Genomic DNA, 72,089 nt, shown 5'->3' with positions numbered 1-72,089 from the left:
ATTATTGAAATTAAATTGAATAAATACTGAAAACTTAAAACATTGCAATAGAAAGATATTAAGCTACATCAATGAGACTTTGCAAGACCATAAGACATTGATCGAACAGTGTTCTGAAGGTAGCTCAGTAGTAAACGCAACGACATGAACCTCTCGGGAGCGTACATGCTGTTAACCGATGTTGGCCGACAGCGTTAATGTTTTACCGTTCTTGATGCTTAACTGTTTATTAGCGAGTTTATTGACTGTTTATTTATTTAAAGTCAAACATTTTTTTTAATTAACAATGGCAAATTACAACCTAAATTTGCTACATTTCTGTAGAGCCGTTGCACAGACAACAAAACTGATAAAGGAAGATTGTCAGCCGATCGCGTCAGAAAATGAAAATGAAATTATTGTGTAAAAAAACACTAAAATTACTTAAGTTTGAAACCCCATCGTACATTTCAAGGTGTAAATAAAGTGTCGGGACAGTTTTTTTTTTTTTTTAAACAGCTGCATCCAGTTTAGAGTTTCCTTTGCGAGGCAAAATAAGAACCACAGAATCTTATTCTTGCGACATTTTAAATTTGTATTGCCAAAGAAATTGCAGATAAATTAAACAATTAAAACAGTACAAAAAGAAAATAGTCCAAAGCAACATAAATTTAAAAAATGCGTTTTTCTTTGCCTCTCTCTCGCGCTGCATCTCTTTTTAGCAAGTTTATTCAGTATCCCTTGCTGCGCACGCCGGGTCTCCCGGGTGAATTGAAAAAATAGAATAAAATTTGTTTAGTTCTAATATTTGTATAATTTTATATAAAAATAAATGGTGTATAATTACATTTTTAGAAGATATGAGACGTTTCCTGATTCTTTTTTTGACATAATCCCTCGCCATAGCAAAACCGTTTGAGATATTCAATATCCGTTACCAATTTAGTATCTTGAATGTATTTTCATCATGTTGAAAAAGTTTGGTAGGAATAAAATAAACCACTTAAGAGGAGTGAGTAAAAATGTAGAGGCTGGTTTTGCAAAACATCCACATTCAGACCAAAATAGCCGACTTCCTGTTGGGCTGGCTTAAAGTAGTTTGGCCCGATAAGATCTATATGTGTACCGAGTTTCATATTATTACATGCAAGTGTGTTTGATTTATGGACCAAATTTTCAGACCAAGTTTATGGACCAAGTTAATTTAATTAATAAACTAATTATATAAAACTATTGTCAATGCACTACAATTAAACTGGTTATATGCCTTTACTTTATAAAAAAAAAAAAAAGGCTTAAGACATTTATGTTCTTTTTTAATGCAGGCCAAACCACACAGCAGTGAAATGGTTAATCTAGGCCCCCTCCCCCTCCCCCTACACACACACACACAGGCACAGACACAGAGACGTAGGCTCAGAGAGAAATGACCACATTCAAACCAAAATATCGGACTTTCTGTTGGTCCGAGTTAATGACTGTAAATTAGAAAGTTATCCGGCTTGATGAGTACAATATACGTACTGAGTTTTGTTTCTGTAGATAAAACTACCCCCCCCCCCCCCATTTTTGACTGAAGGTGGCTCTACTGAGCCCTCACCACGCCCGTTTCTGAAACTTTGCACATGTCTACTGGCTAATAAATGTGATGTGTCTGTCGAGTTTCATGCAATTTCAAGCATGCTAAGAGTCTCAACAGCATCAAACAAGAATATTAAAGTTTGATTTGTTGCCACAGCGACAGTATCTAAGATATCAATAATCCTTTCACAGGCCTACATCTGGCGTGTGTTTATATTATACACATAAATTTTGAAGCAAATCGGGTAAAAATTAGAGGGTGATTTCAAAGTATTTTGAAAGTAACACACTTCCTGCTGCCAGTTGGTGGCGCTATAACTTTGACTCACAATAGTCACATCCATGTGATCGGCCTCTTACAACGAACACACTGCTGAAGTTTCATCAAGATCATTTAATGTATGCTGAAGTTATAACACACTTTCTGTTTCACGTTTCTCGCCATAATTTCGTTTCCTCGCCACGCCCAAACCGTTCGAGATATCAAAAACCTGGCAATTTTTCATCCTCAATGTCTTGACTTCACGCTGATCGAGTTTCGTGGCATCTCGATCAATTTTCTAGGAGGAGTACTTAAATTCCATTGCATGCGTTTTCCAAACAACCCTAAATAGCCGACTTCCTGTTGGGCTGGCGTAAAACTTAAAGCACGAAGGTTATTCGCCCCGATGAGATCTATATGTGTACCGAGTTTCATATTAAAGGTATTGTAGGTAGAAATCCACAAAAATAAATTTTGTCCAAATTTGTTTAAACTGTCTTTATATATCAATGCATAATTAAAATGTAAGTACTTTGGAAAAGAAATTATAAAAATCGAGTGTCTGTAGTCCTCTCAGGACTGCAATAAACACAGCTCATTATTCCATTAACTCCTACCCCCTCCCTTCTCGGCTCCTTCCAAAGCCACGCCCCCAAAACAAATGAACGCTCCTGGCCGTTCGCTCAGCTGGAAGAGTCGGACGCGTTTACCAGCTTTACCAGATTTAGTGACATCATGTCAGAATCACAAGTAATAAAATAACTAACTTTATCAGTATGAATATAAACAATTAACATGGCTGTTAGTACTCACTACCAAGCTCGCAAATCGATACTGGTAAATTTTAAAATATTTTACTAGCTCGTAACGGAATCAAACTCAATATAAGGCAAAGCTATAAATAGCTTCATTGATACACATTTGCCGTTTCTATCAGTTACACTGTGATGAAGGTGAATTTGTAAGATTCATAACATAAGATTGTTTACAGATAAACTGAGTAACATACACTCAAACACCTTCTCACAGCTGCATTGCAGACCCAAGATAATATAACACACACACACACACCATATATTGTATAGCACATACTGATACAACATAAAGACATAGGTAAACATATGTAGAGCATATAACAACAAACCAAACGTGAAAAAACGGAGCAGGTAGAGTTCACGTTGAAAATAGGAACAAAGTTTAGGCAGAGGGTAAAGCTAGGTATAAAATAGATCCCCTAAACTTTTTAACCTAAAGTTAGATTTGGCGAAATTAAACAAAACAGCTTTCAACTGCAGATAGGCCTATTGCTTATTTATCGTCTCAACCCTGGCTCACTAACAGTAACGTTATACCAGTCGACACCAAAGTTACACTGTCATAGCTAAGCCAGTACCGTTTGTTATGCTACGTAACGTTAGGTAGCTATAATAGGTAGCTACGTGTGCTAGTGATACATGCTTCATGAAAAAATAAATGCAATCAAAATGAAATCAGCAAGATTACCTGTCCAGCAGAAATAAAGCCATCATGGAGTCACTTTTCAGCCCCTTGAGATCACTCAGTTGTCGCCACCACTGGAAAGTCACGCCGATATTGACTCTCGTATGATGTCTTTATCCAAAGACTTTTTGTTCATAGCCTTTTCAAATACGGTCTTCCTTTTTTTAACTTGTTTGACTTCGCTGCCTCTATATGCAGGTAACGTTACTGAGAATTTTGACTGTTCTTTCTCTGCCATAATTGTTATTACTAGCTTCCGTGCCTCTTCAAACGGGTGCGCGCCTTTGGACTGCTCCTGTATCAGCAGAGGTGGTATCCATGGTAGCGAGGGAGAGTGACAGTCGCCCCAGCCAATTATTTCTTTTGTCCCGAATGGAATAATGAGCTGTGTTTATTACAGTCCTGAGAGGACTACAGAAACTCGATTTTTATAATTTCTTTTCCAGAGTACTTACATTTCAATTATGCATTGATATATAAAGACAGTTTAAACAAATTTGGAAAAAAGTATTTTTGGGGACTTCTACCTACATTACCTTAAATACATGCAAGCGTGTTTGATTTATGGACCAAATTTTCAGACCCCGTTCCAGGGGGTGTTGTCGAGCCCCCCTGCCATGCCCGGGTACTAGCTTCAGCCCGGCTCTGATGGCCGCGGGTTCTGACCCGTGTGCAATGTTTCAAGAGTTTTCGAGCATGTTAAGGGCCCCAAAAGTGCCAAAAAGGTAGTAAAATAATAATTTTCCTAAGGAAATCAATAGGGCCTCGCCTTTTCAAGGCTTGGGTCCTAATAATCCTTAGGAAAACAATAGGGCCTTCGCCTTTTCAAGGCTTGGGCCCTAATATATATATATATATATATATATATATATATATATATATATATATATATATATATATATATATATACATACATACACATACACACATATATATATATATATATATGTTTATATTAGTGGTGGGCATAGATTAATTTTTTTAATCTTGATTAATCTCACTGTAATTTTGGAATTAATCTAGATTAATCTAAATTAAAATAAAGCAGTTCTACTATGATAATTGGTGATGAAAATAAATCATGTTCAATCAGATGTACTTGTGTTTACTAACTGATGGAGCTGTGCTGACGGGCTTGCCTCGGTTCCACTCAAACATAGTAGTTTGAGTTATATGTGGTCGCACTTGTGGACCATGTTCAACCTTTAAATAAATAAATAATCATAAAAAAAACATAGTAGTTTGACGACGACTTTTCCCCTGCGCTACATCAGTGCATCGCCCCGCATCTACCGCTTTAGTTAAGGGATGTTTTGTGTTTAGGTGGTACTTGAGACTGTCAGCTGAATGTGTGGAACGCTTTTCAGAGAATATAAAGTAACTTATTTTAGCACAATTCAGACCTAGCGGTAATTCAGGAAAACAAAATCTCTGAATGCTCCACATGAAACTTTGGTCTTCCGACCTTTTAACATCGTGTCGATTTATTTTGGTTAATGTGTGTGAGGGAGAGAGAGCAAGACAGTGCTTAGTGTGGAGATGGTGAGGTCGCCTGGCTCCGAAGTGAGAGAGTGCATGCGCGCGACCGGGTCTCTCTCTGCTCTTTCTTTCAGTTAAACATGTGCCCTGTCACAAGTGCAGCAATTCATCTACATTACCCACCGATCAAATAAGACTTTAGCGGGACAAAAATTCGCTTTGGCGGGCGCTAAAAAAAATCAATGCAGGAAAAGCCCTGTTATTGCAAACAGCGTAATTTGTCTCGTTTAGTAAAATAAAGCCAAGCTTTAGATCGTCTTTTCCACTCCATGTTTACCTCCTCTGCTCAAATCGCTTTGACATCATGAATGATGCACAGATGCGTATAGGACGTCGCGCTATGGCGCCCGATAAAGGACAAAAGGGAAAGTTGTGAGTTCACAGTCTGTATATCAAGGCTGGGACTCGGAGCAGGAGCATCGATAAGAGGCTTGCGTGGTATAGACCCAGCTCCCAACCCAACTTTGAGAATAGATTAACGGCGATATTTGTTTTATCGCCCGATGAGAGTCTCACGTTAACGCAGCACGTTAACGCCGATAACGGCTCACCACTAATATGTATATATATACAAATGTTTTATCTAGCCCCCCTCCCCCTCACAAACACACACACACATACACACACACACAGAGAGAGAGAGAGCGAGAGAGAGAGAGAGAGACACAGACACTCTCTCATAGACACAAAGAGAGAGAGAAAATGACCACATTCAAGTGAAAAAATCTGACTTCCTGTTAGTCGGAGCTAATGACTGTAAATTAGAAAGTTGTCCAGCTTGATGATAACAATATACCTGCGGAGTTTTGTTACTGTGGGTAAAACTAACCCCCCCACTTCTGTCAAAAGAATTTGGAAAGTGACAGAATTCCTGCTGCCAGTTGGTGGCGCTATAACTTTGACTCAGAATAGTTACATCCATCTGATCGGCCTCTTACCACGAACACACTGCTGAAGTTTCATCAAGATCAGTTAATGTATGCAGAAGTTATAACACTTCGTGTTTCTCTTTTCTCGCCATAAATTCGTTTCCTTTCCACGACCAAACCGTTCGAGATATCAAAAATCCGTCTGCAATTTAGCATCCTCAATGTATTGACTTCATGCACACTGAGTTTCCTGACGATCGGATGCAATCTCTAGGAGAAGTGTTTCAAATTCCAAAACATGCGTTTTCCAAACAACCCATAATAGCCGACTTTCTGTTGGGCTGGCGTAAAACCTAGAGCACGAAAGTTGTTTGGCTCGATGAGATCTATATGTGTACCGAGGTTCATATTAATTCATGCAAGCGTGGTTTGATGTATGGACCAAGTTTTCAGTCCCCGTTCCAGGGAGCGCTGTTGAGCCCCCCTGCCACGCCCGGGTACCAGCTTCAGACCGTCCCTGATGGCCGTGGGTTCTGACCTGTGTGCAAAGTTTCAAGAGTTTTCGTGCATGTTAAGGCCCCCAAAAATACCAGAGAAGTCGCCCACAGCAAAGAAAGGGTTAAAATAAACCTGACAAGCCCCTGTCCTCTCACACACACACACACAGACACTGAGAGACTAGCAAAATTCTGAGATTTTCTCCACATTCAAACCAAAATATCTGACTTCCTGTTGGTCGGAGCTATTGACTGCAAAATAGAAAGTTGTCCGGATCGAGGAGAACTATATAAATACCGCTTTTTGTAACTGTAGATGAAACTAACCCCCCACTTTTGTCAAAAGGTGGCACTACTGAGCCCCTGTACCACGCCCGTTGCTGAAACTTTGCACATGTCTACTAGGTAATAAATTAGATGTGTCTGTCAAGTTTCATGCAATTTCAAGTATGTTAAGAGTCTCAAAAGCATCAAAAAACAATACTAAAGTTTAATGCGTTGCCACGGCAACAGTATCTAAGATATCAATAATCCTTTCACAGGTCTACATCTGCCATGTGTTTACATTATACACATAAAGTTTGAAGCAAATCGGGTAAAAATAAGAGGGTGATTTCAAAGTATTTTGAAAGTGACACACTTCCTGCTGCCAGTTGGTGGCGCTACAACTTTGACTCACAATAGTCACATCCATGTGAGTGGCCTCTTACAACGAACACACTGCTGAAGTTTCATCAAGATTAATTAATGTATGCTGAAGTTATAGCACACTTCCTGTTTCCATTATTCGCCATAAATTCGTTTCCTCGCCACGGCCAAACCGTTCGAGATATCAAAATTCCCCTGCCAATTTTTCATCCTCTGTGTCTTGACTTCATGCACACCGGGTTTGGTGATGATTGGGTGAATTCCCTAGGAGAAGTGTTTCAAATTCCTGAGCATGCGTTTCCAAACAACCCTAAATAGCCGACTTCCTGTTGGGCTGCCGTAAAACTTAGAGTACGAATGTTGTTTAACCCGATGAACCCCCTGCCACGCCCGGGTACCAGCTTCAGCCCGTCCCCCATGGCCACAGGTTCTGACCCGTGTGCAAAGTTTCAAGAGTTTTCGAGCATGTTAAGGGCCCCAAAAGTGCTCGTAAGTTTGATAAAAAAATTATAATAAATATAGCTGGGAGCAGCGATGACGGGCCCAAGCCGGTGCCGCCGGCTTGGGCCCTTTCATCGCTGCTCGCAGCTATATATATATAAAGTATATATATATATATATCATCATAGACTTTAATTTTAATATCAACGGAAAAAATCATCCTATTCACATGCTCAAAAATTAGCTTGGAAACATCACAGTGGAGCAGTGCTTACGCTGAATGGTACAAATTGTACAAATTAATATTTAAACAGACCAGTGTAATTATATGTTAGGTTGACTATAATGAACAGGCTGAGATGTCAAGATTGCAATGCTGGAATGCACAGTGTGTGTGTGTGTGTGTGTGTGTGTGTGTGTGTGTGTGTGTGTGTGTGTGTGTGTGTGTGTGTGTGTGTGTGTGTGTGTGTGTGTGTGTGTGTGTGTGTGTGTGTGTGTGTGTGTGTGTGTGTGTGGCGCGATCAAACAATGGAGACATAAGAACATACTCTGTCATTTTGTTCATACAGGACATCATTCAAACTGTAAAGTGTTTACTTATATTTGTGTACACTCGCAATAAAACACAATATTGTGCTTTTGTGAAACTATAAACTCTTGTCAAACTTTAACCTACAGCTGTCACCCAACCAAAATCACACACACACATACACACACACACACACACACACACACACACACACACACACACACACACACACACTGTTTAAAAGCAAAAAATATTTATCCAGCCACATTTAAAACAGTCTGTGGGTGCCATCTTTTGGACATTCACCATATTGCATTGGTTTTTTGTTTCTTGTCCTCAAACAGAGCACTAATCTGTTTATTTTGATGTTACACATGCTACATTGATTAAAAAAGTAAAATCAAATGTGTTTTTAGTAAGGGTGCTCCGATCAGGATGTTTGGGGCCAATCCCCGATTACTGGAAGCTGTATCACCCGATACCGATACCGATCACCGATTACAGGGTCTATTTGAAGCCTTCTATTTATCATGTAGCATTATTTATCAAACTATTTTTAACATCAATGTACATTAAGTATTAAAATTAAGAGAAGACAACGTATCATGAATTGACACCTGTGTATTTATTTGCAAGCAACCAGCATATTAACTTAGCAGCCTGTGCTTGGTTATTGGGAACAGCTTAGGGCTTGACAAATACAAGCCCTAAAAACTTTTGTTGCACTAAAAACTGCAACAAAAAAAAGGCTATAGCCAAAATAATGTTTTGAGGCAGTCAGCCATCAGTTTTTCTAATACACTTAAAGGACCACAGGTAGTAAAGTGCACAGCAACAACAACAAACAAACAAACAAATAACTAATAACTTCTATATCTGTATCTATCTTTAATTTTGCTTTTTTCTGGGATGCTCATTCAGATTTTGTGGGCATTTAGAGAGTGTGGATAGAGATTATTAGATTAATTTCTCTCCCAAAGCTTACTTCTTACTTTTTGTTTGACATGTTTATTCAGTGTTAGCATGTACAATATACAATGTGACTTCCTGAAGGAAATACCTTAACAGAAAATCTTCAAAGTATTGTGACACAGGTTTTGTTTCAAATTAAATACACAAACACCTCCAAAGCAAACCAAAAATAGCACATAAATGATAAAAGATACATGTATAAACATATTCGAAAAAAATAAATATATAAATATATAAACAGGACTACAGTAGCAATAATAACGATAAAAATAATACCAATTATAAATGATAATGTTGGTGACTAGGTTAGTCACAAAGTTTAACAATCAAAACCTACAGAAAGGCACATTAAAATATTTCCCATACATAATCTATCATCAAAAGATTCCAGCCAAAAGAAGAGACTGAAACATGTCAATTGGAACCGAAAAGAACATCAGAACACAAAAGAACCTAGACCATTCTTTGTAAGTTGCAAAGTTGCAATGCCCACCTCCAGAAGGAGGGACGTCACACCCCAGAAAGCCCTAATTGGCACACATGACTATTTTTCTCACATCCAAAGGCAGGTGATCTATAAACGGAGACCATAGGTTATGAAAGTTCTGTGCATTACCCCTAAGCACCGCAGCCAGTCTCTCATGGGGCAAAACTGCAAAGATCTCTCTATACCACTGAGTCACAGAGGGGGAGTATCATTGATCCATCTAATAAGGATGCATTTCCTTGCCACAAGTAGTAGTTTATCTAACAGTTTGTATCCTGTTGCATCCAGTGTAAGTGTCATTGCCTGCCTATTGGATGGAAACCCCAGGAGAAAAAGACCAGGATCTTTTTTCAATTTTATCTGAAGAATGGTGTTAATTTCACAATCAATAAAGCTCCAAAATCTAGAGATATACTCGCACAAAGCTAACTTCTTAAGCTTCAATATTTATTTTTGTATTTTTTTATTTTTTTGCAAGAACCCTTGCAAAATTATTTTAAACAGATTAAGAAAACCACCACTACTGGTTCAGATCTATCGTTAGATTAATTTGTTTAGATCCAGTGAAGTCGTGTCCCACCACTTTTTCTAAGGATCAATATTGTCCCCCACCAATTTTTGTAACATTGAGGCATGGATGTACCTAATACAAATAAATAAAACATCTCCAGTTAACTAGAAGAGCATTCATTTAGTTCGCTTTTAAATAATAAATCTAGCACTAAAATGTGTTGTTGTTTTTTACTCAAGCTGAGCACTCGTTGCCGCGGCGATCAGTATCATGGATACAGTGTTCTCTAGCTCGCGCAGTCTTCACTCGGACGCGCGCTTCAATCTATCGCCTTTGCGTTGCGGACTCTATTCATTCCGGTGAAATCACAGAATAAAATGCACACAAAAGTGTCCCTGCTTGATATACTGTAACCACTGATGAACATATTCAGTTTTGATGAGAGAGAGAAAAAAAAACTATACGAGTGCGGATTAGAACCCATAACCTCTGAAACGCTTGGCAAAAGACCTACCTCTAGACCATTTAAGAACTTAAGCATAATTTGCGGATCGATGGATTTATTTACGGGTTGAGCAGAGAAACTGCAACGTTTGACAAGCGGGCAGCGGCATGGTACACACATTGCAGATTGATTGCCAATGAATTGTCTTTTTCATACACCTTGTAGAATTGCCAGACCGGTGAAGCCATTTTTACCAGGGCATAAAAAACTGTCTCGCGAGTTTTGCATCATCTGATCGGCTTTTCTTGATCGGCCTTTATAGAGGCCTTCATTCAATCAATGAATCGGAGCACCCTTAGTTTTTAGTGGTAGTATTATTTTATAGAGAAATGAATTATTTATAATTCAGATGAGAGTAAAGTGTGTAAGTTAAAAATTTATGGAAAACACATATTGATATTTGTGCAACACACAAAAAAGAAACTCAGTTAACAATTTACTGCCTATAAAAATTAAAAATATGGAGTTTTATATTTTTAACATATGATACAGTTAAAGGGTACCTAAACACTAAAACTACTTTTTTTAGTAAATGATCTGTAAGAATGGAGCTTCATAAATGCTGTTTATTGATTCCAGTAAAATTTTTGACATTTGGGTTTAAAGTGTTTTAATTCTACAATATATGGTTAAAAAACGTCTGAGTGCTGCCCTCTTCAGGTTGAACGGTGACTAATGCAGTTGAATTTTCCTATTGGTGGTTGTGGTGGTTCGTGACGCAGCGGTTGTTGACATAGGCAGGTTCCATACAAAGAGATGCGTCTCAGGTACACGCCCCCTCCGCTCCACTTTTCCAGCATTTTTCAAATATTGCCAGTGGGTGGAGTCAGGCTCTGACCAGGGGTTTAGTTACCCTTTAAAGCTCCAGTAGGTCACTTTTGTAAACAAATATTTGTTAAAAGTGTCATTATGTCCTGACAGTAGAATATGAGACAGATAATCTGTGGAAAAAATCAAGCTCCTCTGGCTCCTCCCTGTGATCCTATTGCCATTTGCAAAAATACACCGCTCCTGGTCAGAAACAACCAATCAGAGCCAGGAGGAATTTCTTAGCAGTGTCAATCACGCTCGTGTACGCGCTGATCACCCCTCTCTTGCACAGCACGAGCGCGTAACCGTGTTCTTGACTCTCCTGTTCGAACTCGTTCATCCAAATGAACGAATTTTTTTCCGAGTCATTTCGTTCATTCAACGAACGAAATGACTCGAAAAAAGATTTTTTCATTTTGAATGAGTCTTTTTCTGAGTCATTTCGTTCATTCAACGAACGAAATGACTCGAAAAAAGATGTGTTCCTTTTGATGAACGAGTTCGAACAGGATTACGAACGTGCATCACAGAACAGAGCAAGGCGAGCATTTGTGCTTATAAAACTTAAAGTTTTGTATTTATTCTTGAAATGACCGATCGTTTCGCTAGATAAGACCCTTATTCATCGTCTGGTATCGTTTAAAGCCCTTTGAAGCTGCACTGAAACTGTCATTTGGTCCTTGAAACGTTTGTGTCCTATTGAAGTCCATTATATGGATAAAAAGCCTGGAATGTTTTCATCAAAAACCTTCATTTCTTTTCGACTGAAGAAAGAAAGACATGGACATCTTGGATGACATGGGGGTGAGTAAATTATCAGCAAAAGTTTTTTTAAAAGTGAACTAATCCTTTAACGTTATCTTACTAGCTACCCAGATAGCAATGAGTCGGCGGACCACCGTCGGTCCTCTGGCGCCAGTAGAAGCGTCAGAATGGCGACATCGCAAACACGTTGGACGGCGCACCGCCGGCGGCAGCCGCTTTTTAAAAGCGGCGGCCGCCTTCATACCGCCTTCGTTAAGCGGCCGGCCCGCGGGCCAACCGCCGTTCCGCCGCCTTTATATTGAAGGCCGTCCTTCCGCGGCCCGCCGGAGGCAAACGCTATTTTCGAGCGCTCTGCCGCCGCTTATTCTGGCTATATATATATTTTTTTATTTATAGCATGCAGTTTAGCAAGAATAATGATTGCTCAAACCAGACAAATTTACAATTGGCATTTTTATTCCACATTTCAAAGTACAGTAACTGTCATTTAAACAAGATATTTCAGATCACTGAAACATAACAGAAAAATAAATAAATCAATATACTAACATGCAGGTTTCCAATTCAATTTTGGTTAAACAGCCTTACAAGCAAATTACAACACTTACAATAAGTGTTCATATAAAAAGGACAGCTCTAGGGTAAAAAATTACCAGTAAACATTATGACAAGTAAAGAGGATATTTGATACCAAATAATGTGCAAGATACCAAATAAATAAAAGTATAACTACATTTACAAGCCATTTCTAACAATATGATAAGTGGTAGTAATTTATAGTAAAGCTCTGGAGTAGAATAGGTCATTATAACGGCAATGCTGACCTGTGGCACAAGGATTTACAAGCTTTATTTGAAAAAGAAAAAAAGAAAGTAATTTCCACAGTGAGTGAGTGTAGTCTGACACTTCTGACTTCTTTAGGGGTCTTGATTCTACTGACAGCAAGATAAAGAAAGGATTCCAGTTGTCAGTGATTCTGGGGTGTCAGTAGTCAGTCTAGTTTTAAGTGGTCGGCTGTGGGTCCCTCTAAGCTGTGCGGCGCCTTTTTCTGCCTTCACGGTCAGATGCTCCTTTCAGGTAACGCGTAACGTTAACCTGGACCGCCTCATCAGTGCATCCTGGGTTGCCGGGTCCTTCCGGATGGCTAATATAGAAAATACAGATCTGTCATTTAATTTGAATTGCATGAGGACAATAGGACATACACATCTACTTAAATCTAAAAAAAAATATCCAACTTACTTTGAACAATGGTCTTCAGGAACATGTCTCTAAAACATGCTTTATCCCCTACACCAAGCTGAAAATCCAAAAAAGTGTTACAAATTACATTTCTCTGAAGCTTCTCATAAATAAATAAAAAATGTGAAAGGCTAAGGATTCAGACTGTAATATATGCAGTATACAATCTTAAATTTTACTTTATATCTAGGTCTACTACATGTACAGGTAGCCCCAGTGGGAATTAAACCGACAACCACAGGTGCTGTTTGCAAGTTGTGCCTAATTGCTCAGTGCAAGCAAACGTCTTCAACATTGTTTGTTGAACTTGTTTCACCTGCTCTTGAAGTAAGATTTTACAATTCGTATTTTTATATGTAATATTGTAGTGTTTATTATAAATGATTTATCTGTGCACTTCATTATTCTTTTAAAATTCATGTAGCCTTATAATCTTTAATCAAATACGTTACCCTTCCCTCCCCCCTCGAAACGACTTCTCTTCTCTTCCGGTCATGTGCTATGGTGCGAGGGCGTGGCAACTCCCCTCAAACCGTGCTATGAGCAGAGATGGAGAAGAGGAGCGCTAGAGTAAAACCCTGCCCTCCGTTCAATATACCGTTTCACTTTTAAATACCTCACAACACTGGAGAAAAGTCGTTTGTAACTTCCGGTTCATGCCGACATCAAATAGAAGCAATAGTTTCCAAGACAAAAAAACTTCACAAATAACATCACTTACTTGTACTCAAACTCTTGGCTCTGTGAAGTGGAGTCTGGATTACTGGGGAGAAACCTGGTTGCGAGAAAGAGGAAACAGAAATTTGAAAATCTAACAAATGGTATAGTTTAGTGGCAGGATCACAAATCCAGCATCACAGCAATAGATTTTACATACCAGTTCAGCATTTTTCTGGTTTTCTGGAATCGATGCATCTTTCTAGAGTTTTTTTTTTCTTGAGACTTCCAAGATTCTAGAGTAGGGAATAATGAATGAAAGAGTCAGTTATCCACAATAAACAGAAAATAAATTACACAGATGAAATACAGGAAAATCAAATACACAAGTCAGACCCATTTACCTGCTCCCTTCATGAACTTAAAATGATGTTTCTCCCAGGTGCTGTGTGGAGGTGTGCAGAGGATGGCTAAATTGTTGCCTTCCTCTTTTTGCTGAGGTTAAATGGGGGCCAATGGCACATGCTCTCGCTGAGCCACTCTTGCGGAACCACTGCAAATGGCAGATCCTCCTCGTTGATAAACTGAACAATGTGAACCATCTAAAATAGAAGAACATTTTGCATAAAGTATACTTTTTGATTAATTTCCAGGCAAAATCAATAACATTAAAATGCTCACCCCTTCAAAAAAACGAGTCATTTTCACAAGTGGATCAACAGAAAACCATGTTCAGACAAACACAATCATATACATATACACACACATATAAACACATATATACACATATATACATACACACATATATATATATATATATAAACACCAAAAGTTAAACTTTCTAGATGTAAAGCTTTCTTTCTAGATGTAAAGCATTGGCGATTTACTGTAGCTAGATACATTTCAACATGTCGAACATGCTTGAATTCAGTGAGTAAAAAAGGCGAAGCAGCATGTGTTAGCTAACACTGTAAGTTAAACTAGACTAGCAGCATGGTTGTCGAATCAAACAAAACATCATTATGTTTAGTTAGAAAACAACACAAGTTATACTGATCAGTCTTTCTTGTCGTAAAGATTTTGCTAACGTTACCATTCCCACGTGGGCGGGAGAATTGTCCTTCAGGATTTGGTTACGTAAGTTAGTTAATTATTCGACTGACCAATACTATCTTAAACCACATACTGTAGTACTCACACTGGCATAAACATACGTAAATATAGTTAAAAGAAGAAAAGAAAAAACTAACGCCAGGAAGAAACTAAGTAACGTTAGCCTAACTAACGTTAGCTATGTCACAAACATGACGGAAACTTTGTAAACAAGGCTAACTTACTAGCTTGACTAGTAAGGCAAGAACATATTTGAAAAAGATGAACTAAAAATGTAAAAAATGAACATAATATTGCGTTACACAAAAAGGAAAAATGTACTTACTTTAAAGATCGTAGTCAATGACTAGATAGGATATCCTCTCCAAATACTGAAATTGTGTGACGAGTGGCCACTGTTGTGTTGGTAAATCTGCTTCCGTTTTTTAGGTACTGCCCCTCTCGGCCGGTGGAGGTACTTCTCTGTTTGTGCTTTAATACTTTCTTAAACATTTGTACAGATTGCAAAACTCGCAATTGCAAATTAATCCCTTATACCTGTAAAAGGTCAAATAAATAAAAAAATCGAGCTTGTAAAAAAATGAAAGACATAAACGAAATTTCCTGGGGTGACAGAGAGACAAAATATTTCTAAATATAATGTATTTTCCTAAACCTTATATCATGGAATCAGACTGAGTCAAATCTGTTATAAACCCTAATGACTTTGGAGCAACAACAACAACAAAATTTGATATAATTCACATAATAATTATAATCGTGAATGCAGACCTTTAAATGTGAAAGTTAAAATGCTGTCAGTTCCACTCATGCCAATGACATGGCTGGTCGATTTCAAAGCGGCTTGCCGCCAGCCGGCCGCGGTTCATTTAGACGGCGGCAACCGCCAGAGAGAATGAAGTCGGCGGCCCGGCGGCTGTTCGCCGGCGGCATCTCGCAAGAAATGGGAGTGATGTATTCGGCGGCAAACGTTTCATCTCCGCCAGCGGGGCGCACCTATAGCCGACAGTTTGGGGCCGGCGGCAAAAAGAAGCCGTGCCGATATTTTTTGCTATCTGGGTATTTATAACTTATAGAAAGAGTGCAACGTTATAAAGTGTATTGCAAAATACATAATGATTTGAGAACCAAGTTTGTAGTCAAAGTATGGGCAGGCCATAGTCAATGTAAAGCATATTGTTGATGTTTCGTCCCTATTAGTGAACGTTCCATAACTGTTTATAATCCACCGGTGGTCCTGCTTACTAGCCTGCGCGTTCACGGCAGGCTCCGCTGTGGGGGAGGAGCTGTGGAGGGAGGGCTGTAGCGCAGCAGAGAGCAAGGGGGTTGGACCTGTAAGTTGTGCTTGTTCAAATTTTCAGGCTAAGTCAACATTTTCTCAAAACTCCCTACTGCAACTTTAAGCAACCTCACATGACGAGTGCTCTTTCCTAAATACCATCACGATTGAAACTGTGACATTGATTTGATACAACAGTTCAATAAACAATTACAGTTAAGTCACTTACAATTTAGATGCAATATGGACTATTTTTGTTCTGTTTCAGCAACGATTATTGTTAAACAAAGATCAAAGCAGAACAATCACGCATCTCACAGCAACGTGTTTTCTCATTACTGAATGATTCCGCATTTTGAACGAATCGGGTGACTCAAAGATTCAATGATCAATCCATAAACCTCTGTCTCATTCATGAATGACTTAGTTGTTCGAACGAATCGTTTGAACGAATGAATCAATGAGTCGCTCATTAAGACGGTTGCCTGGCGACACCTAAAGGCGGTTTAGTGTTAGGTTTAAAACTATCATTCTTTCTAACGATTATTAATTAACTTATATTTAAAACAATTTTTAACTTTTTAACTTTTTCATACTTCTTGAGTTGAAAAAACAGAATAAAATGGGGTTAGTTCTAATATTTGTGTAATTTTATGTAAAAATAAATGGTGTATAATTACATTTTTAGAAGATATGAGACGTTTCCTGATTATTTTTTAGACATCCCTTTAAACCCTCGCCATAGCAAAACCGTTTAAGATATTCAATATCCGTTCACAATTTAGCATCTTTAATGTATTTTCATCATGTTGAAAAAGTTTGGTGTAAATAAAATAAACCACTTAGGAGGAGAAGCTAAAAACTCAAGAGTCTGAAATATCAACAAATCCACATTCAGACCAAAATAGCTGATTTCCTGTTGGGCTGGTTTAAAATTTAAGAGCACGAGAGTTGTTCGGCCCGATGAGATCTATAAGTGTAGCAAATTTCATATTATTACTTGCAAGTGTGTTTGATTTATGGTCCAAGTTTTCAGACCAAGTTTATGGACCAAGTTAATTTAATTAATAAACTAATTATATAAAACTACTGTCAATGCAAGACAAAAAAGTGGTTCTATGCCTTTACTTTATTAATAAAAATTATTTACAAAAATACAAGGCTTAAGACATTTATTTTCCTTTAATGCTGGCAAACGCAACCAGTCATTCAAGGGTTAATCTAAACTCTCACCCTTCGGCTGTCCCTGTCCCCCCGTGTCTTCACGAAAGTCACGGAGGGGGCCCTTGTTCCCATGTGAGAACAGGGCGTTCGCATCCTCAACTACCTCGACGACTTGCTCATACTAGCACACTCTAGAGATCAGCTATGCAAACACAGGGACCTCGTGCTCAGGCACCTCAGCCAGCTGAGTTTTCAGGTCAACTGGGAAAAGAGCAAACTCTCCCCTGTGCAGATGATCTCTTTTCCAGGTATGGAGTTGGATTCGGTCGCACAGACAGCGCGCCTCAAAGAGCAGCGTGCTCAGCGGGTGCTGAACTGCTCGAACACGTTCAAAGGCAGGACGGCGGTTCCACTGAAATTCTTTCAGAGGCTCCTGGGGCATATGGCAGCAGCAGCAGCGGTAACCCCGCTAGGCCTGCTTCATATGAGACCGCTTCAGCACTGGCTTCACAGCCGAGTCTCAAGATGGGCATGGCATCACGGCACTCACCGGGTGGCAATCTCACCGGCGTGCCGCCAGACCTTCAGCCTGTGGTCAGATCCATCGTTCCTGCGGCCAGGAGTCCCCTTGGAACAGGTGTCCAGGCATGCTGTAGTATTCACAGATGCCTCTGCCACTGGCTGGGGTGCCATGTACAACGGGCATGCAGTGTCAGGGGTGTGGACGGACCTCCAACTGCATTGGCACATCAACTGCCTCGAGTTGCTATCAGTACATCTCGCCCTGAGCCGTTTGAAAAGACGGCTACAGGGCAGGGTCGTGCTGGTCCATAGGACAACACTGCGACCGTTGCGTACATCAACCGACAAGGTGGTTTACGCTCCCGTCGCATGTCACAGCTCGCCCGCCATCTCCACCTCTGGAGTCAGAAGCATCAGAGGTCGCTTCAAGCCATTTATGTCCCCGGCGTGCTCAACCATGTGGCCGACGAGCTATCATGAGCTGTGCTTCTGAGAGAATGCGGACTCCACCCCCAGGTGGTTCAGATGATCTGGAGAGAGTTCGGGGAGGCTCAGGTAGATATGTTTGCCTCCTCAAAGACCTCCCACTGCCAGCTGTTTTACTCCCTGACCGAGGGAACACTCGGCACGGACGCACTGGCACACAGCTGGCCCCGGGGCCTCCGCAAATATGTGTTTCCCCAAGTGAGGCTACTTGCGCAGACACTGTGCAAAGTCAGGGAGGACGAGGAGAAGGTCCTTCTGGTGCCGCTTTACTGGCCCACCCGGACGTGGTTCCCAGAACTCATGCTCCTTGTGACAGACCCTCCCTGGCCCTTTCCTATGAGGAAGGATCTTCTGACTCAGAGACGGGGCACCCTATGGTACCCGCGTCCAGACCTCTGGAAACTCCATGTCTGATCCCTCGACATGACGCGGAGGTTCTAGGTGACTTACCCCCAGAGGTACTTAACACCATCATTTCAGCACGGGCGCCGTGCACGAGACGTGTTTACGCCCTGAAGTGGAACCTTTTCGTCGAATGGTGTTCTTCTCGCCGAGAAGACCCCCGAAGATGTTCAAAAGGGTCCGTGCTTTTTCTTCTTGCAGCAAAGGTTAGAGCGAAGGCTGTCTCCCTCCACCCTCAAAGTACATGTTGCAGCTATTTCAGCATATCACGACCACATAGATGGCAAAACAGTTTGGAAGCACGACCTGGTCGTCAGGTTTCTTAGGGGGGCGAGACGATTAAATACTCCTTGACCCCCCGCCATACCCTCTTGGGACCTTTCCCTGGTGATTCGAGCACTTCAGGATGCTCCCTTTGAGCCTCTGCAATCTGTAGACTTCAAGCTTCTCTCTATGAAGACTTTGCTACTGGTTGCACTGGCCTCTGTCAAGAGGGTAGGAGACCTGCGCGCATTTTCGGTCGACGAATTGTGCCTAGAGTTCGGGCCGGGTGACAACCATGTGGTATTAAGACCCCGGCCTGGCTATGTGCCCAAGGTTCCTACCAATCCCTTCAGGGACCAGGTAGTGAACCTGCAAGCGCTGCCCTTGGAGGAGGCAGACCCAGCCCTGACGTTGCTCTGTCCCGTTTGCGCTCTGCGTTTGTATGTGGACAGAACACAAAGTCTCAGGACCTCAGACCAGCTCTTTGTCTGTTACGGAGGCCACCAGAAGGGAAAGGCTGTCTCCAAGCAGAGGATGGCCCACTGTATAGTGGATGCCATTGCCTTGGCTTACCAAGCACATGGCGTGCCCTGCCCGCTCAGGTTGCGTGGAGTGTCCACGAGAGGCGTTGCATCCTCCTGGGCGCTGGCTCGTGGCGCCTCGCTAACAGATATCTGTAGAGCTGCGGGCTGGGCGACACCTAACACATTTGTGACCAGTCACGGAAACTAGGGACACAAGTCGGTTCTGGGGCATTTTGAGTTATTCATAGATTCTGAGAGTGTAATATCCAAGCTTTCCAACGATGTGTAACATGTGGAAATCTGATAATATTTGGAGAAGTTGTGGTCATTTTAAAGTAGGCACTTAAAAAAGCTCAAAGAGGAGAAAACGAGCTAAAGATTGTGCAGTTCTCACCTGTCTCTGCTGCTGGGGGTGACAATAGGGCTCATTTACATCTCATTTAGATAAGCCATACCCCCTGTAAAGCTCCTCCATGTGCTTTACAGCTTTTTTTACACTTCGAATGAGTGCACTTCTGCCGCACTAGGCGAAAAACAATTGTGCTGCCCCTCTATTTGCAACGTACCAGCAACAACACACAAAGACCAATAATGCCATATAGCCTGCATATAACGCGAAACCAGCAACAACACATAAAGACCAATATGCCATATACATATAACGCAAAACCAGCAACAACACACAAAGACCAATATGCCATATAGCCTGCATATAACGCAAAACCAGCAACAACACACAAAGGCCAATATGCCATATACATACAGTATAACGCAAAACCAGCAACAACACACAAAGACCAATATGCCATATACATATAACGCAAAACCAACAACAACAAACAAAGACCAATAAGCCATAGGCCTACATATAGCGCAAATAGTACGCAACGCTCGTGTGCCCAAAATGTCAACAATATTAAAGTTTATGTAGGAGGCAAATGCCTGCTGGCATTTTTCTTTAAGCAGTCATTTCTGCAATTTTCCAAATAATCACATTTCACCTCCTCAAATTACTGTTGCAAATCTCTTTACACCACTTTCTTATGTGCGTATACACACACAAATGAAATGTCCGCAAGCACATTATATCATCAGCAGGTTCAGCATCTTAAATAACGACTAAAGAGCAAATGAAGCTTAACTTACATTTCAGAAACACGCACGGCAGGCCTTCATCGCAGCAGCAAAGGTCTTAACTGCATCCTCTATTTCGATTCTCCGTCACATATGAAACAGCCAGCCACCGCTGTCAGCGAGCCGAGCCGCCGTATTGAAGCACTGAGGGCGAGCGCGCTGCGCCCATACCTCCGGTTCAGTTTCCCGAGCCCACGAAGTGCGGCGAAAACATTTTCGGTGTAACTGCCAGACGGTTCATCTCGTCTGCGACAATCTTTGCGGCATCCATCTTCATTGAATTTTGATATCAGAGAGAGCTGGCCAGAGCACAGCATAATAAGTAGCCATGTGGTTGACTTGGAGGGCGGGGGCAAAAGCGCCGGGTTATTCAGTATGGAAATACACACAGACAATGACACGCCACGCCCCTACTGCATGCTAGAATCTCCGAAAACAAGCCGATTTCAACCTCAAAATGTAAGCTTTTAAATATACCAATACTGCTATCTCAAACATGGAGAGGCTTCTTCGTGATTTCAATTAACAGATTCTCCAAAAAATTGAAAATCACCAATTTTGAAAAAAAACTCTTCTTTCTCATTTTGCTCGAAAGTTGTGCTGCCGACTTGTGTCCCTGGTTTCTGTGACGGGTCACATTTGCTAGATATTATAGCTTACGTGTAGAGCCAGTCTCCTCCTGTGATCTCACCCTAAACGGGTAGAAGCAACGAGAGGCCCGGCTCTGTCGGCTTGCTGCACCCTACTTTGCACCCTTATTGCTCCAGAGTGCAAAACTTCTCGAGTTCTCCAAAACCCCTCGGCCCGGACATGGTGGAGCTTCTGGTGCCAGGCCTTTATCCGCTGAATCCTTGAGAGCCGGATCTGGGCTAGGTTCCATATGTGACATATATCCCATATTTGTATATTCTCCACGGATGCTCCTATCAGAAGCCCGTGTCTTTCCCTTGGGTTAAGTCACCCATTATTCGTAAGCAGTACAACCTTCAGGTTAGTCCATATGTATTTTCCACATAACTCTTTGAAGAAGTGGCTTCCGCAGCGTTTTCCTTCCTAGACACAAAGAGCACGCTTTCCCAGTTTCATCCAATATCTCACTTTATGGGTTATCACGGAACAACAGTGATGGGTACACTCTGTGTAAGCCTCCTCCTATCGTCCTTCCAGGAAGGAGTTTTTAAAAGTATGCTAAAGTTTCCCATTGGGAGTAATTTTTGTATGAGACAATTTCTATGATATCTTTATATTTTTAACTAGGTTAGATCATACAAATCATTACAAGTTTGGTATGAGACTATGATGAGAGGTATGTTTAATTTTAGATATACATTGAAAAAAGGCACATGGATGCCAGAAGAAGTGAAATGTGCAAAACTGGCTTTGTGAATGATGATTTTACAACAGGAAGCAAATAAGCCTTGTGTGATCATCATTCACATGAGCACCATCCAGCTCTATTAAGCCCTTATACAAACTTGCAAGTCATCAAAGGATTATGAGGGGGAGGGATGCCATCACTAAGTTGCATTGTTCACTGATCAAATGAACAAAAATAAGGCAAATTATAAAATGTTGCTCATAATAAGACATTTTAAAAATTCCCTTAAATGTACCATAATCTCTGTTTTGAAGGTTAAGAATACATTTTTGCTGAAGAGAATTCAACATTATGACAAGTCTGAAAACGTCTCGGTTACGTATGTAACCCTCGTTCCCTGAGTAGGGAACGGAGACATTACGTCGGATGACGACGAATGGGGTTTCGCTTAGAACACCTATCGACTTCGAGTATTACAAAACGAGCCAATGGCAAAGAAATGCCATGGGTCTGCGGGATTTGCATGGCGTAACTCCGCCCCACCTCGTGGGTATAAAAGGAGGAAGCCGGCAACAAGCAGATATGTTTCTTCGCTGAGGAGCCAAGACTGAGCTCAGGCGATCCCCGCGGTACAGCGGAAAGTGGCAGGCAGACGTAACGTCTCCGTTCCTTACTCAGGGTACGAGGGTTACATACGTAACCGAGACGTTCCCTTTCGTTGTCACTCCGAGTTACGTCGGATGACGACGAATGGGGTTACCAGTCTAATCACGCCACCTTCTCGGCTGTCTTCCAGTGCCCTGCGTAAATCTGAGATCCTTGTCGTGAGACTGGCACGGATGAAGGACTCCTATTTAGCACAGGAATACCAAGGTACACTGGGGAGCATATCCCATAGCTTAGAGGAAATATGCAAGTATTTCCAACCCAGAGGGGGGGACTTAGAAAGTACACATATGACCCAGAGGGATGCATATGCAGAACACTGGGGTGTCCAGCCGCAGGTGGAATATTTCAACCCCAGGGGTGGCAAGGTGGCTTGCCAAGGGAAAGACACATGCTCAGAGAGGCTTACAGTGGAAATACACATGTGGGGGTCGCTCAGAGGAGGGACCATGCACACGGGAGGCACCTAGCCGAGGCGCAGGCAATAGACACTGGCGCCGACGTCAGGAGTGCTGGAGGAACTCAGGGCTTTCGGGGAAGCTCACCTGAGGAGAATATCGCACGTATCCAGTCCGTGGAGTGGAATGGCGAGCAAGCGAAGACACCTGAGCGGGTCCAGTACTAGCTGGTTGAAGCGAGTACATGAGAGGACACTGGCTCCACTCGGAGATTGTAGAATCTGGCGAATGTGTTAGGTGTCACCCAGCCTGCAGCTCTGCAGATGTCTGCTAGCGTGGCGCCATGCGCTAGAGCCCAAGAGGACGCCACACTCCGGGTGGAGTGGGCAGTCACACCAAGGGGGCACGGTCGACCTTGCTGCTGGTATGCCAAGGCAATGGTGTCCACTATCCAGTGAGACAACCTTTGCTTGGAGAGAGCCTTCCCCTTCAGCTTCCCACCATAACAGACAAAGAGCTGGTCTGAGGTCCTGAAACACTTCGTTCTGTCTACATAGGCGCGGAGAGCGCGTACTGGACAGAGCAGTGCCAAGGCTGGGTCTGCCTCCTCCAGGGGCAGCGCTTGCAGGTTCACCACCTGGTCCCGGAAGGGAGTGGTAGGAACCTTGGGCACATATCCGAGCCGGGGTCTCAGGATCACGTGAGAGTAAGCCGGCCCGAATTCCAGGCACGCTTCATCAACGGAGAATGCGTGCAGGTCCCCTACCCTCTTGATGGAGGCCAATGCAACCAGGAGCGCTGTCTTCATAGACAGGAACTAAGCTCCACTGATTGCAAAGGCTCAAAGGGAGCACTCTGCAGGGCGGTTAGAACCACTGAGAGGTCCCAAGAGGGAACGAGAGGAGGGCGAGGAGGATTCAGTCTCCTCGCTCCTCTCAGGAACCTGACGATCAGGTCGTGCCTCCCAACAGACTTACCTTCGACCGGGTCATGGTGTGCGGCAATAGCGGCAACATAGACCTTAGGGGTGGAGGGAGACAGCCTTCGCTCCAGCCTATCTTGAAGGAAGGAAAGCACGACACTAATCGAACATCTCCGGGGGTCTTCTCGGTGAGAAGAGCACCAGTTGACGAAGAGGTTCCACTTCAACGCATAGACGTGTCTTGTGGACGACGCTCTAGCGGAAGTGATGGTAGCCGCCACCGCTGGTGGTAGGGTACTCAAACCTGCCTCGTCCCGTCCAGGAGCCACACGTGGAGGTTCCAAAGATCGGGACGAGGGTGCCATAGGGTGCCCCGTCCCTGAGAAAGGAGGTCCTTCCTCAGGGGAATCGGCCAAGGAGGTGCTGTCGCGAGGAGTACTAGTTCGGAGAACCAGGTCCGGGCGGGCCAGTACGGCGCGACCAGAATGACCTGCTCCTCGTCCTCCCTGACCTTGCGCAGGGTCTGCGCAAGAAGGCTCACTGGGGGAAACGCATATTTGCGGCCCCGCGGCCAGCTGTGCGCCAGTGCATCCGTGCCGAGCGTGCCCTCGGTCAGGGAATAATACAGGTCGCAATGGGTCGAGTCATGAGAGGCAAACAGATCTATCTGTGCGTCCCCGAACTGGTCCCAAATCAGCTGAACCGACTGGGGATGGAGTCGCCAATCTCCCGGGAGGGGCTGAAGCCGTGAGAGCTCGTCAGCTGCACAGTTCAGGGCTCCGGGGATATAAATGGCATGAAGCGACCTCAGATGCTTCTGACTCCATATGAGGAGGTGGCGGGCGAGTTGCGACATACGGCGGGAGCATAGACCACCTTGATGGTTGATGTACGCTACAGTGGCGGTATTGTCTGAACGGTAGTACGTGTTGGTTCTTGAGCACGGCCCGGAAGCGGCGCAAAGCAAGACGTACGGCCAGCAACTCGAGGCAATTGACATGCCAGAGGCGTCGGGGTCCTGTCCAGGAGCCCGCGGCAGCACGTCCATTGCACATGGCATCCCAGCCCGTGGAGGAGGCATCTGTCGTTACAACAACATGCCGCGAAGCTCGTTCCAGGGGCACTCCGGCCCGTAGAAAACTGAGGTTCGACCACGGGGTGAAGGTCTGACGGCAGGTCGGAGTAACTGGTACTCGGAGGGTGCCGTGTTGCCATGCCCACCTCGGGACTCGGTCGCGGAGCCAAAGCTGAAGCGGTCTCATATGAAGCAATCTGAGCGGCGAACCGCGGCTGCAGATGCCATATGCCCCAGGAGCCTCTGAAGAAACTTCAGTGGATCCGCACTCTTGCGCTTGATAGTCTAAGGCAAGACAGCAATGGCTGAGTAGGGGCTGTACACCCGGATCTCCTTTCGGCTGGAGGGACCGTCTCAATCGCACCCTTCGCCAGTAGGGTAGCAACCTCCGCTCTCATGATAGGGCATAGCCATCGACCAAAGTGGAGCGGACACCCCTGAAGTGGGGAGGAGACCGTGCGAACTGAATCGCATAGCCGAGCCGATGGTTCGCGCGACCCAGCGGAACAGATAGGGAAGCTCTAGGCAGGCTCCCAACTGTGCCAGCGGCGTCGAGAACCACAGACGTCCCACCGGTGGTGCAGCGAAGCGGAATGACCGGCCTAGACGTGGACGGCATAGCGGCCCGGTGTGGGGGCAAGGTCAAAACCGCACCCTGACAGAGGAGGCCAGGGAAGGACCAGCGTTCCACGGGGGCCTGCTCTGTCAGGGGTCTGGCGACAGAGGGGGACAGGGGCGAAGCGGTCGTGGATGGCACGCCGTGTCAACCACCTCCGGGACAGAGGGGGACGAGGAGAGCACGGCATGTGGGCGGCGCTCTGTGACGTCCGAACTCTCTGTGCTCAGAGACGGGAGAGTCAGTTCTTTGGAGAATAAGGATTCTTCCCCGGCCCTCACCCGGGGAAAGGAGTGGTCCTGCTACCAGCTCCTGGAAAGAACTGAGTCCCATCTCTGAGTAGCCCATCTCAAGAGCGCCGCTTAACCCGGCGTGTAGCGGGGGGCGGGGCTGGAGAGGACTGTTTTGGCGTCCGACCGCGGCCTCCAGAGCCGGCCCAGGTGAGCGGGCGGGGTGGGAGCCGCGGGGGGGCGCCCTCGGCGGTGGGCAGACCGAGGGATCTGAGCGGACGGCGGGGCCGTCGGGACAGAGTCAACCTCAGTCTGCTCCATCCCCGAGGAGCCCGTCTCAGGAGCGCTGCTTAACCCGGTGTGTAGCGGGCGGGGCTGGAGAGGGGCTGGGGCGTCCGCCCGCGGCCCCCAGAGCCTGCCCGGGTGAACGGGCGGGGTGGGAGCCGTGGGAGGGCGCCTTCGGCGGTGGGCAGACCGAGGGATCTGGGCGGACGGCGGGGCCGTCGGGACAGAATCAACGTCAGTCTGCTCATGAGCGGCTGAGAGCTGTTGGTCAAGCCCTCAACCGCACCGCCGGAGAGGCCGACCTGGGATATGGGAATGTCGGACAGACGGGTCCGCGCGACATCCAGCACATCAGACAGGTTCAGCCACAGAATGGTGAGCATCACCTGACCCAGGGAACGTACGGCCACTTTCGTCGCTCGGAGAGCAAGGTCAGTGACGGCGCGCAGCTCAGTGAAGAGACCTTGTTCAGTCCCGCCCTCGTGCAGGTCCATGAGCATCTGGGTCAGGTGGACCAGCAGAATGACCATGGCATGCAGTGAGGCGGCTGCCAGTCCCGTGGCACTATAGGATCTTGCCACAAGCGTAGACGAAAAACTACAGGCCACGGGCGGGTGCTTAGGATTGCGCCGAGAAGAAGCACTCTGAGGACACATAGCATCGCAACAGAGCGTTCAGCCGGGGGAACCCCAGTGTACCCAAGGGCAGCGGCCCCATCGAGGGGAGGAAAGGCGGATGAGATCAGCGAGCGGTCCTGAGAAGACAAGGGGGTCTTCTAGGACTTCGAGATCTCATCATGCACGTCCGGGAAGAGAGGTATTGGGGTTTGCCGTGGACGAGGGTCGGCGGCCTTACCCAAAACCAATCGTCCCAGGAAAGCATGGCCGTCATCTCCGGACCAGACTCAGGCACAGCCGTATGCACACCGGAAGGTGGCAGCTGTGACGAGCCCTCACTTCCAGAAGACTCAAGCCCACCTAGTGATGCTGCAACAGACATGGCATCTTCCTCTGTAGCTTCAACTGAAACACGCGGGCCACCAGAGGGTAGACTCGCGGGAATCAGCAGTTGACTAGCGGGCACCGTCATTGAAGAGGGGGGCTGGGGTTACGGACACATAGTCGGTGCCTTGTTCCAGACCGTAACCCTCAGGTCACCCTGGCCACCAGCCGAAGATCGGGGGGTGGATGAGGGGACTCTCACTCTTGCGAGTTCACCGAGTCTCGACCTATATATGACGCGATGATCACGTTCCCTTGCGAGAACATGAGTCACCCACGAGCGCTGTTCAAGCATGATCAAACACACTAGACAGCGCTCGTGCCCATCAGAGTCCGATACCAGTCCGCTGCAACCAGAAATGCACGGGCGAGCTGTCTTTAAAAAGACGTGCCGCGTGCAAGCTCTTTTATGAGAGGAGAGAAAAAACTCCGCGATGTTGAAACGCACAGGGAGACACACACACACTGGCAGATCACTGCACAGATCAGCAGGCACTGTGAGCTCGCTGCAGATCGCCGTCACACCAACACCGGAGAGAGAAGCTCGTCTCGTAGAGCGAAGTCAGAGATGACTGTGGAGTGAAGAAATACTCTTGGCTCCGAAGCGAAAACATATCTGCTTGTTGCCGGCTTCCTCCTTTTATACCCACGAGGTGGGGCGGAGTTACGCCATGCAAATTCCGCAGACCCATGGCATTTCTTTGCCATTGGCTCGTTTTGTAATACTCGAAGTCGATAGGTGTTCTAAGCGAAACCCCATTCGTCGTCATCCGACGTAACTCGGAGTGACAACGAAAGGGAAATGTAATTATTTATGACAGGCTCACTGTAGCTCTGCTTTGGTTGTCAAAAAAATTAATTTGTCATATTTTCGCACATTCTGATGTAAAGACACTGTTCATCTGAATTATCCTTAAAAAAGCGTTTAATTGATCCCCACAATGTGTGGAGCGGCAGAGAACAGTGACCAAATGTATTTCTCCCTCACAGCCGGACTGGGCCATGTGACTGGCTGTGTCAGAGCAGGAAAAAGTGACGCAGATGAAGGCAATAGCATTTGACACCTGAAAAAAAAATGTTCCTGCTCATCTTCCAGCTGTGATTTGAACAGAGAGGTATGCACCACACCATAAGAGAAACAATAGACAGGGGGGAAAAACAGTCTCTCGTGTGTAGGCATATCCAAACTCAAAACTTCTCTCCAGGGGATGATGTCTATACCCGTAGAGGACTTGCAGATTGAACCAATGTCTGCCATTTTGACACGTCAAAGACACAATTACAAGACATGATGGCTAGACCTGCCTCTACATGCTCTGTATAGATTTAAAACTAGTGAAAATAGTGAAAGTAGCTATTCAGTCCATTGTTTGCATTTCTTTGTCACTACATGGCTTTGGTTCTGTATGAGCATTAAAAAATGGACACCGAACATGCCTACTTTATAATCTGAAGTGCCTGATTTAATGTGATTGATTCTCTTTATGGGAGCTGTCTTCAAAGAACACTGAAGCAATAATAATATCGCACTACAAGACCAACCTTCAGTCTTTATGTTGCTTCTGCCTCTCCTGAGTTTAGTAAAAGAAGTATGGCTACATCAAGCAACATTCCTCTTTGATTTATGTGTCATAATCACTATCAATGCAGGGTACCATTCTCACTTTTCATGAAAGTAACAGACACGCTTTTACCTTCTCCAAATTCTCAGAGACATTGATCCACTAAGGAGAGGATGAGCGGGATCACAAAAAAAGAGCTGAGACGTTTTGATCATTTTTATGTCTGCGTGTTCGTGGATAAAGACACGTCTGTGCTGCCAAGTGTCCCAGGCAATCCCGGCTTCATTGAGTCCTGCTCTGCAATGTTCTAAATCACTACTCTTTTGTTCTTCTCTACCATAATAGCACTGCTATAAAGAGCAGCAGAGGAGAAGGAATCAATAAAATCATGCATCTAATAAGGGGAGGCAGGATTAAAAATGGTTCCTCCAAAGCCTTCAGGGGAAAATCGAGGTGAGATTTAAGTCTTTTGACAGGTACATCAGGGACTTGCTCTCCCATCCCTGCCAGAGTGGACGGGCGGTGGGCCCGAGACTTGTTTATGGCAGGTTGGGATTAGGAAGGTCGGATCTACACTGCCATTTCTCAAGGCCTCAAAAGCCCAGTAGGCTAATTAAACAGTAACAGACGAGACATGGGTCTCACTTGTGCTCACCTTCTGGCTTTGCTCTCTTCAATTCCAGCAGTTTAATTTTTCTAGAAAGGGGGCAACCCTGTCGGAGTACTGGGCAAGATTCCAGCTCTGTGGTGGGATGTTGGAGGGATAGTGACGCGATGGAGGAAGACCGAGCATTGGAATGAGGAGAGGGTTGGCCACAGGAAAGGGCAGGTCAAACCCTCCACACCCCAGCTGACAGCTAGAGTCAGACCTTCCTGCTCCATGAGGCTGAAGGACAGAAAAGGAGGGGGAGGCGGTGATATCGACACGGAAGAAGCATTGTGACTCGCATTGTGATTCCTGTGCAAGTGTTGCAATCCACCGTGATGGCGCTGGAAGGGCAGGCGGCTCACGTCCAAGGGCTCCCCGTGGAACCTGTGTTAGATCGGCGAGCCCTGATGTTGTTGACCTAGCCCCAGGGTGCATGTGTCACAGCCAATGCCATCAAGGCAGTTCCCGTCATCGCATTTGCACTTCAAAAAACATTTGGCTTGCGCAGCCATGGTGCAAGGGAGTCTCAGAGGTGCTTGTGATAGTGGATTCACCAGCTTACAGGAAACCTCCTGAATTAAACAGAACGAATGACAGCTGTTGGATGCGTCCAACTTCATCTCTTAAAGACCCTGCACTGCTAATCTTCTTCATAATACCCATGCCTCTCGATAAGTTACTGTCTCACAAATTAAAAGGAATCTCATCGCTGAGAAACGGTTTAGTTTAAGTTTAAAAACATTCACATATTGGAGGGTAGTAGGATTTTACTCCCAAATCAAAGATGTAACAGGCTCTGGAAGTGTTGCCATTAAGGTAAACTAAGGACTGGGTGTAAAAATTCAACATAAATATATGCACTCACAAAAATTATTATGCTCACAATTAATATATATATATATATATATATATATATATATATATATATATATATATATATATATATATATATATGAGTCATTTTCATATTTTAAAATTCTGGATTTAAAACTCACTTATTAGAAATTTACTTTTTGTATTAATGTTCTTTTCATATGGTTTAAAAAAAACAAACTTGGTACCAATTTAAATTAAAGTCACCCTTTGTATTCATGCAGTTATAACAGGTATATATATTTCAACTGAGGTGGAACCCACCCCCCACCTCGGAAGCACTGCCACTTATTTTTTCCCACTTTGAGGACTGCCACTTTTTTTCCCCCACCATAATGCATTTGTAAATAAGTGATTAATAAACACCTTTATGAACCTATACAAAGAGTACTTTAATGTAAAGTGTTACCAAAAACTTGTAGACATAGAAAAAAAAAAATATATATATATATATATATATATATATATATATATATATATATACATACATATATATATATATATATATATATATATATATATATATATATATACTGTAGTCTTCTTATACTGTACTAAGTATAAGAAATACAAATCTACTGTAAATATTTCAGTGGAATCCAGATTTTCCAACCTTTAAAACTGTGTAGGTCATAGTACAGACATACTCTCTCTAAGCTAAAAATTTCCAAGAACATATTAATGCCTTTAAATAAATGATGGAGGATTTAAGCGAACCGCCAGTGACATTTACTATGAAATAGTCATAAAGGCATTAACGGGAGTGTGGAAGAATGTTGACCTCATAAATAAGCTGAGGAGCGCTATACCTAAACATCCATATTTGTTCTGAACTTGCTCTCATCAAGCCAGCTGTATCCATTTTTAATAAAGGATATCTGCCTTTGCAAAAGTGCATACTCCATAGTGGGTTTATCTTGAAATTAGGCTTTACATACCTGTTTTACTGAGCAGGATGGCCATATACCTGTCAGACGTATGGATATGAAAATACAAGCAAAGCGCCAATTTACATAGGTGGGCAAATGTTATATACAGTTAGGCTCGAACCTGTCAGAGCTTGACATATCTGCTGTTCAGCTGTTCATGTCACCCAGCTGAATTAAGCTTCTAAATTGAATTTTTAACAACACTAAGTGATTCTAAGCCTTCATGACAGAGGTTTTCGAAAAATGAAACCTTCAGCCATAGTGACCTTGACTCAGGGTCAGCAGCCAAAATCTTGGTACGCCTCAATAAAATGTCCCCTATCAATTATTTAACCTGCCAATTGTTTCCCCCGACAAACATGTCCTCCCCAGAAAAGTAAATTATCAGCAGGCATAGTCACCGGGGGAAAGCCTGTCTGGCTGTTGTCAGCTCGGGCTGAGAGAGATTTGAGTTGTTTGCTGTTGGCTTGCTAAAGCTCTCCTTTCTCTCAGGTGTGATGGCTGAGATGTTTTTTTTTTGTTTTTTTTTGTCTTTTTGCTCTATATCTTCTGGCCTGTAGGGACGTTTCACAAGCAAAAACAATGCCCTGGGCACAGAAGGCCCCCTAGTGAGATTCCTGATATACTTTAGCTGCAACGAGCTAAAAAAAAAAAATGTTAAGACTAAATTTTAATAAGACTAATAAGTATTTAACAAAGTACATGCTATAGAATTTAAAGTTTATAAAAATGTCATGTGGTCTAACCATTAAATAAAATAATAAAAATGTCTTGAAAAAATTTGAGTTGCATGTACACATCTTAATATCAAAGAAGTTTTAGCTGCATAGTGAAGAAGGTCATAAAGTCATTACTGTTGTGCTGCTTGCAAACTTCTGGGCTTGAAACTTTATTTTTTGTCTGTTTAGCAACTGTTTCGAATAAATACCTAGGGTTTTGTTTATTTTCTTCTAATAGGGTTGAAAAATCAGATCTAGCAGTTTTTAAGGCCTCTCTGTATGCAATCGAGCTCTCCTTCCATGAAATTCGAAAAACCTCTAGTTTTGTTTTCTTCCAGTTTCGCTCCATTTTTCTGGCTGCTCTCTTTAGGGCCTGAGTGTGCTCGTTGTACCACGGCGTTGGACTATTTTCTTTGGTCTTCTTTAAGCTCAACGGAGCAACTGTGTCTAAAGTGCTGGAAAAGAGAGAGTTAAAAGTTGCTGTCGCAATATCGAGTTCTTCTAAGCTACCTGGAATGCTGAGATGATGCCCATACGGAAATTTAATATATGTACACATATGAAATGTACATATATTAAATATATCCACATAGAAAGTGAAAACACATATATATATAATAGGTTTTATATATGGGCAGATATATATATATATATATATATATATGTCCATATATAAAACCTATTAGAAAATGGAACAATTTTATATATTGACATATAAAACTAGCCCATACATTTTATGTATGTATAATAGTGTTTTTTATATATATGTCACATACATAATGGTAAATGGACTGCATTTATATAGCGCTTTAACAGACCCATGGCCACCAAAACGCTTTACATTAATGCCTCACATTCACCCATTCACTCACCAACGTGATAGCAGATAACCCCAGCTGCTCGTCGAAAGCAGCTGGGGTTATTTGTCCTGCTCTTGGACACATGGACACCTGGTCAGGAACTGGGGATCAAACCACCAACCTTTCGGTTTGAAGACAACCTACATGAACCACTGAGCCACTATAATTATCAATATAGAAATGACAGAAATGAAATGTGGATTGTGTAGACTTAAAAGTTCAAGCTGTTCAAATAAGGAAAACAAGGAATAAATTAATAAGGAAACCATAGGCATGTAAAATGTATGTATGTATGTTGTTTAAATAAATTGACATATATAAATTAAACATATAGATGACATATATGGTCATAACTACAATATTATGTAAACAATAATCATATACATCGTCTTAATATATGTCAATATACTCATTTAATATGAAAAATGTATATATGTTATAAACTTATATAAGATATGTACGTATGTGATAGCAATATATTGTCTCATATTTAGCATATATGATGGCGTCACTTGCGATATAGGGACATATATGTCATATATTACATTTCCGTATGGGTGAAACTGATCAGGAAGATTATTAATATAGCAATTTTTAGTGGCAGAAGTGACAGGTCTAACATATTTGTAACACGGAGTCGGCTTTGCAGCCTTGGCTAAATTAAGTTTACAAAAGACTAGATAATGATCTGAGATGTCATCGCTCTGCTGCAGAATTTCAACCGCATCAACATTGATTCCATGTGATAATATTAGATCTAGTGTATGATTACGACAATGAGTAGGTCCTGACATGTGTTGTCTAACTCCAGTAGAGTTAAGAATGTCTTTAAATGCCAATCCCAATGCATCTTTTTCATTATCTACATGTATATTAAAATCACCAACAATTAGGACTTTATCTGCAGTCAGTACTAACTCTGATAGAAAGTCAGCAAATTCTTTGATAAAGTCTGTATGGTGCCCTGGTTGCCTGTATACAGTAGCCAGCACAAATCTTAAACATGATTTATCATTTGCACTATGTATTGTTACATTTAGCACCAACACTTCAAAATAATTATATTTGAAACTAGACTTCTTAGTAATTTTTAAAATATTACTATAAATTATAGCAAAACCTCCCCCTTTGCCTTTCAGATGAGGTTCATGTTTATAACAGTAATCTTGTGGGGTGCACTCTTTTAAAGTAATGTAATTGTTTGGTTTGAACCAGGTTTCTGTCATACACAGCACATCTAGGTTATAGTCTGTAATCATATCGTTAATAATAATAAGTGCTTTTGAAGTAAGGGATCGAATATTCAGCAACCCAAGCTTTATCATTTGTTCATATGTATTATTTCTGTTTTTTTTTATTTGTTGAACATCAATTCAATTTTTACCCTTAGATGGGTTTGGAAGTTTTTTGTATTTCCTAATTCGGGGAACAGACACAGTCTCTATATGATGATATATAGGTGAAAGAGCCTCTATGTGATGGGATTTATCTGACCTTGGTGACGTGAGACAGCTGGCAGACGGTCGGTTTAGCCAGTTTGTCTGCTTCCTTACCCGAGCCCCAGATTGTCATGTTTGAGCTCTAAGACTATGTGCCATATTACTAGAGAGAAGAGCAGCACCATCCCAGGAGGGATGAATACCATCTCTTTTCAACAGGTCAGGTCTGCCCCAAAAACTTTTCCAATTGTCTAGGAATTCTATATTATTTTGCGGACACCAATTAGACAACCAGCCATTGAGTGATGACAATCTGCTAACTATCTCATCACTCCTTCGAACAGGAAGGGGGCCAGAGCAAATTACAGTGCCTGACATCGTACTTGCGAGTTCACACACCTCTTTAACATTAATTTTAGCTATCTCCGACTGGCGAAGTCGAACATCATTAGTGCCGACGTGAATAATCATTTTAGAGAATTTACGATTAGCATTAGCCAACACTTTTAAATGTGCTTTGATGTCAGGAGCTCTGGCTCCCGGCAAACATGTGACTATGGTGGCTTGTGTCTCTATTTTCACGTTCCGCGTAATAGAATCACCAATAACTAGGGCACATTCAAGAGGATTCTCAGTGGGTGTTTCACTGAGTGGGGAGAATCTATTTGATGTTGTAATAGGAACGGAAGAGCGGGGTTTTTTCCCGTGACTACAGCGCCTCACCGTCACCCAATTGCCCTGCTGCACGGGCTCTACTTCAGCCGGAACCGAACAATGTACACTGTTCTCTAAGCTAGTCGCATCCAAAGCAGTATCTAAAGCTCTTGCACTCTTACAATTAACCCTCAATTAAAGTTTGGATGCGTGTCTCTAGTTCTGAAATCTTCTCCCGTCAGCCTGACTATCTCCCTGCATTTATCACATGTAAATCCTGTGCAGACGGAGAAGGCTATACTATACATGTTACATGAAGTGCAAGTCACAATAAGAGGAGAAGATGACATGACTTACCCTGTTTGTTGACTGATTCTACTTACCACAGCTTTGAGGGATTTGTAAAAGTCGCGAGCTAAATAAATAAATAAAGAGCGCACGGATGGCAAGCTAACAGGCTAGCGAATTAGTAGCTTGTTGTGCTAGCAACGATTTAGATTGAAGCTAGCGATGTCAGGTTAATATGTGATGTTGAGTAAGTTGTATTTAGCACTATAAACAACAGGGAATGGTAGTAAATAATGATTCAAAACAGAAAGATATACGAAGCTACAAAAACAAACCAACAGCAAGGCAGCAAGGCAGACAGGAGCAATCGAGTCAATCGAGCAATCAAGCTCGATTGAGTAACCTAAAGCACAAATCAGTAACCTAAAGCACACAACAGAAATTAAATGACACAAATAGAAATGAAAATTACTTAAAACGGTTTTATTTTAAATAAATAAACTTTTTTTTTTACGTTAATTTTAATTTTAATGACACTTTTGTGTTAGTATGATATTGAAACTTAAATACAACATTTTTATTTATTGGCTCTAAGACTTCATGTTCCTGTGGAGGCACTGAGGACTAATAGGGTTATATTGGATTTAAAAGGTTAGTTCACCCAAAAATGAAAATTCTATCAGTATTTACTCACCCTCATGTTGTTCCAACCTCGTAAGACCTTCGTTCATCTTCAGAACACGAATTAACATATTTTTGATGAAATCTGAGAGCTGGGTCACTCCTCCATAGGCTTCTAAGGGATTGAAACTTGCCAGCCCCGAAAAGTTATTAAACATATCGTTAAAATAGTCCAAGTGACTACAGTGGCTCAATCTTAAGTTTATCAAGCGACAAGAATACTTTTTGTGCGCAAAAAAACACAAAAATAATGACTTTATTTCAACTATTCGTTTCCTTCTTGTTGGGCCTCTAGTCAGTTAACGTAGTGTGATAGCGTAGAGCTATGTCACACGTAGGCTCACTATTGGCCGACGCTGGTCATGTGTGTAATGCGTGTGACGTACAACAACAGAAGAACTGCGCTATATCACTAGTGAACGTCTCTGGTTACGTATGTAACCCTAGTTCCCTGAAGGGAACGAGACGCTGCGTGAAAACACTGTGGGAACGCCCCTTCGTGAGTGCGTCATGAAGCACATATGAAATCAGTCCAATGGCAAGACGGAACGTCATAGGCGGGTGACATCATCGACCAGGAAACTATAAAGCACCCCGAAAACACAAGCGCGTCAGCTTCTGATAAGACTGAAGCAAGTGCTCAAGGGCATACTGGGGGTATGGCACAGACACGCAACGTCTCCCCCTTCAGGAACCTTGTTGATAAAACGAATGTGTGCGGTGAGGACCAGCCTGCCGCATCACAAACGTCCTGGATAGATACTCCTGACAAGATAGCCTTAGAGGCAGCCATACTCCTGGTTGAATGAGCCCAGACAGCCAAAGGAGAAGGTTGTCTGGCAGACTCGTAGGCAAGTGAGATGGCCTCGACCACCCACTTGCTCAACCTCTGCTTAAATGCAGGACAGCCCTTCCTAGGGGGTCCAAAACAAACAAATAGTTGTTCACTTTTTCTCCACAGGGCAGCTCTGTGGACGTAAGCATCTAGGGCCCTAACAGGGCAGAGCAGATTTAGTTTCTCTTGATCCGACATCAGAAAGGGAGGAGGACAGAAAGCCTGCAGTACAATAGGCCTGACCAGATTGGTTGGGACCTTGGGAACATCCTCTAGGGAGGATGAAAGCCTTAACCATGCCGGGTGAAAATTCCAAGCACGAGGGAGAGACCGACAGAGCTTGAATGTCTCCAATTATTTTTAATGAAGAGATAGCAAGAAGAAAGATAGTCTTTAGAGTGAGGAATTTCTCAGAAACTTCTTCAATGGGCTCGAACGTTGCTAGAGAAAGACCTTCTAGAACAACCGCCAGGTCCCAGGTTGGCACCATCGTGCGAACTGCTGGCTTCAGCCTCTGAGTGCCACGAAGTAAACGAGTTACCAGTGGGTGTCTCCCGAGAGAGGCTCCACTCAAAGGGACATGGTAAGCAGATCAGGCCGCCACGTACACCTTCAGTGTGGAGTGGGATAACACTGTGGACAAACGCTCCTGAAGGAATTCCAGCACTGCACCCACCGGGCAGTTAACTGGGTCCAACTGGTGTTCCCCACACCAAGAGCTGAACATCTTCCACCTCAAGGCATATAATTCCCTAGTGGCCAGAGCTCTGGAGTGGAGGATGGTCTCCACGACCTCAGTCGAGAGACCATATTCTATGAGCTGGGCCCCCTCAGAGGCCAAGCCCAGAACCTCCATAGATCTGGGCGGGGGTGAAGGATCGACCAACTCGCCTGAGAGAGAAGGTCCCTCCTGATCGGAATCTCCAAAGGAGAGCCGTCGAGGAGAGAAATTAGGTCCGCAAACCAAATTCGGGACGGACAGAACAGGGCTACCAATAATAGACTGACCCCGTCCCGGCGAACCCTCTCCAGAACTCCTGGGAGCAGAGCAATCGGGGGAAATGCGTACAACCCCAGAGGGGCTGGATGACTTAGGGAAAACCACAGTGGGCAGTGTGATATTTCACTGGATGCAAATAGGTCTACCTCGGCACGACCGAATTGTTTCCACAGGAGCTCCACCACCTCGGTATGGAGTCTCCACTCCCCGGGCCTCGGCCCCTGCCTCGACAGGATGTCTGCCCTGTGTTGTCTGACGGGACAAAACATGGTGACCTCTCAGGTCTGGGAGGAAGTGCTCTGAAACACTGCCATCATCTCTAGACAATTTATGTGCCATTGAAGATGATGGTCGTGCCACAGACCCTGAGCCGAGTGACCACTCATGATCGCCCCCCAGCCTGTGAGAGAGGTGTCTGTCGCTAGTGTTACACAACGACACAGAGCCCCCCAACACAGGTCCTAAGGACAGGAACCAAGGTTCTTTCCACATAGCCAGGGCGCGAAGAAACCGTCGCGTGACCCTGATCTTGCTGAGCGGGTTTCCCCTCGGGGAGAACCCCTTGAGCCACCACTGCAGTGGTCTCATGTACAGCAGGCCGCAAGGTATAACGTTGGACGTTGCTGCCATCAGACCCAGAGTTCTCTGATATTCTTTTACAGTGAGTGACTGGCCTAGCTTTGCCTGTTTGACGGCTACGAGAATCGAAGCATTACGAGCAGGAGACAGACGTGCCTGCATCGTCATCGAATCCCAAACCTCACCCAGAAAAGTGGTCCTCTGTACTGGAGAAAGCACACTCTCTGGCGTTGAGCCTCAAACCCAACCTTTTGATATGGGCGAGCACGACATCTCGATGCCTAATCGCCTGATGCTCCAATTGAGCTAGAACCACCCAGTTGTCTATATAATTTAAAATGCGAATGCCCTAGAGTCGCAGCGGAGCAAGAGCTGCATCCATAAATTTCGTGAAAGTTCGGGGAGACAGTGCTAGGCCAAACGGAAGAACCCGATATTGGTACCCTTCGCCCCCGAAAGCGAACCTCAGGAACTTCCTGTGTTGTGGAAGGATGGAAATATGGAAGTGGAAGGATGGAAATATGGAAGTATGCGTCCTTTAGATCTATCGTGACAAACCAGTCCTCGGACCTGATCTGTGACACGATCTGCTTGAGAGTCAGCAATTTTAATTTTAGCTTCCCTACAGAGCGATTTAATAGGTGCAGATCTAAAATTGGACATAACCCCCCATCCTTTTTTGGAACGATGAAAAGATGAAAGAACGGAAGACACCGGCGTGGAGGTGCAGCCCGAGAGGTCAGAAATCTCTCATCTAATTAACTTTTTGAACGAGACTCCTGTTTATCAGCTGGCCACTCAATGCTTAGTTTTTCTACAGCGCAAGTGAGCACCTCCATAAGCTCCTCAATAGAAGGAGACTGAAGTGACGAGTCCCCAGTCCCTGCTGTATCCACACTTTCAACATCCAATTCCTCAGAACTGGATAGTTGAAGTGATAGTGCCTCAGCCCGGTACCCGGTGCCTCTACCTGGTAAGGGCTAAGATAAGGCAGAGCCCGTCTCAATCCCCGCTGATAGATCCATTTGTGATCCCCACCATTGAAGCCTTCGCTGTGCCTCGGCAGCAGCGGGACCCGAACCGCGGGGAGCGCGCACCGAACCACTCTCCTCGAAAGGGGTTCGGCGGGAGCGGAGCGGTTTTCATGGACAAACGCTCGCAATGCTCACACTTAGCTCCCTCGAGAGCTGACTGGGCATGCTGCTCTCCCATACAAACAACACACATATCGTGAGTGTCCCCACCCGTGATATAACGTGGGCAGGGATGAACACACTTTCTGAACTGCTGTTCGCTCGCCATATATATATATCGTCTCTTTATAGTTTTTTATATGTGAAAAACTCCCGCCTAGCAATTTCTAAGGACAGACAAAAACACTTTGAGACACAGACTGATATATTCACACACTGAGGACTTGCTGAAGACTCAGAAGCTGACGCGCTTGTGTTTTCAGGGTGTTTTATAGTTTCCTGGTCGATGACGTCACCCGCCTATGACGTTGCGTCTTGCCATTGGACTGATTTCATACGTGCTATATGACGCACTCACGCAGGGGCATTCCCACAGCGTTTTCACGCAGCTCGAGTTCCCTGATAGGGAACTGACTCGAGGCCCAGAGAGAAGGAAACGAATGGTTGATATAAAGTCGTTATTTATTTATTTTTTGCAAACAAAAAGTATTCTCATCGTTTGATAAACTTAAGATTGAGTCACTGTAGTCACTTGGACTATTTTAACGATATCTTTAATAACTTTTAGGGGCTGGCAAGCTTCAATCCCTTAAAAAGCCTATGGAGGAGTGATCCAGCTCTCAGATTTAATCCAAAATATCATAATTTGCGTATAACAACATGAGGGTGAGTAAATACTGACAGCATTTTCATTTTTGGGTAAACTATCCCTTTTATAGCTCATTGCCACAGTGATTTAGCTGCTCAGTGAGCTGTGACCACCCTACTGGTGGGAGAGTTTGAGTGTTAGCACCAGGGTGGCTTACCGTCTCTCCTGTAATGCTCTTTGCTATAGCAGCATACAGCCCAGTGCATTGCCTACACAAAAACAATCATGCTTGCCAACACTGTGGCCTTCATCTGCAACCACTGCCTATGATATTACACACACCAGTTTCATGATTTTACATGAATGTTCCATTAAACATTAGTATATACTAAATAGCATTATACTAAACTGCATTGTAGATGTATGTATGTATTGACTATGTAACAATATAATTCAAATAGCAAAATTACCATCACTATGACCATGTATTTTCATGTACTGCTCTCACAGGCTACATTCACACAGTCAGTGGGCCTCATTCACTAATAATTTGCATATTTATGTGCACAAAAAATGTTGTAATATTATTTAATCCAAATTATTGTAAATGAGGAGTGTGTCCTCACTGCTATTGTGGCGATCGCAAAATAAATAAACCAACTACGCCACCCTGGGGACTTACTACCAGGGAATCGCCCTAGACAAACTAGGAGCACACAAGGCTCACAGGCTCGTTTCGGCTGGAGTCAGGTAGGAGACATGGGTGAGGTATACAAACAATAAAATAACTTTTATTAGATAAAATGATTCACACAATCACAAAAGACAACACCACATTCAACAAGGATATTCAAATTAGACAGCCCTGGCGACGGAAATTGGGGTCGGCAGCCGAAGTCTCTCAACCCAAAGGGGCCTCTATTCTCCTAAAAAAAAAAGAAACAAAGAAAACCACACACACACACACACGTGCACTCACCGCACTCGGTCAAACACCTCCGTGTGGCACAGCAAACACTCCAAAATACCACCACCAAGATAAGGAGGGCTGCCGCCCTTATTTCTTTGCCGCCCAGGCCTACAATAAAGAACACATACACATAAGACTCATACACCACAATAAAAAACTTAAACAATAATGTATACAAAGAGGAAACCCTCAAAAAAAAGAAAAGAAAAAAAGAAAGAAAACTACACAACCACAATGGTTAGGCCCAAATGCACAGTGTTCATCTCAGAACAGTACGATAACAAACATACTATCATCACATGTAGAAGGATACATTCCAGATGATCGCCTCACAGCATTGTTCTATACTACACATGCACCACTTATATTCAGGGCACTCTTAGAGAAACAGTTGGATAAACATATCCTGGACAGAATTAGAAAATACAGACCAGGTGTTTGTGTACATCGTACAGGGGCCACGGAGAGCACGCTTGAGTCCAAAAAGAAAAAGAGAAATTAACAACAAAACAAAATTGACATGACACGTACATGAACAAACAAAAAAAACAAAGGATGAAAACTTAAATCAAAGCTAAAATGAACAGTGATGACAGAGTAATGAGCATCAAAATCCACACTAAATACAGCCCACTACATTCTGGGTGACCAATATCGAATCCCGGGCAATGAAAGCATCCCCACCAATTAATGTTAGTGGTGTCGTAGAGATCGAATGACGTTGTGGGGACGTTACTCCTTTAATGCGAACTTACATAGCCCAGCAGCACACAGAACTGTACAGTCACAGTCGCAGTATAGTGATGCCACGCCATTTGGAGCAGCCATCTTGACGGAATAGAAAATGCTATACTGTGTTTGCTGTAATGCTGTTTGGCTTCCAACTCAACACAGTCCAACTCAACACAGCTTTGCAGTCTTCATTTGTTGTCCCCTCGAAGGCTGATGAATGATTTCTCGGAGTTCGGGATCAAATGTTATAAATCCACTGTTGCCATAGAAATCCGCAATGTTCGTGTGCACTACCATTCAGCATAACATAAGCTTGTCTTAGCCGGACACATCAGGCTCCCAATTTTACGATATATATATATATATATATATGATTTTCTGTTTAAAGCAAAAAAAATATATATATATTTATTAAAATAAATATATATATAAATAAATAATTTATATAAATATATATATAAATATATATTTATTTTTTGCTTTAAACAGAAAATCATTTGTTAATCAAACATTTAGCTGTCGCCCTTTATGATAGAACTATTGTGCATTTTTTTCACGGTTCTAACGATGTATGGGTTGACTACATTTTTGTACGTTTTTTTTTAGCAGTGAAAAAAAAACCTACCAATATTAGCTAGAAACAGTATTAAAGTAGTAGTAAAGAGTAGAGAAGAGAGCCGTGGAACTGCTCAGTTAGCTTCAGAGTCAGTAACGTTACTGGTAAATGCATTTACCTAACACAGTGTAGCCCAATGTCAAAATGTTTTAATGTAATTATATTATTAGTATAATAATATACTAATAATATACATTACCCACGGCAATGGGCCACGGTGGCCCACCCCTAATAATAGATCCATTGCCACTGAGTAGCTGACAGTATTCCGTCACAATGGCTGACACGCGGCTAAGGTTCACGTGACTGGGAGATCCCTATATCCACAAACGCAAGTCAAATAGCAGTCACGTAATAAGTTTGAGGTCAAACAGCAGCTTACGTTGAACTGGATCTCCGATTCAAGCGTCCAGTAAATGACAATAATGATGAACAACCCACCATAACTTTAAAAAGCTCATCCGCTTTACCAGAAGCTTGCACAACAACGAGCGCGGCCGAGTGTATGCCGATTAATTCCCCTGTCCACTCTCTAGTTCTTGCACACCACACCGGAACGACAACAATGACATGACGTCACGTGTGATGCCCTCACAGGTAACGCGCACCAATCACATTTATACTCCTCATAACTAGAGCTAAATCACCATCCAAAATTATTAAGCAGAGCGAAAGCGTACTGCTACACTAGCAAATACATGAGCAGCAAATGAGCATGCTCATGGAGTATACAGTGAACAGCTTTCCAGGCAACCTCACCTCTGTATCCTGCTCACTTGCACTCTCTCACCCACTCATTTTCACTTTAAAAGCAAAATGATCTTCAACTAAAGCAAAGTGTGCCATTCTCAAAACCAAACACAAAAACAGTTGGATTACTTTATTTTAAGTTGGCCTTTTTACAGTGATACATAGATTTAAGTAAATAATTTGGCTTCAGGTATGTAGAGCCAAACAAGTAATTGCAAACAAACAAGATAATGACCACACACTGACCAGTCCAAACTGGAAAAAGTCTAGTAATTTCTTTATTTTATTTTATACACTGCATGGTGCAAAAAGTGCAAGGTGCATGTGAATGAAAGCCTGGACACGCATGAGCTAACTGACACTGAAGAAAGCAATGTGTTGAAATGTTTACTCATGCTTGTCTAGCTTTTCCTTGCCGAATAAAACTATTTCGTCTGAAAATTATAATACATACAGTGCTGGTCAGAATTATTTGCCCCCTTGGTAAATATGATCAAAGGTGGTTGTAGAAAAATAATTCTGCATTGTTTATCCTGTTTGTTTAAAATGCAAAAATCTAACTTTTTATAGAAGTAAAATAATTGAAAGAGGGGGGAAAATCACATTATGAAATAAATGTTTTTCTCCAAAACACATTGGGAATTATTTGCCCCCTTTTATTAAATACTTTTTGTAATTTACTTTTTCCAAGATAACAGTCTTCTCCTATAATGCCTGATGAGTTTGGAGAACACCTGAGAAGAGATCAGAGACCATTTCTTCATACAGAATTTCTCCAGATCCTTCAGACCCATGTTGGCACTTCTTCTCTTCAGTTCAGCCCACTCATCTTCTATAGGGTTCAGGTCAGGGTCTGGGATGGCCGTTGCATATGTTTGGTTTTGTGCTCAGTTACCCATTTTTGTTTTGGTTTTGATGTTTGTTTTTGGTTTGTTTTTGATGTTTTTGTTTTTGGTGTTTTCCAAAGATGACCCGTTATAAGATTTTTAGCACAGGCTCTCAGGTTTAGATTTTTTTTATCTGTTGGTATTTGATCGAATCCATGATGCCATGTATCTGAACAAGATGTCCAGGACCTCTGGCAGATAATTAGGCCCACAGCATTAAAGATACAGCAGAGTATTTCATTTTACACATGGGGTACATTTTATCCCTGTAGGAACCTGCCAAAAGTTTTTACTTTTTTTTCTTTATCTGTCCATAGAACGTTTGAAAAGTATTTGACACTACTGGAACTTCAAATGGGACGGGTTCTATGGTCAGATGAAACAAACAAACAAAAACAAAAAAAAGCTTTTTTGGCAGCAAACACTTAAGATGGGTTTGGTGCACACAGAGATAAAAAAGTACCCCATGTGTAAAATGAAATACTCTGATCATATTTAACAAGGGGGCAAATAATTCTGACCAGCACTGTGTATGTATATAATTGCCTTAACAAATGACTGTTTTCTAAGTCCACCAGAAATTTGATTGTTCATATTTGTGGTTTCAGTTGGTTCTAAATTTTAGAATTTGTAGTGCAAACTTACGGATGATTCATGCTGTCTAATTAAAAATCCTGGAACAAAAATTTAGACGGTTACTCCCTACTATTATTTGGTCATATGGTGATCTGTCCATCACCGTAACCAGTATACTGACACTCTATTGTGTTTTGGGAAAACAGCGGTTTGCTGGTGTTGTTGCTGGTTTCCAGTCACATCATATGACACATTACTGGCTTTGGTTAGCAAAAGCGTCTTTACAGCCACCAGCAACTCCTTGCTCATGTCATTTGCGCATCACAAATTGTAACTTCTGACGCGAACCACTGCACAGAAGCCAAGAGCCGAGGGGCTCGGGCCGGGCCAGCACTAGACTTAAAAGTAATATGAAACAGGATGCAAAGGGGGGAATAATTTGCCTTCAAGCCTAACATAGACAGGGGTTCAATGGTATGGAAAAAAAAAATGGGAGGGACTGAGAGAAAGACAGAGAGAACGATAAAGAAAAAGAGGAATTCAAGTCATGGCCAGCTTCTCCATCATTTCTTTTTAAAAGGTCAGGATTCTTGTAGGTAGAACTGTGGACGAGTGGAGTGTTGCAGATGCGCTGAACAGCAGGGTATTTTCCGCTGCCATGACCAGCTAAGGAAGACTCCTTTAAAACACATCTGCCAGTAAACATTTTGGCCAAACTCCGGGTCATCTCCCCTGTCTGAGTGCAGCTCAGCCAAGCATGAACGTCTACCTGCACAGGGCCACAAACCGCCTGTCACTCACTCTTCCCCCTCACGCTGCTCTCCTCAACTAATCGCTTGGCTGATGTGTAGTCTTTAACTCCTGTCCATTGCTCTCTTCACAGGTCCAACTGTTCAATCTGACAGTGTATAGAGCATTTTCCAGTTGCTGTACGGAAATTGATTGACGTGAAGTTCTTGAGTGCAGTACCTGTAAACAAGTGCATATTATAATTAGATTTTAACAGTCAACATTAATTTGAATCTGATGACAACATATCACTGCACTAGACACCTAAAAATTAAAATTCTATCATCATTTATTCAACCTCATGTTGTTCCAGAACTGTATTACTTTTCTTCTTCTGCAAAACAAAAAAAAAAAAACTATATTTGGATGAACACTGTGGATTAAACAACATTAAACTCCATTAACTCTGGGCAAAAAACATTTGACATTTTAATTTTGGGGTATACTATACTTTTAAGTGGGTACACTACTGGTCAAAAGTTTAGGATCAGGAAATTATTATTTTTTTCAATAATTTGATCAAAATTTACAGTAAATAATTTTACACTGTTATAATTTTTTATTTATTTCTGTTCATCAAAGAATTCTGAAAAGAATGAATCTTGATTTCCACAAAAAAAATTTAAGCAGCACAATTATTTTTAACTGTGAAAGTAATAATAAAAAAGTGCTACTTGAGCACCAAATCAGCATATTAAAATAATTTAGGAAGGATCATTCGACACTGAAGACTGGAATAAAAGCTGCCAAAATTGAGCTTAGCAATCACAGGAATAAATTACGTTTTTAAATATATTAAAATGAGAATATTTTTTTTGTTTATATTTCACAATATTACAGTTGTAAGGAACCTAGCTATATAAAATATTAATAATCAATAATAACTTGTTATGATTAATTATGAATATTTGGATCAGTTAATTGGATTAACTTGACATGGCTAAATTAATATTACAATCAATTAATCAGTTCGTCCAACGAACTCTTTTGATTATTAATTTATTCTAAGAAAAGGGTATCTTCCCTGGCCAACGAAGAATAATTATTTCTTAGCATGTACAGCGTTTTGAGCATGTAGCAAGAACAAAAACCGTAAAGGGACTTCGTATTGCAAGCAAATCAATTAATTAGGTAGGAGGCATGATACAGGTGAGGTTACATTGATTGTTAGTTGGTTGTATACCATATATGCCAGTTATATACCATAATATATACCTAATAGTACACGAGACCGTAAACCATTTACACTGTTTCTTTCACAGTTTTATGCATGTTTATTTATAGATCAGTTAGTCTATGATTAATGCAGCAAAGTCTGTTTTAAAGAGGGTTTCTGTTTCATTGTCAGGGTTACATCATCCAGATCACCATCTCCGCCCACTCGTTCCCTTTCACCCAACCAGACTTTTCCCCGTTCATTATCCCCTGAGTACTAATCACCGTCACCTGTGTCCCATCAACCATATGGACTATAAAACACTCACCTTCACTGCAGTCACTTGTCTGGTCTCGTCATTCCATGGCTCACAGACTTCCCGATCACTTACCTTCTACTTACCGTCGCTTCACTCATCTTGGATCAACCCATCCGTACCAGCCATCGCCACGCCACCTGCAAGAGAGGGAAAGAAAGAGAGAGACTTAAAACCACAGCTAAGCTTCATTGAACTTTCTATGTTACTTCTTCTCACCTGTTATCTCCGACCGCAATCCTTCTGCAAAATAAACACTGATAACTTACCATCTTGTCTGATTCCTCTGTGATCCGTGACAGAAGACCAGACCACAGAAAGGAGTATTATGCAGAATCAGTCGGATTTAGAAGAGGATTCCTCAGCGGCTAATCCTCCGGTCGCCGCGGCACTCTTTCCACCACCTCCACTTCCGCAACCTCCCGCTGCTTCGTTCACTGCCTCTGCGAGTCCCATGGCCCGGCCAGCGCCCTACTCTGGTGAGGCGGAGAACTGCAGTGGGTTTCTTCTCCAGGTATCCTTGTATATCTCCATGAATGAGCATCAGTTCCGTAGTGATACCGCCCGGGTGGCTTTCATTATCTCACTGTTATCTGGTCAAGCACTTCGATGGGCACAGTCATTGTGGGATTCAGATGCCCCGGTGGTCAAATCCTTCTCAAGTTTTAAACAGCACTTTAAAGAGGTTTTTGGGCAAACAATATCAGAACTGTCCATTCACGACCAACTCTATAACCTCCGTCAAGGAAATTCTTCAGTGAGTTCGTATACGCTTCAGTTCCGCACACTAGCCGCAGCTAGCGGCTGGAATGAAACCGCCCTGATCACCGCCTTTCGTCATGGTTTGAATTCCAACGTCCGCCAGCTGTTGGTGGTGTATGAGGACAGCATGGGGTTAGAGAATCTGATCCAGCAGACAATCCGTACAGCCCAGCGTCTCACCGCTTGTGATAGGTTTGTACCCACTGTAAGTTCTCCGCCTCCGGCGCCTTCAGTCCCTCCTCCAGCACCAGTTCCAATGGAAGTAGACTCCACCCACCTTTCTACAGCTGAACGCCAGCGCAGATTTCAACATTCCCTCTGTCTATACTGTGCTTCCGACAAGCATCTCCTCAGTTCTTGCCCTGTACGACCTCCGCGACAGGCGGTAAGTGCCATTCAACTCTCCCCGAAGATTGAGCCTCTCACACGTACCAGAGTACATGTATTAACCTCCTGTGTTTGTCTCCCAGCGCAAGCCCTCATTGACTCCGGGTCTGCGGGGAACTTCATATCCACCCAGTTTCTCCAAAAGTTGAATATTCGGCGACGCCGTCTGTGCCGAGATCTTCCCGTCCAAACCATACAAGGCAAGCCATTAGGTCGTGGTCGAATTCGCCATTATACACCCACTCTAACTCTTCGTATCGGCTCTTTACACTCTGAGGAAATTTCTCTTATGGTGCTGGAGGAGTCCACCGCGGATATCATCCTGGGACGTCCCTGGTTAGTACAACATCAGCCGGTACTCCACTGGGGAACTGGAGAGGTACTCCGTTGGGGTGAAGATTGCCATAGATCCTGCCTCAGTTCCATCCAGAAGGTTCATTCTTCGTCCCGTTCCAAGTCACCCGCGGGAGAAACTAGAGTTCCTGTCTGTTCTACTTCGGTGGAAAGCCCTGAAGTCCAAGTTCAAGGCGAAATCCCAGTGGAGTACCAGGCGTTCCAGGACGTATTCAGTAAGGAACTGGCAACCAAACTACCTCCACACCGGCCATGGGACTGCGCCATCGACTTGCTACCCGGAGCCACCCTTCGCAAAGGTCGTATATATCCTCTGTCCATCCCGGAACAGAAGGCCATGGAGGAGTATGTGAAGGAAGCTTTACATCAGCAGTTTATTCGACCATCTACCTCCCCTGCCGCTTCGAGCTTCTTCTTTGTGGCCAAAAAGGACGGAGGCTTGCGGCCCTGTATCGATTACCGTCATCTTAACTCTCAGACTGTCAAATTCAGCGATCCCCTTCCTCTGGTACCTGCCGCCCTGGAACAGCTGCGTGGTGCACGCATTTTCTCCAAACTGGACCTTAGAAGTGCGTATAATCTGATCCGAATCCGGCATGGAGATGAGTGGAAAACTGCCTTTGTGACCCCCTCGGGCCACTACGAGTATCAGGTCATGCCTTTCGGACTGTCCAACGCTCCTGCCGTCTTCCAAGGTCATATGAATGAAGTCCTTCGAGAGTTCCACAACCGTTTTGTAATCGTCTACATTGATGATATACTCATATACTCTTCTTCTATGTCTGAGCACCATCAACATGTCATCCAGGTCCTCGAGAAGCTGAGAGCACACAGGTTATATCTGAAGCTGGAGAAGTGCGAATTTCACACCTCTACCGTTCACTTCCTGGGTTATGTCATCAACCAACAGGGCATCCAAATGGACCAGAGGAAGGTGGAAACCATCCAGAACTGGCCACAACCCTCCTCCGTAAAGGAACTGCAACGATTCCTGGGGTTCGCGAACTTCTATAGACGATTCATCCGGAACTACAGTCATATCAGTGCTCCCCTCACTTCTTCCCTCAAGGGACGGCCCAAGTCTCTGTCCCTATCTCCCTCCGCAGTACAGGCCTTCCAGCGTTTAGAGGAAACTTTCATCACTGCTCCCATCCTCATTCATCCAAACCCGGACCTTCCGTTTGTGGTAGAGGTAGATGCCTCATCTACTGGAGTAGGAGCAGTTCTCTCTCAGCGGCAGGGTGAGCCACCCAAACTCCTTCCATGCGCCTTCTTCTCCAAGAAATTAGCCCCGGCGGAGCGGAACTATGACGTCGGTAACCGAGAGCTGCTGGCCATCAAACTGGCCCTTGAGGAGTGGAGGCACTGGCTGGAGGGAGCTAACCATCAATTCACAGTAATCACCGATCATCGCAACTTGGAGTACTTAAGGGAGGCTAAAAGACTGAATCCTAGACAAGCCCGCTGGGCTCTATTCTTCACACGCTTCAACTTTGTGGTGTCATATCGTCCCGGGAGTAAGAATTGCAAGGCTGATGCACTTTCACGACTCCATCACACCTCTGTTGAAGATCTTCATCCCGAACCTATCCTCCCTCCAGCCGTAATCCTCAGTCCAATCGTCTGGGAGGTTGACCAACAGATCGCCCAGGAACTGACACGTCAACCCGCTCCGCCGGGAGGTCCAGAAGGGCGTATTTTCGTACCTCCACATCTACGTACTCCCCTTCTGGACTCCGCTCACTCCCTTCCGGGCTCTGGACATCCGGGTAGCAAGCATACCCTCTCGCTCCTCAGTCAACGGTACTGGTGGCCGTCCATCTCCAGAGATGTCTCCAGGTTCATCCGCGGTTGTTCAGTCTGTGCCATCACCAACACCCCGAGGAGAGTCCCAGAAGGCAAGCTCATGCCGTTACCTCTTCCCAGGCGACCATGGTCACACATTGGTGTCGATTTCATGACTGATCTACCCAATTCAGAAGGCTTTACCTGCGTATTCGTTTTTGTGGACACGTTCTCTAAAGGTTGTAAGCTGATTCCCTTACCTGGTCTTCCCACTGCGTTACAAGCAGCTGAAGCTCTATTCCACAACGTCTTTAGGAACTTCGGCCTCCCAGAGGATATCGTCTCGGATCGGGGACCTCAGTTCATCTCAAGAGTATGGCAAGCCTTCTTCAAACTCCTCGGGGTCACCATCAGCCTTTCCTCAGGCTACCATCCGCAGACTAACGGCCAGACTGAGCGGAAGATTCAGGAGATTGGACGTTACCTGCGGACGTACTGCCATCAGTACCAGGACAGCTGGAACCGTTACCTCCCATGGGCTGAGTATGCCCAAAACTCTCTGCGGCAGAACACCACCGGGCTCACCACCTTCCAGTGTATCCTTGGTTACCAGCCTCCACTCTTTCCTTGGTCGGGTGAGCCCTCGGAGGTTCCAGCTGTCGACTTCTGGTTCCATCAGCGAGGGGGTATGGGACTCAGCTCATGTGCATCTACAGCAGGCAGTACGGAGACACAAGGAACAAGCGGACCGTCACCGACTCGACACCCCTCAGTATCAGCCAGGTCAAAAGGTGTGGTTGTCGACTCGAGACATCCGTCTCCGTCTACCTTGCCGTAAGCTGAGTCCTCGATTCATCTGACCATTCACCATCCAGAGGCAGTTGAACGAAGTGACCTACAGGCTCAATCTTCCCCCTCATTTCAGGATTGCTCCTTCATTCCATGTTTCCTTACTTAAACCCTTCACTGACCCTGTCACCCCTGTTCCCTCAGATAACCTTCCCACTGACGTACCTCCTCCCGTTCCCGTTGAAGAGGAGCCCATTTATCGAGTCCGCTCTATCATGGATTCTCGGCGGCGAGGTCCTCGGCTGGAGTACCTGGTGGACTGGGAGGACTACGGACCAGAGGAACGTTCCTGGGTCCTGCGAGATGACATCTTGGATCCAACGCTACTCACCCAGTTCCACAGTGATCATCCGGATCGTCCGGCTCCCAGGGGTCGTGGTCGACCTCGCCGCCGGCAGCGCCCGTCTCAGGCGTCAAGAGCCGCCTCGGGAGGGGGGGGTACTGTCAGGGTTACATCATCCAGATCACCATCTCCGCCCACTCGTTCCCTTTCACCCAACCAGACTTTTCCCCGTTCATTATCCCCTGAGTACTAATCACCGTCACCTGTGTCCCATCAACCATATGGACTATAAAACACTCACCTTCACTGCAGTCACTTGTCTGGTCTCGTCATTCCATGGCTCACAGACTTCCCGATCACTTACCTTCTACTTACCGTCGCTTCACTCATCTTGGATCAACCCATCCGTACCAGCCATCGCCACGCCACCTGCAAGAGAGGGAAAGAAAGAGAGAGACTTAAAACCACAACTAAGCTTCATTGAACTTTCTATGTTACTTCTTCTCACCTGTTATCTCCGACCGCAATCCTTCTGCAAAATAAACACTGATAACTTACCATCTTGTCTGATTCCTCTGTGATCCGTGACATTCATAGTCTCTCTCTTGAGTATGTGGCCACATTTCCTCGGAGGTCGTAAAATCTCCTTATCAGCCCTTGTAACATGACACTGTTTCTGCCCTTGTGTTCGTTCATTTGGGCTGTTTGTTTTGGAGTTTCATAAACCTTTGTATATAATGAATAATTAGTGTGTATCTGATTGGTCCATACCCTACACAGTTTTTACTGTATTTTGACCAAAATCAGTATTGGTGCGCATAAAAGACTTGTTTAAAAAATAAATAATAAAGTGACCCTGCCCACTGAGTTAAAACAGCCTACCGGGATTATATTAAAGGAAAAATTAATACCCCACAAGCATTCCAGTGTGACATTAATGACAGGGGTTGTTTATGTGAGTCCATATTGCTTGCTTATGATGAAAAATTCGTGATAAAGAGGTTGTTTTCACAGACTCTGTCTGATTGAGATGGATGGGACAGATGTGCACTTGGTGATGAGTACGCCATCCAAAGATACTAAAACACCCAGGGGACTGACAGAAACATCTGGAAGGAATTGTCAATGGGATTGATGCCTGAGCCAAAGTAATGAAAAATTAATTTACAGCACCACCATGTAAACAACATACAAACTGACCAAAATCCCCCGCACATGCTCTCAGTTTGATTTGTGAAAATGTACATGTATTTTTTCCCCTTTTCTCAACACCTGTTTATCTATTAAAATATTACATTTCAAATGCTACAGTAATTCCAATCTCAATGATGCTTATTAAAGAATGAAAATATGTCTCAGAAACATCTAGGTTTCTAATGATGCCTGAGTGCCCAATCACCTTCGAATGTAAACAAAACAAGCTATGGGCATTGGCAAGTGAGATTTGCATTGCGAACCCCACCCCGAGAAGCAGGTATAAATAGAAACATGCTAAACTCCCCCATTCAAGTTTTGCACTGAGGAGCCAAGATGGTGTCCCGGCCGATTCAGCTGTGGTACACTGTAAAAACTAAAGGTGCCTCAAATATCCTGTCGGATACTCAATGAACTTAAAAATGTAATTTAAGTGCCTCAAAGTTCTTTCTCCTATAGTAGGGTTACTGGTGGAGTATTGACAATCTTTGCGGTTCTTGCTGGATCTTATGGAATCATTTAAGCATTTTGTATTCAGTTCAGAGGTTCACCTTTTCATTACCATTATACCTCAAAGTGCTTTGGGGGAAATTAGAGGAACTTGAATTCTATAAAAGGGTTATTGTAAGACCTTTTAACATTTAAGTGGTTCCTGGAAGATCTCTTATGTTAAAGCCAGCATCTGAAGGAACCCAATGGTTCTGTGAGGCCACGATAAGATTTTTATTATCCTATTATTATTACATTTACATTTAATCATTTAGCAGACACTTTTGTCTAAAGCGACTTACAAATGAGGAGAGCAATAGTAGCAGTAAAACTAGGACAACAATATGTAAGTGCTGTGACCCTTCCCAGTTTAGTCTGATGCAGTATACGTTTTTTTTTAAACAGATATAAAATAGAAGAGAAGAGAAAAGAAAGCATTAGTATTAATGGATCTAGTGTTTATATCAGAATCAGAATCAGAATCAGAAAGAGCTTTATTGCCAAGTGTGCTTGCACACACAAGGAATTGTCCTTGGTACTGAGGCTTCCAGTGCACATATACAAATACAGATACAACAAGTAATAGTAATAAAAATAGTAATACAAATTCTACAAATAAAATTATAAAAAATATGAAAATACTATAAAAATGTATGCTCACAGTTGGGTTTTGTCAATAAACATTTAAAGATAATGAACATATTTACAGTTTTTTGTATAGTATGAATAAATATAAATATAAATATCACCTGAATTTTTAAGATATTGCACTAAACAGTGGGAGTATGTCCAGCAAAACGTCTGAATAATCAAAAACTGTAGAAAAGTTTTTTTAAGCTTTTAAGCTTTAATATTTAAGCTTGATTCAGTATACATAGGCTTACATTTATTTAGTATATTTTATTGATTAATTTAAACCTTAAGCGACAACAACAATAAATAATAATAATAATAATAATAATAATAATAATAATAATAATAATATGAATAATAATAATAATAATAATAATAATAATAATAATAATAATAATATGAAGAATATGAAGAATAAGAAGCAGGAGGAAAAAAGTTTTATCCTGTCGCGAAACTGCTGCTATTCCTCTGCTGTCGTTGTTTCAGTGATCCTCGTGCTGCTCGCACGCAACAAAGCTCAGCTGATCATCACGGATTTGAAAGTAACTGCTCCTCTTATCAAAGCTTCAGCCGTTTCTCCAGCAAATCTTCCCTCTTGCTCTCAAATCTCATTCATGTTATTTTTACATGTAAAATAATATCACAAGTTTGGCACCAATAATGCTATGCATTTTTCTTATACACCTTAATAATTTGAATATCTGACATATGAACTCTGAATTATAACTTCAAGTTTAGCCTTTTTAGACAAAAAAAGCTATATGGCTTCAGAAGACAAAACAACTCATAACTCATGAGTTGTGGACTCATTTTATTATTTTTAGGATCTTTTCTGGGACATTTTTGGAGCTTTAGCAGAATATTTATCCATTTTTACATAAATTCAACTAGACAAGTGTAAATATACTATGAATGATTTACAAAAAAAATTTCTGCTTGTGTTTCATGCAGTGAAAGCGAACAGTGACTGGGGCTGCATTATGCCTGAGATCTGCTTTTGGGTTCCACAGACAGTCAAACAGGTTTGGAATGTTACAAGGCTGAGGAAATTATTTTAATTTCACAACTATCACTTTAATAACATTACTAACCGTACATTTTGTACTTTGCAGGGATCTCGGTAAGCTAAAATACAAGTTTGAACAAGAATAAAAATCCTCCTGCAGACCTGAAAATTATTGTTGAAAATGATGGTCATCAGTGCCTTGACAACCCACCAGAAAAGAGGAAAAACAAACGGAAAATGAAGCTGCTGCATCTTTTTACTTTTCAAACTCGTTAACTCACATGTCCCTTGTGAAGATTTTATTATTGATTACATTTTATGTTGCAGCGAGTAAATGTGCGGTCAGATTTGTGAATTTCGTGAAATTACACAGGCAAAAAGGTCTATTGACCATTGTCAGCAGTGTAGTGATGTAATGTATGAAGCACAGCACACACAGGAGTCACTTTCAAGCAGCTTTCTGTTGGTCAAAACCAGCTAATTCCAGTGACCAACTTGGTCCCATAGTGAAATTTGTGACCACACACGAAATTGCAGATCGTGTGGATTCTTATGGAAATGACTGGAATTCACCAGTGAAAATTCACAGAACAACAGATAATTTTACTGCACCTTCACTCTGTTATAATGGAAAATGTTTTCTGCTTATTGTGACATAAGGAATACTGTTTCCAGGTCGAAGCCTCTACTTCTACTTCCTCTATCTATAATATTCAACAACCATTTAACAATTCAACAACTTCTGCTGGCCTCTATAGCAGAGTGGAGTCTCCATTCTCCCAGGAGCGTGAGCTGTCGTGAGAGCTCGTCGGCTGCACGATTGTGCTCGCCTGGACCTCAAATTCTTCTGACTACAGAGGAGGATATAGCAGTTGAGTTGCGACATGAGATGGGAGCATAGACCACCCTGATGGTTGATGTATGCAACGGCCGCAGTTATGTCAGTCCGGAACAGCACATGCTTGCCCTGTAGCAGTGATCTGAAGCGGCGCAGAGCAAGCATAATGCTAGCAACTTGAGGCAATTGATGTGGCACTGCAGTCTCAGCATGCCCGTTGCACCTCAGCCATTGGTGGAGGCATCTGGAGGCACAACAACATGCACGGACACTTGCTCTAAGGGAACTCCTGCCCGTGAGGTGCTTGAGCACCAAGTCCCTGTGTCCCGCACAACTGCTCTCATGAGTGGGCCAGAATGAGCAAGTCGTCAAGGTAGAGAATGATGACACTGAGCTCCCTCAGAGGAGCAAGGGCCACCTCCGCGACCTTAGTGAAGAAGCGGGACACCAGGGGAATTGAATTCCATAACAGAGTCTGACAGTCCAAATACACTGGTTAGACAGGCTGGGAAGTGCTATCCAGGCTTCCAGGGGCCGTACATGTGGGGTCAGAGGGACTACCGGCATACCCGCAGTGGGGCAGCATGGGGGTCCAACCCAGAAGGCACTGTGTCCGAAAGTGGGGACCGAGTTAGCAGTTCAACACTTACCTGGCTCCTGAAGTGGGCAGGGGGTGCATGTGAAGGCAGCACATCCTCGAACCACACACCATTACCTGCTTAAGATAGGAGAGGTGGATGAGAGTGGCACAGAACACAGCCATCCACGCCCTCTTGGGACCTAGGGAAAGAGGAAGCAACTCTTTTAGTGTGAATTTTACAGAGAAGTTGGGTGGAACAGAAATTTAACCCAATAAAAGATAATCTGCTCTGCCCTTCAACAGGAGAAGAGCAGCTCAATAAATCTCCAGGTCGCTCATCTCAGGGGTGGTGTTTCAACAACCAATTGGAGGATTTAGTGGCGGCTGACATTTGAGCAAAAAAAATCACCAACACTAACAAAAAAAAAAAAACGTCACACCAACTCTCTCTAAAGAGCTTCTTCCTGGTCCGTTGTACACACTCGAACAACGATTGCAGAGCAGAATTGTGAGAAATGCTCGGCTCCAAATGAAAAGCTTGAATGGTTGAGTTCAGCATGCTTCCATTCGAACCCACTTTGTGTGGTTTGCGATGCAAATCTCACTCGCCAATGTCCATTGACTTCTTTTGTTTACACTCAAAGGTGATTTATCATGCGAGATCCCAAATCGTTCTGACGTAACATCAAACTTGACTGACTGATTGGGAACTAACACATCTACACATTTTACACTGAGTGGAGACCCAACAGGTGTCAAACTTGTTTATCGAAAAAAAAAAAATGTCCATAAAATCAAACGCTGAAATGTATTAATATTCAATGTGACCTCATTAGTATTTGTATTTAAAATGCAATTTTCATATGTTCCCAAAAACACTAAAACGTATACATTAACACAGTGAAAGTGTCTAAAATTATATCAAAATCGATATCAAATTTTGATATCAAAAACGTTTAAATATCAATATCTACAATACTATACTGTGACTGAAATTATTGTACATACAATTTCCTTTTATATTTTTTTTTTATATTGTTGAGAAGTGGAAAGTTTAGGTTAGGAGTGGGGTGTTGTAGCGCTACCCATGAGGCAATCGTCTCCGACAAGAATTTGTAAACATTTTAATGATCTTTCTGAGGCTGTGAATATGTAAATACTTGCACATTAATTTTAAACGCCATACATCATAATATCCATAATGGACATTTCAGTATCAATCCAAATGTGAACTTGTGTAATCATTACATACAAATACTATTACTATGAATTGCTTATGCCAAACAAATTATTAATATGATAAGCAGATTATAAAAATCTCTTGGATTTTAATAATTTAAAAAACAATTTTGTGAATAATTTAATTCACAAAACAAATTGTGGTCAGAACAAAATGTGTTGCAACTTGTAATGGTGGCTGTTTCAGTAAACAGGGCATTGGATCCAGGTGCAGTTTGACATTTATTATTAGTAAAACAGTCAGAAAGTAAATAACAAGAGAATTACATTACAAGCATAACAATAAACCAGGCCAAGAACAAAATTATCCAAACACAGAAAAATCCAGAAACTGAAATGACTCACACGAAACACCAGACAAAGAACATGAGAAACACTCAAGGGGAGATTGGCAAACAAGACACACCTGGCGAACAATCATGAACTAATCAACAAGAAAACTACAAAGGACTGCAAAACATGGCACAGAACAGGAAATAACATAAAAGTCCACACAAGACAAGGTGAACACAAGACAGGAATCATGACACAACTGAACTATATTTTATGTAGTTTGTTATATGGTTCGTTTGTTTTTCCTCTTGCATAGTTCAAGGTTTGAGAATGAAGTTATGTGACTCAACCTGACCATATTGGCATCTGCACAATTTAGCTTTCTTCTACCAACTGATAGATGAATTTGTGCCAAAATACAGTAAAATTTGATTTGACATAACAAAAGATAAGCACTCTTAAAACACCCTCTATTCATTGGCATCTATAGAACCACAAAGAACCTTTAACATCCATGGACACTTTCCAATGCACAAAAGGTACTTTATTGTAGAAAAAGGTTCTTTAGATTATTAAAACGTTCTTCGCAAATGAAAAAAAAAAAAGTCCTTTAAGAACTGTTGTTAAGAACTGAAAGGCTTTGGTAAACTCATATGGCATCGCTGTGAAAACCCTCTTTTGGAACCTTTATTTTGAAGATTGTGGGAAGCGTTTTCTCCTCCCTTGTTGATAAGCCTACCCTGTTCTATCCTATCCTTAACTACACACATTATATTGTAAATGAGCTGTGACCCACCAGTTGAGAAGCGCTAATTTAGACTGAATATGTGTTTAAGAAAAAACATCATCTTTGAGTCCAAAACAGATGGAAGATAATTGTTTAAATATAGCAAATGAGCTGCTAAGTGTTTTAGTGCCATGGCTATAGTGGTACGGTTGAAGCAGACAGAACAGTATGAAGAGTCATCCATTAAACATAAACATCCCCTACAGCCAGAAAAAAGCTTAAATACATGGCAGGGCTGGGTCACAGGCTCTGAGAAGAGCAGAGCAGAGAGGGGGGACAGGTTTACTCAGACTCTTTTAATGTGCTGTGGCTCTACTTAAACATTGTTTTGAGCTCAATCCATCTAGATTAGTGCCACAGGGGAAAGCCTGAGGCTAACTCTCTAATGAGCTTTAGAAATGTCACGTTTTCATTTTTTCATTATGGGGCCATTTTAGAGAAAGAGAATAAAGGCGCATCTCAAGGGAGAATGTGGAAACGATTTGCTTCCTCCTGTGTTGAGAAAAACATTTAAGAGATATTTGTTTTCTATCTTTTTCATTTGGTTGGTTGTTTTTTAAAAGGCCCAAACATCCTGGACCACAATACAGTACAGCCTCTGATAATGTCCTATTAATCAATGTATAAAGTAAAATTTGATAGAATTTTAAGGGTTAGTTCACCCAAAAATGAAAATGATGTAATTAATTATGTCTTTCTTTTTGATGAAATCTGAGTTCTTCTGTCCCTCTATTCTTCTGTCCTATGCGACTACCACTTTCAAAGCCCCAGAAAGGTAATAAAGACATCATAAAAGTAATCCATGTGATTCCTTTTAACCCCAATTTTGTGAAGCGATGTAAGTGCTTTATTTGCACACTGTCAGAAAATTATCGCAGGCTATCTTTGGTTGCAAGACCGTGATAACGGCATTCTTTGAACCTCTCTTACTGTATGATGTAGGACCACGGTTTAGGAGCCACAACCACAGAAATCACCATGATTGGTCATCTTTTGTCTGGGACAAACTAAAATCGATTAATGTGTACCGGGCATAAGACACAATGGACTGTGTTTACGTGAATACTCGCCAAAAATTACATTTTGACATAATTTTGGGTCCTTCATTCAACAGAAGGTGCCAAGATTATGAAAACCCTCTAAAGTCATTCCAGTGGCTAAAAATAATCCTCCAGTAACACTAAATAATATTAGGCCAGTTACTTTGACTTCCTTAATAATGAAGAGTTTTGAAAGATTGCTAAAATAAGAGCTTTTTACAAAGGTGGAAGATTCCCTTGACCCTCTTCAGTTTTCTTATAGTTCTATAGGCAAGGGGTAGAGGATGCTTCGGCCACTTTGTATTTTTAATACGATACAAATTCACATTTTAGTAGAGAAGCTTTTAAGCTTTGGAATTTGATTTTAGTATTGTTGGTTGGATCCTTGACTTTTTAACTGATCGAATCCAGAGAGTAAAGGCCTCATTATGCTTCTGCGTCAACTCCACGGCGTAGCTACGCCGTCACTCCTACGGCGTCGTGGCCGTTTTATGCTTCTGCGTCAGGTTGCTTTGCATCGTGGTGCATCTGACCAATCACAGCCCTTGGGGTCTGCTTCGCCTCGACGCGTAGTTAAAATTTTTTGGAGGTGCACGTCGAGCTACGGCGGAGGGCCGGAGAGGGGTTCGCGGCGACGCAGAAGGGTCTGTGGGGGTATGTCGTCGATTCGACGCAGTAGCATAAAACAGGCTTAAGAGTGAATGGGTGCTTGTCAGAGGTATTGTCTTCATCCACATGGTCCCCTCAGGGATATGTCCTTTCTCCACTCCTGTATATTCTGTACACTGATGATTACAGGAGCAGGCATGATAATAGATATATTCTAAAATTTGCAGATGATTGAGCTATTGTCGGCCTCCTCCGTGCTGATGAATATGACCATGGTCCTGTGGTAGACGATTTTGTTTAGTGGTGTGACAGTGGATTCCTGTAAATAAATGTGTTTAAAACGAAGGACATGTTTGATTTTAGGTGAAATCAAATTGGCTTAAAGAGAACAACTCTGCCGCACTATGACAAAAGGTCGTAACTTTGATTTTTGGCGAAAATTATTTATTGTCATTTTTAGGACAATAAACATAAGTTATATCATATAGTCAAACATCAAGTTTCAATTTGATTGTTTTTTGGGGGAAATAAGATGATGTTTTTGGCGTTACTTCAAAAAGCCAAGGGGAAACTGTGGTAGAAGCCCGTAACTTCGTTTCTCCCTGCTCCTGAACACTCTAATGAAGTTATGGGTGTGCTGCCCTGAAGTTACGGCACTCTGCCTTGTTCTGGCCGACCATCAAAGTATTGCCGCGCTAGAGTTACGATGTAGCAATTAAATCACCTCATACACACACGTACATGTTTCACAGTGATTGTTTTTGTTAGATTATTGAAGAATGGCATACTCTCCGGGGAAAATGATGGTGGAGATGGCTTTGAAATATAAACACCAAGATCAAGTTAAGAATGACAAACGACACGGGTGTATAAAAAAAGATAATCTTTAAAATCCAGTAATAGCTAGTGTTAGCCTTTAGCTAGCGATGCTACTTCACAAACTATACACAAACACGTTTCGAGCCATAATCAACAACTTATCCAGTGGCAAGCGCTGCATTCGAGCAGGCTTGTAGGATATCTTAATTCACAGCCCGTAATACAAGGCTACATGTACAACTGAAATAAAATGTGCTTCTCATAGGCTAGCTCTCGCCTGCCAATGACAGTCCACTGACTGAAAACTACGCGAGCTGGTTGGTTGGATCCGCAACGGCACACCCATTAGACACCAGCAGCAGGAATGTAGTAATTTAGAGCAAGCATTGCATAAGTTCAAAATCAAGCATTGCATAAGTTCTGGCAGGTCACATTAGTCAAGCTCGCATCAGCTGACTCTCAGCTGATCCATGTCTACCTATAGGAATACGATGCCTAGCACCGTATACATATATAAGCTCCTTCAGTATTATCAACAACTATCGCATTTCTCAGGAGCTAATTACCCTCCTCCATCCCCAGCTCCTCCTCTCGTCAGTCAGGATTTTGTTTTCCCCTTGAATCAGAATAAATTCTCGAATTATGTTGTACTTTAAATCTTGAATTAACGATATTGCATGCATTCATGTTGGTTCTGTTCTGTTTACCCTAAGGGGGGTTATTGCTGTAGTTTATTTCTCGCTGTCAGGTTCTTTCCATAAAATTTTCAGGAGACATTCATGGAGTCAACAAAGTGTTATTTTATTGACTGTAACAATTTAGTGCTAGCCACACATTGTGCAAAAATAAAGGGGAAAAAAACACTAACTAATAAATGAGGTTAAAACAGCACATTACTGAGTTCTGGGTCTCAGATGTTTCTCAGGGATCCCTCACCAGAACTCACCCAGCCACAGACATTGAAGCTCTTTTAACAATCCAGACCAAACCATTTTGATAATTACAGGGGTATCACAAGACTTCTCATTCCATTACATCAAACATAAAAGGGAAAAATATATATAACAATACACAGACAATTTACATAGAAATTCATAAATAGACCAAAACAAAAACATTAATTCCTTAAATCAAACAAAAATATCAATTTTTACCTACAAAAAAAATTTAAATAAACTAGAACTAATTCAAATGTTCATTCAGGTGTGGCCTTAGCCATCACATTTCCCCCTACCTATGCATTCTCGCACTGTGAGAGAGAAAGAAAATCAGCTGCTATATTTTCGACCCCCGGCCGATGCTTCACTGTAAAGCGAAAGGGTTGTATAGATAAAAACCATCGGGTCAAGCGAGAATTTGTATCTTTCATTCTATTCAACCATTTCAAAGCTTTATGGTCCGTTTCGATAACAAAATCTCGGCCAAGCAAATAATATTTCAATGAGTCGAGAGCCCATTTCAACGCTAAACATTCTTTCTCCACCACAGAATATCTAGTTTCTCTGGGAAATAATTTCCAACTCAAATACACCACAGGATGCATTCCTCCGGGTTCTTCCTGCACCAGGACAGCTCCCAACCCTAAGTCGGACACATCTGTCTGAAGAACAAATGATTTTTCAAAATCAGGGCTACGTAAAATGGGTTCATTACTCAGCACCCCTTTTAACTCACGAAATGCTTCTTCAGCGGGTGCGGTCCACTGCACTTTGTTAGCATTCGTCTTTTTAATCAAATCAGTTAATGGTGCTGCGATGGTCGAGAAATGGGGAATGAATTTTCGATACCAACCGACTAAACCAAGAAATGATCTAATTATTTTTTTTTTGTAGCTGGAAGTGGACAGGATTGAATAGCCCGGATTTTCTGCACTTGAGGCTTAATAACTCCATTCCCCAATACGTACCCCAAGTACTCGGTCTCGGTTTTAACTAATGAACATTTTGCTGGATTAATGGTAAATCCGGCATTTTTAATGTGTTGAAAAACCGCTCGAAGATGTTGAAGGTGCTTCTCCCAGGATGTACTAAATATGACAACATCGTCTAAGTAAGCCGCCGCAAATTCTCCTAAACCATCCAATACCGTATCCATCAATCTTTGAAAAGTCGGGGGTGCTCCGTGCAACCCGAACGGTAACACCCGAAAATGCATTAGCCCCCTTGGTGTACGGAAAGCGGTCAGCTCTCGCGACTCCAAGTCCAGAGGCACCTGCCAGTACCCTTTACTTAAATCGATGGTACTAATAAACTTAGCCTTTCCGAGTTTTTCAATTAACTCCTCAATACGAGGCATAGGATACGAATCAAATTTGGAGACAGAATTTAAATATCGAAAAATCGATACAGAACCTGAGAGTGTTATCCTTTTTTGGCACTAATACCACCGGATTGCACCATTCACTCTTTGACGATTCCACTATACCCATTTGCTGCATCAACTTTACTTCCTCTTCAAAAGCTGTCAGCAAACGTTCAGGGATGCGATAACTCATCCGTTTCGGACGCGCATTTTCTTTAACCACTATTTTATGCTTCGTAAGTGTGGTATAGCCTGGCTGATTTTTAAACAATTCCGGAACACAATTTCTGAATTTGAGCTTGCCGTTCTACAGGAAGATGATTTAAGTCAATAGGCAGCAAAGGCTGACTACCCGGTAAATACTGCTCTTCCGCCGCCTCCTCATCCTTCACCAGTCGGATATAATTAACAACTGTGCTCTCACTCTGCGAGCACCATTTCTTCAACAAATTAATATGCAACACCCGATGTGATCGTGCCTGACCTGGGGTCCCTATCTCATAAGTAGTTGTTCCTATTTTTTTAGTTACTTCAAATGGCCCTTGCCATTTACCCAAAAGTTTATTTTCGGATGTAGGAAGCATCACGAGAACTTTTTGACCTGGCTCGAAAGATCGTGATTTCGCCTTCCTATCATACCATATCTTTTGCCCTTTCTGGGTTTCTTTCAAATGGGCAGAAGCAAATTCAGTCATTTGTTGCAATTTTTGTCTCATGGCTAACACATAATCGATAACATTTGTTTTGGTTGGCGTCCCCGAATTCCCCTCCCACAGTTCTCTCACAAGGGACAATGGTCCCTGCTCTTCGTGGCCATACATCAGCTGGAAAGGCGAAAACCCGGTGGAGGCCTGTGGAACTTCCCTAGAAGCAAACATGAGATATGGTAGCCACTGATCCCAGTCGGTCCCCACCTCATTCACGAATTTGCGAAGCATTTGCACTAGAGTTTGATTAAATCGCTCTACAAGCCCGTCCGTCTCCGGATGATAGGGAGTTGTTTTTAACCCTTTTATTCCCAACAGCTGATACACCTGTTGCAGAAATTGAGACGTGAAATTCGTTCCTCTATCGGTCAGTATTTCTTTTGGAATACCTACTCTAGAAAAAAACTGAACCAGACATGAAGCAATAGCCTTAGCTTTGATGTTTTTTAACGGAAACACTTCTGGAAACCGCGTCCCATAATCACAAATGACTAACATATACTTATAGCCTGTCTTACTTCGTTCCAACGGACCTACAATGTCCATTCCCAGCCGCTGAAAGGGAACCTCAATGACTGGCAAGGGGATTAACGGTGCCTTACTGGGTTTGCGAATGTCGCTGCATTGACATTCAGGGCAAGTTTTACAAAATTCCACGATATCCTTAGACATTCCCACCCAGTAAAAATGCTTACTAATCCTAGAATGCATCTTTCGCCTACCCAAATGTCCGGCCCACGGAATGGAATGCCCCAGCGTCATCACGATATTACGTACGCTAACAGGTAATACCACCTGTAGTTTATCCCCTATTTTACGATACAGCAAGTCATTCATTAGACAAAAAGATTTCCATTGAAATATGAATACATTCAACCCTGTTTGAGCTGCCTCTACCACCTGGGAATACAATTTAGAGATTCCAGCATCCCCTTTCTGCAACTGCCTTAAATCTTCAGGTATTGGAATCTGATCAGCATTTAACAGTTTGTCAGGTTCTTTTAGTTCTCTTGCCTGCACTACGGTTCTCTTAATTTTTTCCCCGTTTTCGTTCCCTCCTAGACTTCTTTTCTTTACATTGATTCACAGACAATTCAGAATCAAAAAAAGGTAACGACAACATTGAGTTTACCTCTTCCTCACATTCATTATGTTTGCTTAGAACTCGCGTCAGAACTACATTACAAGTATCCCCATGAGGTAATAAATCCATCAGCGCAGGAAAATCATGGCCTAAAATAACTGGGTATGGTAAGTTCTGTGCAAGTCCTACCCTCATCACATAAGTTTGCCCCGCTATACCCATATATACATCAGTGACAGAATACTGACGCTCCTCCCCGTGAACACATCTCACAATTACCGGAGCATCACCACTAGCACCTAATTCAGGTACAAGTTCTGACTCCACTAAGGTTTGCGTGCAACCTGTATCTATCAAGGCAGTGACTTTCTTCCCATTTAACTCAACAGTTCTTATCACTTGCTTTGGAACAGGAACGTTCGCAGGTTCAGGTATGGTTTCTCGAGGTACATAACACATATTAGTAAGAGTTTTTGTCAACTCCGGACACATTGGCTTTTTATGACCCAATTGACCACACTTATAACACCTAATAGTCTCTAAACCAGAAACACCAGTGTTCTCAGTTCGTTTTACACTTGCCTCAGTTGCCAACCTACTTCCCTGAGATGTTGACATAGGCAACATCGGTTGTCGAGAAGATCCCTCTCGCGCTGTCTTCCAGCGAGTGAAAGTCCAGGGCTCAGCTCTACGTCGTGCCGCCACGAAAACATCAGCTAGACGCGCCGTCTCCTCAGCTGTAGACGGGCCGTGCTCTTTAATCCACGTCTGTAGCTCCGGGCTAAGCATCCACAGAAATTGTTCAAGGACAATTATCTCTCCGATCCCCTGGTTCGTTCTCTCTCCCGGTCTCACCCACTTCTGATACAAGTCTTTCAGTCGAACATATAGCTCTTTAGGGGTCTCTTCTTCCAGCACCTCCATAGCCCGAAATCTCTGCCGATACGTTTCATGATTGATGGAATACTTCTTCAAAATAGCCTCCTTTACCTGCGCGTAGTCACTTGCGTCTGCGACATACATGGCCACATATGCACTGCGCGCCTTGCCCGTCAGCAATGGAATGAGTCTAATGGCCGCCCAATCTTGGCCATCTGCACACCCTAGCAATCCGTTCAAACGTGGTTAAATAATGCTTGACGTCATCCGCTTCACTCAATTGTTGCATCTCTGGTTCTTTTAGCGCATAACCATGGCTCACGTTGCGGGAGCCTGAAGCTCTGGGCAATTCCTCTGCCTCAGCGGCTCCCCTGTCTCGCACATCCTCCAACTGCGTTCGCTGGCTGACCTCATCCTGTAGTAGACGGAACTGATGCTGGAGCGATTTCCATCTCGTCTCTTGTCGAGCTGCTTCTTGTATCTGACGGCCATCTCTCTCTTGCTGATCCTGCATGAACAATTGGAACATCCGCTTCAGCTCCAGTACATCACCTTCCGGCTCCTCTTCAGGCACACCTGTCGCATCCTCCATCAGCCTCTCACCCTCCTCTGGTGCGCTCTCGACGTCAGTAGGAACAACAGCACGTACTGTTCTCTTAGGCGCCATTCTTTCAGCACTTGACTCTCTACAGACAGTCTCCTCCTGGACAGAAAACCACCGCTGCCACCATCTTGTCAGGTTCTTTCCATAAAATTTTCAGGAGACATTCATGGAGTCAACAAAGTGTTATTTTATTGACTGTAACAATTTAGTGCTGGCCACACATTGTGCAAAAACAAAGGGGAAAAAAACACTAACTAATAAATGAGGCAAAAACAGCACATTACTGAGTTCTGGGTCTCAGATGTTTCTCAGGGATCCCTCACCAGAACTCACCCAGCCACAGACATTGAAGCTCTTTTAACAATCCAGACCAAACCATTTTGATAATTACAGGGGTATCACAAGACTTCTCATTCCATTACATCAAACATAAAAGGGAAAAATATATATAACAATACACGGACACGAATGAACATAAGAATAACATTTACAATAAAGCAATAAAGAAAATACACTTAAACATTCAAATGCAAAACACCTCCTTTAAACATGTGAATTAACAGACGACCCCAACCCATATTGTCCTAAAAACTACATTTCCCATAATTCCCCATGAGATATATAAAGGACACCAGGAAAAGGCCACACCCTTTTCATTCCAAACCGTTCCATGCTGCAGTCATGGATCCTGGCGAAACCATGGGTAAGATATACATATAACAAACTTAAATAAAAATTTAAACCCATATTTTGGTTGTGGTTTCATTTACTCTAGCGTGCACTCTAGAAATAAATGGTTATGAACTTTGTTGCTCCTTGATATTTAAACCACTAAAGAGCCCACGTAGCTTCTCCAGTTCCAAGGTCTGGGTAACCTATATTTAAACAGACAATTTACATAGAAATTCATAAATAGACCAAAACAAAAACATTAATTCCTTAAATCAAACAAAAATATCAATTTTTACCTACAAAAAAAAATTAAATAAACTAGAACCAATTCAAATGTTCATTCAGGTGTGGCCTTAGCCATCACACTCGCCCAGAACGGAACCATACAGCCAATCCAAAATGTATGCTAATTGTCAGTCGTATTTGACGATAGTGGTCCTGACGGAACAACCGACGAGAAAGCAAATCCATTACAATGCGGAACTACTAGATACAGTTCTTTAGGGACACCTAATCTGTATCCCCGCCTTAGCTCTGAAGCTCTGTGACTATTATGAACAGGCTGCGATGTCAAGATTGCAATGCTGGAATATGTTGTGTGTATGTGTGTGGTGCGCGAGTGTGTGAGAGAGAGAGAGGCGCGGGCGCGATCGAACAGTGGAAACATAAAAACATAATCCGTCATTTTGTTCATACAGGACATTCCAACTATTCTCACTACTTCAACTTCTTGTTTATACATGTGAAGCCATTTTTATCATAGTGAGTCCAATAGGGTTAATATTGCTTACATTTTAAGTGTTATCATAACATTCTGCCATAAAATCGAAGTTACGCTCTTTTGCCTTAGTATGACTGATTGTCATTTTGTGGGCAATGCTAAGGCAGAATACAGTAACTTCCGAAAAATGTCAAAGGTCAAATTTGAGTTAAATTTTTTTTGTAGATAGGTTAATACAGGTATACACTACAAAATGTGAAAATTACAATATTATACCTATAACTCAATTGTCAGGACGTTACGACATAACAGTTTCACTCTCAGTGAGTTAAGGTCTTTTGCCTTAGTAGGGGAGGGACAAATAATTTTACTTCAAACTATTACTATTAAATCCTAATTTATTCATGACAAACTATATATCGTTGGAAAGGTCTAAGACTCCTAAAGAGATATTTTAGCGCTGTTTTTTTCTTACAAATTATGTATGAACAGTAAAATATGAATTTATGACAAGAGTGTGCCTCAAAAAATCGACATCATAACAGGAGTTTCTGACCTTTGTCACAAAAAGTTGACGCACACACTTTTAATAATTGAAACTTTGGTTTTTAATGCTAAAAGTTCATAATAAAACATAATCTAGTATTTGTCAACAAAAAAAAAATATTTTAAAAAGTAAAGTAAAAAGTCCTCTAAAAAGTATAATATATATTATATATTGATATTTTTATTATTATTATTATTATTATTATTATTTTATCACATATTTTAGTAGTTATCCTAAATTAGGCATCATTTGAACGCTTACGAACTCAGAATTCATCCTGTGAAACCCGTTTTGAAATTGGACGTTGGGTTACCATAGAAACGTTTTTTTTATTAGGCCCCTCCCTTTTGTGCATCATCTTTCATAATTTATTATCAAAACCTTTTCTAATCTTGACAAAACACATATTGTCAGAAAGGTCTGAGTCCCACGGTTCCATATTTAGTGACAGCAGTGATATTTGGATATAAATTTATTAATTTGTTATGGCAGAATGCACACAATTAAATTCAATGGAATTCAATGGCACCCGGTGGCTATTTTTGGTATAACGCCTAAACAAAATCTCATGGGAACTTCAATTTTTGTGATATCAACTTTAAATTTGGAATACAACTTGGCTAGATATATAGCTTTCATTTTATAGCAATTTTATAGGAAAAAATATTTAGTAAAATATTTATTTTATATTAATAAAAATTAATACATATTGTAAATTTACACTTCCATAACTTTTTCATACTTTAATTATTTGAAATGCTTTCACTTCAGTAATAATCGGCTGATTGTTTTCTTTAAAACAAGACCAAACTTAGGTCTATATTCAAAAGCATTCTTGAATTACAACCATAGTGTGTACAGTGCATTTTAATGTCAATTATTAAAGGGGGGGGGGGGGGGGTAACACTTAAGGGGTTAAAGAGCAGGAGGTTGAGGTTGTGGAATCATATAAGTAAATGGGATGTGTGATTGATAATGTCACAAGGTTAGATGTTATGGGATGAAGGAGGTGGGAACTGGCGACATTAACAAACTTTAATTCTAAAATAACACACATACAAAATGAAGTAAAAGACAGCAGCACCTCACGGACGACTGCTGTCACATATAATAAAACAAAACACAACATAAAACCAGGCCTGTTCCTCTCTTGATCTCCACTGTTATCGCTCCTCCTTTTATGCTTCTGCTCCTCCGTGAGAGATATGAGACCGGTGCGTCGCACAGGTGTCGCTCATCAGTAATCACGACACCGGCCTCATGCCGCTCTCTCACGGCCATCGGCCTCGTCCTGCTCGCCACAGATAACAAATTGAATTTTAATTTCAATGTGGAGATGATTTGTGAAAAGGGCCAGCAACATCTGTTCTGTCTACTGCAAGTTTAACGTTGATAGATTATTGATGACTTTATGGCAGTCTTAGTGTGAAGGCAAAGACTGCTTCGGTGAAAATAGTTAAAACTAGTAGTAAGATTTTAGGAGTCATCCTACTGACCTGTTTTATTGCCAGGTATTTAGAAAATCCCAATCCTCTCTAATCTGAGTTTCAGGTTTTAACCTCAGGATCTCAGTTAAGATTTCCCTCTGTTAGGAGGTAACATGCGATTCCCACTGCTATTTCCCTGTTAAATTTGGTCATGAGGGAAGCAGGGTGTAGCTTGTTATGTTATTTTTAATGTATTGTAAATTGCCTTTCTTTTGTATACTGATCTTGCTGTAAAACCAATTACCCTTCAGGGAAAGAAAGAAAGAAAGAAAGAAAGAAAGAAAGAAAGAAAGAAAGAAAGAAAGAAAGAAAGAAAGAAAGAAAGAAAGAAAGAAAGAAAGAAAGAAAGAAAGAAAGAAAGGAAAAAAAATAAATAAATTTTGTGTTGTCTACTTGTCCATTCAACCACGAAAACGGGAAAGAGAGCTCAATTCAGTAGCTTATTCAGTAGCTTACTCATGCGCTGACATCTGAGAGGCTGCTTTCTGTGTGCACACAAAACCAGGCTGAATTGACTCTTTTGCGCTTTTTCTCACGCTTTTCAGATTTGTCCATATGTCTGCTCTGCTCTTTCTCCCAGACATTTACATCTACCACATATCAGACTGGATTTCTTCCCAAATCATCCCTCCCTAACATTTAATCTTATTTGATTTGTTGACGAAATATCACTAGATTTTCGTCATAGTTTTTGTCATGCAAAAATGATCAATTCATTGTCATTCAAAAATGTCATTCATTGTTACTGACGAAAACATGATGAAAATTATTTGTTAATCAAATTAACACTGCCTAGTTTCAGACTAAAATGCATGTTTGAGTGGTTTTAATTTAGAGAAACTTACACTGTCAGTGAAACCAGGCCTCCATCTGTCAGACTAGCCATCCATAATGGGTCCTTCACTAGAGCTCACCTTAGTGACATTTCTGCAAATTTTACTTCTGTCCTGGCTCTTGCACACTCTGGCATCCTGGGACCTCTTTATTATGTGTCATTAAATGTTTTAAAGTGTGCATTAAAACACACTTTAACCCCCCTAATAAGTCCTCATTGATTTATTGCCATCTCAACTGCTAAAGGTACTTTAAAAATTCATAATAACTGTAGGTGCCTTCTCACAATCCATTAGCTGCTCCCCCCGTCCCCCGTCCCCACCCCCACCCCCAGTTTTTCCATTGATTGACCTTGTGCAGGGATTTTTGTAGAGCGCGTCTATCACTTTTACTTTCCTGCTACCCTTCAACAGTGTGGGGAGAGTTATGTTTCAGCATTTTTCCTTGATAGCTCCGCTTTGATTTCTCTCTCTCAGCCTTTTCCTCTGTTTCTCTTTTCCTGCCTGTATCTCTTTCGGTATCCCCCAGTTTCTCTCCTTTCTGTCTTTCTTTTTTACTCTCTCTTTCTCTCTAAATTGAAGCCCTTACCCAGAGATGATGAATAAATAAAGCATGTTCCATAAACAGCTTTCCACTATTATTTAAGTTTCCAGGGCCTCTCGCTCTGACAGCCTCCTCTCCCTGCCATCAAATTCAAGTGTGTAAATTTTCTAAAAGGCTCTGAATGTTTAATGATGATTTCAGGGAATGATGGAGTAATAGCTGAATAGTGAAGCTATTAGTTTTAATATTTATATTGAGTGCTTTGAATGATTAATGTGACAGGATGTAGAAACAGAGCTGCGGGACACATGTGCTTCACAACCGAAATGCCACTTGCTGGAAAATATTTGTTTTCGCAGTTGCAGGGACCAAACAGTAGAAGGAAAGACTTTAAGTTTATCATTTGGTACTTTCAATTTTAATATCACACAGCTGTTAAATTGAGCCATCATTTGAAATGGTTGCAATTCCTGGACAATTAAATCAGAATCCGCTAAAATACAGGACATTTTACTCTGCTTATAAACTGCATCAAAGTGCTTTTAGTACTTCACCTATTGACTTTTATTGCCACACACAAATGTATTTACATTGTTATCTCAATTGCAGGTAACAATGTTTCACACTCTTAACTGTTGATTATAGTGTACTTACTTGATGAGCACATCATCAGTGTGCAAAAGTGAATAAAACTTCCCAAATTTTAACCAAGAACAAAAGGTCAAATCCCTGCTGTCATTCTGTTAAATGGCATCCATCCACTACTATAACTATATCATCCTAGTTGATATAATCTAATATAATTCAACACGTCTGCAGCCGAACATGTGCAGCAATACAAACAAGAACAATGTTTTTATCAAAGCTTTTTGAAGCTATTTTGAGAACAGATGCTAAGGGGAAAAGAATGTTGACAAAGGGGGAAAAAAAATGAGATGAAGGAATGTA

General features: G+C 42.3%; 1 protein-coding gene across 1 annotated transcript; it reads right to left on the bottom strand.

Moving 5' to 3' along the window:
* Positions 1 to 34,143: 34,143 nt before the first annotated feature.
* LOC143707151 (uncharacterized) lies at positions 34,144 to 44,883 on the bottom strand. Its single transcript, XM_077199904.1, has 4 exons — positions 44,756 to 44,883; positions 41,023 to 41,121; positions 35,502 to 35,589; positions 34,144 to 35,055 (listed from the first exon to the last, which is right to left on the bottom strand). Exons 1-4 carry the CDS (start codon positions 44,881 to 44,883, stop codon positions 34,354 to 34,356), a joined length of 1,017 nt encoding a protein of 338 aa, XP_077056019.1. The 3' UTR covers positions 34,144 to 34,353.
* Positions 44,884 to 72,089: the final 27,206 nt, after the last annotated feature.

The sequence above is a fragment of the Siphateles boraxobius genome, unplaced genomic scaffold (genome assembly GCF_051911475.1).
Source record: "Siphateles boraxobius isolate OS27281-9 unplaced genomic scaffold, OSU_SipBor_1 41, whole genome shotgun sequence".
NCBI lineage: Eukaryota > Metazoa > Chordata > Actinopteri > Cypriniformes > Leuciscidae > Siphateles > Siphateles boraxobius.
The sequence above is the reverse complement of the archived record's forward strand: the minus strand, read 5'-3'. Positions and strand labels throughout refer to the sequence as shown.

What these genes read in the sequence shown, in the direction of transcription:
- LOC143707151 (XM_077199904.1), bottom strand. Translation starts at nt 44,883, where the DNA reads ATGAGCAAGGAGTTGCTGGTGGCTGTAAAGACGCTTTTGCTAACCAAA. An exon ending in TTCCCAAAACACAATAGAGT is followed by an intron (nt 41,122 to 44,755) that starts GTCAGTATACTG and finishes TCTTTATTGTAG; the next exon opens with GCCTGGGCGGCAAAGAAATA. An exon ending in GAGGTGTTTGACCGAGTGCG is followed by an intron (nt 35,590 to 41,022) that starts GTGAGTGCACGT and finishes TGTGTGCTTTAG; the next exon opens with GTTACTGATTTGTGCTTTAG.